Raw genomic sequence first — 57,586 nt, 5'->3', positions numbered from 1 at the left:
CAGGGTGCAACTTGATAAAAGAGATGTCATGAAAAAATTGGACTCCTGTTTCACCAAAGCTATTAAACCTATATGTGTAGTTAGAAACTTGTTTTGCTGGTGGTTCCAGACTGTTGCTATTTTCGGGTGAGATTCAATCACATACCAACAAATTCAGGTTGCACAATAGAAATTGATGTGGTGCTTTTGCACAACAAACCCACTTTCTCCAAGAGTCCAACAACTGAGGATTTGAACCTGAGTCTTGTCACTGCTAGTCCAACAAAGGAGATTAAAATAAGGGAGAGAATAAAACTCTAGAATATACTAAACATCTTTTTTGAAAGTGCCGTAATATGATTCTGTGCCCCCCTCTGTCTTTTAAAACATACTATATTAAAGATTTCATGAATATTTATTAGATAAATGATCACTCCCCACCCCCAACAGTCTTTCCTCATTCTCTTTTAAAGTCTTTATTAACCAATTTAGCATAAGTGTTAAACAGATGTAATGTGATATATTAAACAATGAAGTATATAAATAACTTAAGCTTATTACAAAGCAGCACAATCTCAAATGCAATTGCACACAGCAGTTTAAAAAGCAAATAGGTTATGGAAAGGATTGGACTCCTAAGCCGGCACAAGGTACACTTTTTACATTTAGAAAAAGAAGACAATTCCTCATGTGAATTCGGCTAAGCAAGCAAATATGAATACAGTACTTGTCGGTAGTAATTTCTGATCATATTTTCTGAATTCGTAACGTAATGCCTCCTTTCCCTTCCATTTTTTGGGTTCCTCTGTCATCATGGAGCTCATCACCTGGTATTTACTGAAACGCTCAGGTAGAAATCAACATTAAAGTGTTACATATTCAGCTAGGATCATAGTATAATCAACCAGGAACATTTTTATGTGCTGCTGTGGAGCTGCTATACATTGACATGTTCTGTCTAAATATTTCCAGGCTGTTTGATCAATTTCTGACAGATGTCTAAAATGAAATGTTACCCCACTGTGTTGTAGGATAATATTCTAGCCTTTCTTCACAGGTGTGCTGAACAACAGTAACATGCAAAAGCAGTAGATTCGCTTTTGAGCCAACTGGGAAGTAATCTCTGAGGTACAAGAGTTAGCTTGGCTCGCTATTATAAATAGCCTTTAATGATAACTAAAGATACCTTTCACTGGCTGCTTTAGCTTACACTCATGGGCAAAGCATTGCCAGATGCATGGCATGAAAGAGCTCCATTCAAATATTTGTGCAATGAAAAGGAACTTCCTGATGACTTTTGGATTGAAGGCTTGTCAGTAGATTATAGCAGAGAAGACTGACTTGTGGCCTCCAAATATTCTTGGACTCCTATCAGTTCCAGCCAGCTTGGCCAAGGAATGATGGGAGTTGTAGTTCAACAATATATGGAGGGCAGCAGGCTGGTCTAGACATTGAGACTTAAAAGACAATTTGTGTGTGTGTGTGTGAGAGAGAGAGAGAGAGAGAGAATATCCCATTTTGCATCTGTTCTAGATGACATCTTCTGATAATCCATTAGGGTTCCATAATCCAAGGCATTTTCTGATGAACAATGAAATCAGCTGCTGAGGTCGTTGCTGGTAATCCAGAAGAACTTCGTGAGGTGCTGTGATTTGGTCTCCTTCAAGCCGATTAAGCAGAGTCACACAGACGACTGCAGCTAGAAGCCAAGTGAACAGGAGAAGGGAAAACAAGAGTTTCAGGCTTGTTTTTTTATATCAGATACATAGACCAAACACAATCTTCTCAGAGATGGTGACTGGAATCTAATTTTATTTGTTTGCAGCCCGTTTATTTACAACCAACCTGTCTTTGCTACTAGCCTCCCTACATCTCCCAGAAGGAAAAGGAAAAGCTTTAACTTGAGAAAGGGGGAGCGGGTAACAGTTGGCAACAAAGGTCTCTTTAACAGACAAGTGGCTCCATGTGGCCATGGGCATCGCCGGGGGGGGGGGGGGCAGAGAGGGGCAACTGCCCCTCAATAAAAATACATAGCTGACTGAGGTTCTGCCACTCTTTAACAAAAGGCCTCCCCCCCCAAAAAAAATCCTTTCTGTGCCCATGCACTGCAAATGCTGTTCAGAGCATCATTTCTCAGCTGGGGCCATTGACTATATTTCCTTGCAGAAACCATGAGATTCTCTCATGTGTGAAAGGGGCTTTCCGGTGCCCGTTAACCCCTTCCCAAGCATAAGGCATTTTTTTTACTTCTAGGAAAATGAGTGGAGGACCAACAGGAAAGAGGGTTTAACCATTTGGGCTTTTCAAACATTGTCAAATGATTTTTTTAAAACAATCTTCAAGGCAAACTTAGTTATTGATGGAGCATTCATCTCTCTCTCTGAGATTGGACCTTCCAGTTCTTAAGCACACTGAAATAAATCAGTGAGGGTAGGTAAAAGTTGCTCCCATAAGGTGCTGTTTTTCTTGGTGAGGGGAGGTACTGTGGAAAATCAGTGGAGGGGGAGGGGTGCATCTTTTTTAAAAAGACAGATTTGCATATGCTAATTTACATCACCAATGGAAATTTAGAGCTAATTTTAAAAAAATAATACTGTTCTGCAGTCCATGTTTGCTAACTGATGACGGGTAGCACCAAGGTCCCTGCTCTCCCTTCTTATTGCTGTTCATCTTTAAATTAAATCCTTCAAATAGAAGATGGTCCTCTGCAAAGTTGCACACATTGCCACCCTAGCTATTGACTGTAATGCAAAAACTGCACCCTTATTTGGCATTCCTTACCATGCCACTACTCTTAAAGAAACTGGCAGCCTTCATAGCTGCAGTTCAGTTATAACTGGTAGAGGTCATCAATGTGACCTGTAAACAATTATAAACCTATTTTCCTCGGTTGCCCTAATACAGACACATAAGAAAACCCCATAATAAAAATCCAACAAGGGTTATGCCTCCAAGAGAGGTATGGAAGGGAATGCATAGCACAAAGAAATTCTTCCTGAAATGCTCTTGTTAGTAGTTCAAATGTAAGCTCTGACCAGTGGATCTTTATATCTTCAGCTTTTAAAAATAGCTTGAATAAAAACAGTGAATGCAACCCCCAGAATGTCAGCAGGAACTCAGTGACCTTTGCAGCCACTATAAAATGAAACAACACACACACACACTCTGACATGAAAGTCTTAGAAAAATTTCACAAGCTGGCTTGAAATGTTTTGGTTTTTCTAACATCATTAATCCACTCCCCCTTGGGTACAATGCATCCCAATCAATCTCATATAATTGATTTATAAAATCTGAATAGCCAGGACCAGACTTTCCCTTTGGGGAAATGATGGTTTTGAATAAATTCTCAGTATTTGGGTTGTATTAGTCCTTGGGTCTATGGATCAGATTCCAGAAAAGGGAAGAGGATTTATGAGTTCAGTTGCTGTGATGCAGCTGCTTATTTGAACTGAGGTCTCAACAGCTGCCTGAGGGTGCTAAGAGCTTGCGGGAAGCAATTCTAGCCTAATTTTCTCCCTGACAATAAAATAAGAACAAAATTTTGTGATTTTGTGTACAGATAATTTTTTGAGGGGGGAAGAGAAGGAGCATTCAGTCATATGAACCTCCGTTTTCAGTAAGAAATGGTATCATTCAGATGTCGTATGGCAAAGAAATTCACTTTAGTACACATTCCAAGTCAAATCTATCAAATTTGTGTTTTCTGAAATAATATGCACACAGAAACACAGCCATCCTGTTATTCCAAGTTCTGTGATGCAGTTCTCTATAAAATGTTTACAAATGGTTTGTATATTATTGGGAAGGATGAATGATAAGGAAGATATTAGTGAAAATAGCATTAAACAATGCTTTCTATGTAGGAAAAATGTGTATGTCAGCCAAAACTGCATACACAAAAATGTGTTTATTATGCTGGTGAATTTTCTTGAGGATTTTTTTTAAAAAAAATTGCAAATTGGTGCAAAATGTGGAGAACTGAATTTAAGATTAGAAAATGAGAAACGGAGAGAACTCAAAATGACTGATGCTTCCATCCCTCAATCAGACACAAGTATACTGTGTCAGTGAAGACAGGGCCTTAATTATTCACTTTAGCTAAAGATGGTGGACAGTCACAGTGCAGTGAAAAGCGCTTTGTGCTTCTCAGAGAAGAGGGTTGCAAGGAGGAAGCATCAGCAAAGGAGGGAAACAAATTTAAAGCCAGATCTACACTCTGTCTTACCTTTAAGGCCACAAAGCCTGCACATAGCAGCAAATACAGTAGACTCCATTTCGATGTTTCTAACTCCAGCATTGTAAGCTCTTTTTAAGTACTCCAGCTTTTTTTCACGGGAGAAGGAACACAACGCTCCATCTAATCGTCCCTGACCTTAGAAGGAAAGAAAAGGAAATGGAAGTATTTTATACTTCCATGTGTTGGCAGAGTTGACTTGTAGTCTCAAAGAATGCTTTCTTCAGAAAACCCAATTTGCCAACGTTCTGCTTAAACGAAAACCTCAGGAATTTTTTATTTTAATAGCGTGCACGTTCAAATATTAATACCTTATCTGCCATGTATTTTTTAACATTCCAACAAAACAGCGCAAAAGAGGCATATAAAAATGCAGAGTCTGAAAACATTGTATTGCTATGGTGAAGATTCAATAAATTAAGGATAATGCGCTCTGTTATCCCGTACAGAGGAAAGCAGCACAAAACAGTAATGAAACAACAGTAGCACCGGTACACTAGAAGACAATAGCGTATCCAACTCATGCAACAGACTTCCGCTTGTGAACTGGAGCTTCCCTCTCCTCTCCCCTGGACACCCTCAAAACCTACACCAGAGGGATGGGGACCCTCCAGAGCAAATTTTAGGGGCATGCAGGGAGAGAAGGGGAAGTCCCGCTGTCTGAGTGGAGCTTGTTTGCACAGTGTTGGATGCAACCCATAGTGGCAAATTTGGACTTTCTGCTGCAAGAACCTCAGACATGAGGAAGGAGAATGCTGGGGTGCCCACAAAACACCATCTCTATTTCTTTTACCACTGTTCTGCTTTAAGGCCATGAACTGTTTATTGGCTGACATTTCACGGGTGGGGGAGGCAGAAATTGGGTGGTTGTATAGCCACCCACCTGATCTGAGAGGTATGTGCCACTTAGCTAGTATGTACTGGCTAGCAGGTGGTTTAATTTGGTAATGTTCGCAATCATGACTTTTAACGTTCCTAACTGGAACAGCACGTATTGTCACACTTATTGAGCCAGGAGGTGGTGCACTGCGTGCCCTTGCATTATATGCCCCCAATCTCCCGCTCCTTTTCAATCCTGTAGTGAGGAAAATACAACACCAAGCTATGGTGTAGGGAAGGTGGGAACATCTGCATTGAAACGCAAAGTTTTAAGCTCAAATAGTATAAAATGTTTTCATATGTATGGAAAGAAGTATTATTTAATGCTCTGGGAAGTAGCTTCTTTAATTAGTGCCACCAAATCTTAGTTCCTCATAAAAATGAAGTATAGTGCAAGGGATCTCATTCTGCTTCGTTCCTATATGTGAGGAATTTGGAATCTGTGGCCCTCCAGATGTTTTTGGACCTCAGCTCCTGTCAGAACCAGCCAACATGGCCAGTAGGGTCAAGTGGAAGTATTGTAATAGCATGACAATTGCCTCATTTGTACACTACACATTTTAGAGTCTTAGTTCTGTGTAGCTATCCATAAGATTGCATTGCCAGTTATTGTTTTAAGTAGAAGATGGAATCTAAGGGCCTGGCTACACATTGCAATAGTGGCTTTCTTAGCAGCCATGTTATGAAAGATTCTGCCCCCCCCCCCAATTGCTAATTTCTATGTGGGGCAGGTGATTTTTCACACAAGCCTCCCTTCTGGTGCCACCAACAATAATGTTCCCCCCTCCACCTGCCATTTAATGTTTATAACAGACTCTGTGATTGGCAATCCCACCAACAGCACACTATCTAGTTAGGCTTCTTGTTAATGAGAAGCATAATAAGCTGTGCTTATTTTAATTGTAAGTAATATTTTTGAATATGCCAAGCACATACCTTCATCTTGTACTAAACCTGGGCAAACCATTTCATTGTGTTTTCATTTCTGCATTAATCCTCTAAAATGGCTTTGATAAAATGTGGCCTTGAGCAAAACCACAGATGGCTGTGCTTGCAAACAGATCCAACAGTTTATAAATAGGCCTCAGATTATTAATTCTCCATTTATTCTGTTTCATCCACTTTGCAAACAGCATTTAATTGCCTCCAAAGAAAAGGTTCTAAGGTAGCACAGAGGCGCTAATGGTTATTTACATAAATGCCACACTTCTTGACATTTTTCTTCTGTAAAGTAATTTTGGAAGCTATAATCCTGTCACAGGAAGTAACTAGAGTGTAATCCAGCTGCTAACATGATGTTATGATTATTGACAAGGGACTATTTTACTTTAACTGTTTAATACGATATGGTCGTTTCTTACAGAATGACAATGAATTTGTACAAGTTGTTGAGGATGAGGGATGGATGGGCAATTGTTATCAAGGGAACCTTAGATTTTTCTCAGGAAGAAATGGGAAGTTGGATTCACTGTCATGGTGTGTGTGTGGTGAGAGAGAGATTTAAAAACATAAAGATTAAGAAAAAGAAAATACGTTATGAGAAAACCACAATGTAAAACAGCATAAAAAACAGCAGCAGCAGCCAAAAACGTTACCATATAAAAAACAAGAGGGTTCCCCCCCCCCCACGTGTCTACAAGGGGATGGGGAGTGTCATTGTCATGTGAGCTTCCTTTGGGAGGCCACAGCTGAAAAGACCTCTGCCCTATGGATATCAGCATCACCCCTGATGGTGGGGAGACACATGCTGAAAGGCCTCAGCTGATTTTCTTTAAGGGGGTTGACTTGCTGTTTTCCCCAAACTAACTATGAACAATGAGCCAAGAACAGACCTTGGTTATTGCTTGTTGGGTTGCTTGGGGCAAAGCAAACAAGGCCAGGTTTGGATGACTCAGCAAGCCAGACTCTGGCTTATTTTGTCCATGGTGGGCAGCAAGTGGTCCATGGTTTAATGTGAAATGAGAACCAGGCTATTATTTGGAAAGTATGTTACATTACTAAAAACTTAAAAACTTGGTTCTAATATGCTTGGCACTTTAGACCCACTGTGGTGTAGCGGTCAGAGTGTTGGTCTAGGAATTGGGAGACCAGAATTCAATTTTCCACTCATCCATGAAGCCCGCTGGGTGACCTTGGGCCAGTCCCTGCCTCTCAGCCTGACCTATCTCACAGGGTTGTTAATGAAGATTAAGTGAGGATGGAGAGAGCCATGTACGCCACCTTAAACTCCTTTTAACAACTATGTAATACTTTCCCTTTAGATCTCTCTTCACTTGCAGATGAGACTCCACATTATGTAGTAACCAAAAAATATACAGTCTGTGGGCACTTGTTCAAACAGCTACCTCCAGATATGGTGAAAAATTCAGTATTCATTTATTTATCTGATAAATGTTCGTGGTTGAATTTGATTTCACCACATTATGACACATCTAAAATAATAAGTAACCATAGAAGAATTAAAGATAACTGTTGCCTCATTTCCCTTCAAAACAATTCTTTCAAGAAATATTCTGTAAAAACAGGCGAGGCAGAATGCTCCTCTCAAATGTTTTCAAAAGTAAAAATTAAGGAAAAATTACTACAGTTTATTCTAGTGGGTAAGGAAAGTAGGTAAAGAAAGTTAGTTCTGCATAAACATGCATAGAATTGCTCTATAAGTCCAAGTGTGTTCAGTGAAGCTTATTCTCAGGTAAGTGTACATAGGATTACAGTGGTATCTCAGGTTAAGTACTTAATTCGTTCCAGAAGTCTGTTCTTAACCTGAAACTGTTCTTAACCTGAAGCACCACTTTAGCTAATGGGGCCTCCTGCTGCTGCCGTGCCGCCGGAGCCCGATTTCTGTTCTTATCCTGAAGCAAAGTTCTTAACCTGAAGCACTATTTCTGGGTTAGCGGAGTCTGTAACCTGAAGTGTATGTAACCTGAAGCGAATGGAACCCGAGGTACCACTGTACAGTCAGTGGAAGCAATCCCATGCACACTTACACAGGAGTAAGCCTAACTGTTGAATTCAGTGGAAATTGCTTCTGTCCTAAATGTTTTTAAGACTGCACTGTTGTTCATTTCTGTTTGTTCTACAACATTTAAGGCTCTTATCTTATCCTAGAAGTAAGTCCCATTGGGTGCAATGGTACTTACTTCTGAGTACGCATGTATGGGGTTGCTCTTTAAGTTATCTAAAAGACACAATGATAAAAGTAACCATAAGCCCGTAGACAGCACCAGACAAAACCTGGCAAAGCCGTGTCATGACCTTTATAATGTTTTCATATCCTAACCTCCCACTTTTAAGTTTGGGATTAAAAGAATGAATCATTAAGTGTATAAAGCAGTTCCCACTCACCCTCATAAAAATCATCAGTGCACATTGTATGGCCAATGAGGGATGGGAAATCCTTAATCTGTCTGCTACATTCAAGTAGTTCCTCAGCAAGGTCTCGATCAAGTTCCGTGCTTCGCGTTACCACATTGTCCAATATCACCTGCTCAAACTGCGGCTTAAAAAAAGAATCAACAGCCGTGTCTGTTATTACAACAGAGCCAGGCTCAATCCCTGAAAACAGAAATGGGGATAAAGTTAAAAGACTGCATTAAATAAGCCCGCAATTATCCATTATAGGAAGCTTGATCTCGGTGATCATGAACATAACGAAACATTTGCCTAGTCAGCTAAGTTTATGCAAGAAATAGACTGGCAGGAGGTTACATGCCATGTGGGAGGGAAGTGATTGAATTTTCATAGAGGTGGAATTGGATACATCCACACCTTACACTTAAAACACACTTATACTACTTGTTAAGGGAGGCGGGTGGCGCTGTGGGTTAAACCACAGAGCCTAGGACTTGCTGATCAGAAGGTTGGCAGTTCGAATCCCCGTGACAGAGTGAGCTCCCGCTGCTCGGTCCCTGCTCCTGCCAACCTAGCAGTTCGAAAGCACCCTTAAGTGCAAGTAGATAAATAGGTACCGCTCTGGCGGGAATGTAAACGGTGTTTCCGTGCGCTGCTCAGATTTGCCAGAAGCGGCTTAGTCATGCTGGCCACATGACCCGGAAGCTGTACACCGGCTCCCTCGGCCAATAAAGTGAGATGAGCGCTGCAACCTCAGAGTTGGCCACGACTGCACCTAATGGTCAGGGGTCCCTTTACCTTTTATACTACTTGTTTCCCCTTGCTTCTGCTCAAAGAATTCTGAGAACTGTAGTTTGTTGCTGCCTCACATCCTTAACAAACTACAGTTCCAAGGATTCTTTGCTGGGTGTTTGTGTGTGTGCTTTAAATGTATGGCGTACACGCAGCCATTTACACAAAATGTTACTCATGTGTACCACCCCAGTTATGAAGTGTATATAGGGCATTCTGGTCCATGACAGTGATTGTCATCTATCAGGTCTTTAAAAGTGACATATTATTCTAGATCTCATTCAGATAAAGCGTGTTCTCCTTCATGGAGAGCACGTGTTGCGGTGGGGGCCGCCAGGACACTCCAAAGTTGGGGGCGGGCTAATTGGCCACTGATGCGATTGGGGCTTCTCTTGTGGTTGGGAAGAAGTTAATGTTGCCATTTGTTGATTGACAGCCAGAAATGCTAAAACTCCTTGCACGAGGCTAGGGCTTCCTCTTTTCAACCGTGCATCGGATTGCCCGTCCCCCCCTCCCTAGAATTAGGGTTGTTCGTTTTGACCTTGCTATGCCTATCATGGGGTCGTCTGCTCTTGGGGCAGGGGCCCGGTAGGAATTTTGTCCATCTGGCTGATTGGCTGGGGCCATTTGGTTTTTGCCTACTGTGTAGCAAATTGTCACAACTTGTAAGGTTGCGGTTAGGCATTGGTTTATGGTTTGGTTGGTTGAGGGGCATGGATTGGCTGTGCCTGCCCCTCTAATGTTGCTGCTGCAAGGGATTCCGTTAAAGGAATTGGGGGCTAACTATTACTTGTCCACTCTGTCAAGGGGGCTCAGGCCATAGCAATGAGCTCCTGGTTGTATTTGGGGTGAGGGCAGGTTCCCTGCTCCGACACTACCCCCAAGTGTATTCCCCTTTTCTGACTTTCGCATTGTGCGGAATGTCAGTCTGTCCCCCATGGTGGGGGTAGATAGTCGCAACCAATGCCTAAGCAACCACTCACAAATTTGTATTTTAATAAAGTTGTGGCCAAAATTATGCCAAAAATCTTAAACAAAAATTCCGTGTGATGTTTGAGTTATTGGGGTGGCCCTGGGGACCTCGACACGCAACTTTCAGTGGGTGAAAGGACTGTCAGTTACTTTGTACCTGGACAGAATTGTCCAGTCAGCTATGTTCACTGTACAAACTCATTTCAAGAGGGAGTTTATCATACGTTGTTTGCAACGAGACTTTCTTTTCTCATTAGATTCTTACAGTATTTGCCTCTTAATTCTATGGGAAATAATTATTTTAAAAAGCAGGAATCTAAATTTTGGAGAACATTTTTTTGGTCATTGGATCAAAGCATTTTCACAATATGGATAACATGGTGTGTGTGTGTGTGTTTATCAGTCACTCATATATGTTGGTATTTGGGTCAGTTGGGGGAAATCAAATCCAAATGACTTTAAAAAGAACATCAAGCCCTGTGTTTTCAAGCTGATGCTACATTAGAAAAATACATATTTGCGATCTTTCATATATGTTAGCGGGTTGATATTTGTTGACTTGATTTTATTTTAAGTACAAAAATCTCATAAAGACATGACCTTTTCTTGAGATGTATTTCATTTCCATCTCCTGCGCCTGGTAGCAGCAAAATTCTTTGCTCACCTAATCCCCCTGAAGTACCGATGCGTATAATGGTAACATCACGGCATTTTGCATGGTGTAGCAATTTGATTAGCTCATGAAGCATGATAGAAATGGATGGAACACCCATCCCATGCTGTTAAGAAAAAAAAGAGAAGCAATATAACTTTATACATTCTAAGCCAAACTGATTTTTAAAAAATCAAAATAATAACCTTAAGCATAAAAGTACTGGTGCACAATAGAAGCCTAAGCCAATGGATATGTGGGGAGTGATCCAGCCAAGGGAAAGGGCATGTAATTTTGCTATCCCCCATTGACAGCATGGCTAGGATCCAGGTTGGCCATTCTAATGATAATAATAATGATAATAATGATGATAATAATAATGATAATAATAATGATGATGATGATGATAATAATAATAATAATAATAATAATAATAATAATAATAATAATATATTATTTATACCCCTCCCATCTGGCTGAGTTTCTCCAGCCACTCTGGGCGGCTTCCAATCGGGTGTTAAAAACAATACAGCATTAAATATTAAAAACGTCCCTAAACAGGGCTGCCTTCAGATGTCTTTTAAAGAGAAGATAGCTGCTTATTTCCTTCACATCTGAAGGGGGGGGCGTTCCACAGGGCGGGCCCTTTGTCTGGTTCCCTGTAACCTCACTTCTCACAATGAGGGGACCGCCAGCAGGCCCTCGGCGCTGGACCTCAGTGTCCTCAGTGTCCTCAGTGTTCTAGCGCTGGTGATCTTGTGGGAGTCATCTGCTAACAAACAAAGGGAAGCAATTTTTGCCAGTTCCCTTTCTTCTGTAGTTCCCAGCACCCCCAAATCATTTCGGGGGTTGGTGGTGAGATTTTGGGGGAGCACTGGGGTCTGTAGGGAAGAGGAGGAACGGACACAAACTGCTTTCCCCGCCCCCACTTCCACAGTAGATTCTTCCTGCTGCATCAAAATTGGATATAACCCAATATGACTTGTGAGTGCAAAACACTGCAATAACTAAATATAGCTTTCCAATACATTCCATTAACTAGACACTGAAACAGGAATAATACCCACACAGGGTTATCTTATTTCTAAAAGAAATGCAGGGGGGGGGGCTGGAGGCAAAATCTAACCAAAGTAAAGCACATTGAAGTCTCATTTTCAGAGCTAAACACAATTCTCACATTACTGAAACATTACTGAAATGTGTTTATGTTTGTTTGGATGGGCCTTAAATGTTTCATGTTTGCTTACAAGCGGATTCTGCACTGCACTCGAATGTCACTTTGCATTGGCTCTGAAATGTGCTGATTCCGACAGTTTTTGGTTTTATAAACTAAATCACATAGTGCTTTTTCAAACCATCAAATAGCAACACTGCACAACTTAGAATTTGTATCGTATGGATGTATCCCATCAGTCTTAATTCAAATTAACATGGTGCAAATCTGAAGTTCGCTTGCAAATCCATCAAAAGCTCTGGCTCTTTTTGTCCCATCATCATAGGAAGATAGGAAGCTGCCTTGTACTGATTCAGTCTGCTGGTCTGTCTAGCTTAGCATTATCTACATTGACAGGAAATGGCTCCCCACAATTTTGAAACCGACGCTTTTTCAGCCTGATGCTGAGATGCCAGTGAGTGAACTTGGGACCCTCTGCATGCAAAACAGTTGCCTTACCACTGAGTTGTTCTGCTGCAAATTAATCGTTTGGTAAGGGTTCTGCATAATTGTATCTTTCAGTGGGACAGATCTCCTCATGTAAACATAGTAACCTTGCTTAGATTACTACCAATAATTAAGAGAGAGTGTGTGTGCATAGATTAAAATGTTCAGCACATTTCCCATGGATTATTTAATAGTTTTTGCAACATAGGTCAGTATTATTTCCCCAGTATTGCAGATGAAGAGCTGAGGTGGAAAGCAAAGTGGATTGTGGAAAGTCACAACATGAGCCCAAGGCAAGATTTAAACCAGGATCTGCCTGCCTGCCTGCTAGCTCACAGTCTTAATGGTGCAATCCTGCACTCACAAAAAACCAGGGTGCCAAAGAAGCTTTCTGGGAGCCTTGCTTTTCCATTCCCTTGCCCACCTGCACACACTTTTGTGCTGCTTCTCTTCTCAGGACACTGATTTGTTGGGCCACTCAGTTGCAACTGAAGCTCTCCTGAGTCCCGCAGCTTTTCCTTCCCCTCAGCTCTGGTTCAAAGGCTGTTCCTTAGGAAAAAGCTGAAGTGTGCCATGTGCAGAGTAGATGATGGAGAATGTTGCAGTGCAAGAGTGGGGAATATGGACCCCACCAACCCCAGCCAACATGGCAAGAGGTCAGGAATGATGCGTGTTGTAGTTCATCATTAGCATCTGCAGGCAGGGGGAGGCCCCTCACCTCTGTTACAATAGGTGCAACTAGGAGCTACTGCACATCTAAATAAGTGCAGGAGGCAAGCGTGTACACATTGCCTGCGTAAGCATTACTGTTTTCTCCTCTCCAGTGCACTCCCACCACTGTTAGCCTAATGTATCCTGCAGTTTCTTGAGAAACACGTCTCAAACCAGGTTGCATCTGATTTGAAAATGCAAGCTGCGGTAAAGCTGAGGTGTGCACAGTTCAGACAACCATTGCACATGCAGAGTTGGCAGCACATGCACAGGCAGCTTCACTGGGGGTTACCGGCACAGAGAAACAAATCCAGTAATGTACAGTGTACATTTGCACTTGTGGTCTGTACAGCAAGTGCAAATGCAACCTGAAACACAGCATGGGGTGGGTGGGCAAACTTGCTGCATTTTCAGCCACCCATGTGGACATAGCCTAAGTCAGTAAACTATATTTCCCAGAGCTATAAAATCTGGTTGACTTGTACAGAACTTAAGTGACATTCTCAAGCTGGTTTCACTGCAAGCTTCTGACATCCCAAGTCACTTGTGGATTGCAACCCGGGACACGTACATACTTGGCACAGTGTTTTCCTCCAAACACCACCACCTGCGTTCCGCAGGAAGTGACCCTAAGACTTCACCTTAAAGACTGCTGGCCTTAACAAAAATGTGTGCTTCCTCTGTTAATAAGGTAGTGCAAGGGCCTTTCAAAGTCAATATGTGGTGGCATCCCAAGACATACAACATGATTCAGACAGAAGGGTAGGATAAATCATAGTCATTGAAACTGATCCAGCTTCTGTTCAATGCCACAACAAAAACACCGCCTTTGACTTGCATGGGAAGTGAATTTTGTGCTCCCAGCCTATTAATCTTAAGTCTCACTTGTCTAGCAAAGATGTAGGTAGGGAATTTCCTAGGCAGGCCTGTACATCTGTTACATTCCATGTATCCAAAGAACAGGGAAATAATTTATAGAAACAGCAAGAACAAGCCACAGCAATTTTTCACTCAGCATATTAAAGTTTAAAACATGTAGAGTTTTCGAATGCCTGAAAGATCGGATTGGAAATAACTGCTCGAGAAGTGTCTGAAGGGAATGAAAGAGATATTGCTGCTAAATTAGTTATAAAATGGAACGTACCCACTCAGAAATGAGAAATTTGCTAGAATTTCAAGAAACGGGTAATTTGGGTGACTCAGTTTAACAATACTAGGCCTTGGATTCTGACCTATTTTACAGGGACATGATGATTGAAATTTTAAGCGCATTTACTAGAGAGTACACCTCACTGAACACAATGGTGAATAAGGGCAGATATGATAGTGGGTTGTGTGGGGAAAGTGGTTAGAGAGAATCCCCCCCCCCAAATAACATTAGCACCCAGGGCGGTTCAGTGAACTGAGGTGGAAAATAAAGGTCAGACAACAGGAGGTACAGTATTTCTTCACACAGTACATAGTAAAGTTATAGGATTTGCTTTTGCAGGATGTGCTGAATGCTACCACCTCAGGCAGCTTTTAAAGGGATTAGACAACTACTTCTGCATATTTTTATTTGGAAGGACAAATGGTTACCTTACATTTTGGGAGGCCTCATAGGGACTAGTGTTTACATGCCTACACTGCAAATGTAGTATGATGGCAGTGACAAATGCCATCAATCCAGCATTTACCAATCCAGCATGTAGTAAATAAGCATGCTAGTCATACTGAGAGTAGACCCATTGAAGTTAAAAGACTTGACTAACACAAGTTCATTGATTTCAGTGGGTCTATCTGAGTAAGACTTAGTTGAATATAAACCTTAGGGTTGTATTCACAGTGGTGCCCCTTCACCCTGGGCATCTCCTAAATCTGTTCTGGCTTTCTCCCCAATCCTCCTGTGCAGATTTGGTTTTGTTTTGTGGTCTTTGAGCTCCTACTAAACTAGTGGAGAATTTCCTTGCAGAAGATTTGATGAAATGGGTGCCCCAGTTCTTCTATTCATGAATGCTGGGTGAAATGGCATTTCGTATTTAATACTACACTAACATTACTGAAGAAAACAAAAGGCCCATACCCTTTCCAAGTCTCATTCTTATAGCTCATCGAGTTCCATTCAACATCAAGTTTACCAAAATTTCTTAGAAGAGGTCCCCCTCTCTCCAAAAGTTCACTTCTCCCCTTCCTAGGTTACCCGCCCCCCCCCCCACAGTTTGGCTGCCCACAACTAGCATGGAAAATTTTGAGAGGCCATTTTTGCTCATTCCTGGTTTTCTGCCTGCATCTCAGGGCTTATCCATTTACTGGCTTTGAAGAAGCATGCATGAATCTCTAGTGCAGGGGTAGCCAACATGGTACCATGCAAATGTTGTTGTACTATTTCCTATCCACCTCAGCCGGCATGGCAAATAATCAGGAATGGTGGGGTCCAATAACATCTGAAGGGCTCCTTGCTGGCTTCCCCTGCTCTAGAGCACATCCAACCCCGCCATCACATATGTGCCTGCGACTTCACCCCATTCCTCCTTCATACTGCAAACAGTGACCATTCAAGGACCAGCGTGGGCCGTGCAATCCACATACTAGGAGCTGATCTTCAAGCCTGCGAAGCAGAGACTCTGCATTTTCAAGGTAACCACTTTGTTCAGCTTCCCATATTTCTGGTTTAACACTCAAGGGATGTACAGAGATTACAGGATGTGGCCTCAGGCGTTCTTGGCAGAGCCGGTAGAAATAGTGGAAAGGATAAAGACGGAAAGAGCCTCTTGCTCGTCAAAGAGCTGCCTGCCAGTCAAGGCTAAGTCACTGGCTGGGCAAGTGTAATAAGGGTGATTCCTGAAAAGCTGTTCCTCTTGCTGTAGCAGTTGTATTTTGGCTTCTTGCGAAGTCCCTTGATTATAAAGCCTTTCATTGCAGTGCCTCTCACAACTGCTAGATCCACATTAAATATTAAATAAGAGATGTGAACAATGTGCTAAAGTCATCAGTTACTGCTGTGCCGCTAATGGAAGTGTTTTGGGTGCCCTGTAACGTACTTACACTGATGGAGAGCACCGGCCCGACTTTGTACATGCAGTATCGGTCCGTCCCGGCACAAATATCTTTTATGTCTTTGCCATCTCCTTCGAGTCCAAGTTCTTTATGCATGAACTGAGCAAAAGCTTTCATTCTGTTGGGGCTCCCACCCACACAGACAAACTGGAAATAAATCATCAGATTATCAGCCATAGCAACAACAGAGACTTGGCATGCGCTGGCGATAAGATACGATTTTATAGCCAAAGTGGGGTACGCCTGGAAAAGAAGGGTAAATACGTAGACTGCCTGGCCCATTTATGCAAGACTGCATGCAAGGAGCACTATGGAAGTGGGTTTTATCTCGGTTATCACAGGAAATCTTGTGGATTTAAAATATGCCGGCATATTTTATTTTAGGAGAACAAGTTGTTCAGTTTCCTCTGTCCTTATTTATTTGTCATGAAAGGAGGTGGATGATGTTATGATTCTTTGGTGCCAGTGTTTTGGTTAAAGCTGAAACTAAGGCATGCTGTGGCCAAAGTGAAATACAACACTGAAAGCAGTATCAGCTCCTCCTCTTTCTCTTCTTTGTCTGGGAGCAGCCAGTAGATCAAAATGTGTGACCTGACATTATCACCCTTCACATTTACCTGCCTCTGCAAGTGGTAGCCAATGAAATGTGAGCATGGTTCTATCAGATGGTTACCAGAAAGAGAGAGGAGAGGCAGATGTAAGATTTTTAAAAAAACTTTCATATATCTGGGTCTGCCATAAATGTCTAGTGTCCATGATTTTTTTCCTGTATTTTAAAGGGATAAAGGGCGGGGGGGGGGGATGGGACACACAAGAATTATCACCAAAACCCATGTCTTGGTATTTCCTATCTGATGTTTAATATATACATCTTGTAATTGAGGCTCGTCCCAGCCAAATACCTCATACTAAGCGACCATAACTTTCAGCTAAAAGTAAATCCGGCTGACTGTCCTTTTAATGTGGGCACTGAATATAAACTGTTAGTACTTGTTTCTTCTGAAAACAAAGTAGAACCAGATGCTGAAATAGCATGTGGTCTAATTGCTTATTCAACAGCATCAACTAAAATGACAAGAATTGCACAGAATTATAGAAATAACACCAGGAACTACAAATGTGAGCAAAAATACGGAACCACATTTAAAATAAAATAGAAATAAAATCCGCTTCTGAATCTGAAAAAGGCAATGAATGTAACAGCCATCTTTTCCACAGGGATCAGAAATTAAATGCCTGATTCACAAATGACTTAATTCATAAATGCACACTAATCATACACAGTATTAAGAATCCCAAGTGCTTAGTGCAACTCACTGTAGGTACCCCAGAGAATCATGTCCAATAAAGAAAAGGCTCGCCTCCTTAGTTACAAGGTTCCCGAGTTACTTCAGCTTTGTATTTTGCTCTAAATGTTAGAAAGAGTTTTGCAGTTTGATGCCAGTGTTTTGGTTAAAGCTGAAACTAACTAAGGCATGCTGTGGCCAAAGTGAAATACAACATTTCAGCATGTTTTAACTCTCCCTGTGAAATCAGCAGGATTTAAAGTGCTTAACATTGGCTTCACAGTTCCAAAGATAAATGGAATGAATTTTTTGTATTTTTTGCCCACTCCCGACTACTGGGGCAGTCAGTTTTGAGGGGCAAACTTCCAATTAGAATTTGGCTAATGAGCAGCCTTGCAGAGTTCACCTTTAATTTTCATAGCAACCAATATGCAAAGAGAACCATAGCTTAGACGAAGAGCACTTGTTGCCCATGATGAAGGTTCCACATTCAATCCCCAGCATCTCTATTAAAAAATAAAATTAAGTAGCATGTGTTATAAAATATCCTGTACCAGAGGCCCAGGAGAGCTGCTGGCAGTCAGGGTAGAGAATACTGGGCTAGATGGACAGATATTGGATTTGGCAGAAGGCAGCCTTCTTTGTTCTAACTCTTCCCTTTATTTGTGAATTCATCACTTCTGAATTTAAACCCCGAGTCCTGCTTGCAGGAACTCTGCATGTGAGCAAATGCACTTCTTGATAAAGGTTGCTCTTTTTCCAGCACAGCTCTTAAGAGCTTTTGCAGCTGAGATGCTACAGCAACACCCTTTCCCTTCCTCGTAATAAATTGCACGAACTTTGAAATGATAAAATGACGAGCCAAATTCCTCAATGAATTGTTTCTGAACTGGAGTCTGTGCAACTACCCCAGGGAAGAATTTAGCTCATCATACCAGAAACAGGTTTAGTTTCCTCAGTCTACTTATTTTACTGAGAAGGAAAGGGTAATTGCCCATAACCGTAGTTGCAGCGGACTTTCTGAGTTCCTTTGCAGAATGGCACTGACTCTGTTCCTGTGGGACCTTTAAGTCATCTCTGTAGCTAGAACTAGGAAGCCACTATGATAAAAGGAAACTGTAAAAGACGTGGAAGAGAAGTAGCAGCAGGAATGAAAGATGTTTAGAAATGCTGCAGCTGTGTCATTATTATTTTTTACCTTCGTGTCGCCAAACATGGCTGGCAGATTGTGCGTTTTGGTCCCTAAGTCTAAGTGATAAAGGATATCTTCATCCATTAAATCCAAGTGAGGGTTCATAACATAAACAAGTCCATTCCTAGGGAGGAAAAAAGAGGGGGGGGGGAAACACTCCAATGAAAGAAGCACAAAAGAGGAAACTGTGAAATAAGATACAACCACCCTAAATTTCATGCAAGTTGTTAGATTGCCTCGTTATATATTAATAATGCTGAGGCCCGAAGAGAAAGAAAGAGGACTTGGGTCTAAGCCAGGCTCTTTCCAGATGATTGATTTTTTGTACAGAAAATGTGCATTTGTTCTCCGTTTGGTATGCTGACTGCAGACCTCTTCCCTGAAGGTTCTAATTCTCAGTGTTTTCCAACACTATACTTCGTACTTCAGAAAATATGATTTCACCCTACATGTACACTCCCAGATAAATTGTGTTGCTACTGTGATTGCCCTCTGGAATGAAGTTGTGTGGCTGCCATAGACCCCTTTGTGACTAAGGATGGGTGGATCTGTTATTTTTTATTTCTCTTGGTTTCTCATTTTTCCAAGTTTAATTTCAGTTCTGGGTTTCCCCGCAGCCCTTTGGAGCAGATTTGGGGAGGCATAGCAGCGGTCGGGGAGTGGGGGGAGAATTCTAGGGAGAGGAAAATAAGGGGAACTATTCTGTTGGATACTATCCAATAGTTTCAAGTGTTTTTTGAAAATAGAGCCCCTGTTATAAAGAAGTTCCCATTATATAAAAGTATCTGGCCAGAACTACATAATATGGAGGATTTATGGAGGCTGCTAAAAACACTTGTCCCTATCTTCCTCTTCCCTTGTAGCACCTAGTACTGTATAACACATGACATGATGTTGCACAACTGAGAGTTCATTCACTAAAAGCTGCAACCAGTGAGAAAGAGCAAGTTCCATTGTGTAAGCAGAAGCCCTTGTGCTAACAGGACAACTTTGTTTCATGTGACTCCATGGCTGGACTTCCTGCTTCATTGGTAGAGAGGGAGATCTGGGGTTTCATATAATGGGGTGTCTGGGTCACCCGCCCAGCCTCCTTAACGTTGTGTCTTTGATTTCGTTTCTGAGCACAATTCAAAGTGTTGGTGCTGACCTTTAAAGCCCTAAACGGCCTCGGTCCAGTATACCTGAAGGAGCGTCTCCACCCCCATCATTCTGCCCGGACGCTGAGGTCCAGTGCCGAGGGCCTTCTGGCGGTTCCCTCATTGCGAGAAGCAAAGCTACAGGGAACCAGGCAGAGGGCCTTCTCGGTAGTGGCGCCTGCCCTGTGGAACGCCCTTCCAGCAGATGTCAAAGCGATAAACAACTACCTGACATTCAGAAGACATCTTAAGGCAGCCCTGTTCAGCGAAGTTTTTAACGTGTGATTTTACTGTATTTTTGGTTTCTATGGAAGCTGCCCAGAGTGGCTGGGGAGGCCCAGCCAGATGGGCGGGGTATAAATAATAAATTATTGTTATTATTATTATTTCCTTAATTCCATAAAATGGAAGTTCTCTGTGGTAGTGCCTTTTCTGTAGTATTCTAAAATTATCTCATAAGAACCTAAGGAGAGCCCTGCTGGATCAGACCATGGCTCTATATCATATTTCCCACATCTGGCCAAACATAAGCCCACAAGCTGAGCATGGAAGTCCTCCTCTGCTGTTGTCAGCCAGCAACTTGGATCCAATGGCATACTTTCTCTGCATATTATGGTTTTTTTTAAAAAAAAGGCAGTCATGGATTAGCTATCACAGTGGAGGAGAGCTCTTCAAGTGAGCAGCACATCACTGGATTAATCTGTTCGCTGAAATGAGGCTTTCACTTGACCTTTAAATATACGGACGCCCTTGTCAGATTAATTGCTCCTAATAACACCAGGACTTGCCTCAAATGGCTGGATGGAAAGTTATTTGCACCTTTGGGATCTTAATCATATTGCAGAGGGTGTTGGCATGAAGTCCTTGGGGTGCCCCCTTTTGGACCTCCTGCTGTTTCACTGGCAATCCTAAAGATATTATTGTCTTAAGGAAATATTTGGGTTTCTTATGTGATCAAGCCAGTTCCGATTCCCACTCTCAAAACATTTGCATACTGTGGCATTTGAGCTATTCAGTACATGTGCAGCTTTGAATCTAATCCTGAGTATGCTTACTTGGGAGTAGGACAGCCTATTATTTTTTTCATCATTCTTTTTATTAATTGATTCCATAAAAGAAAATAAAAGCTAACACATGTATATAAAAAAAAAAATCAGAGTACAGAGAATAGAGAAAAAAAAAGAGTTACAGAAAAAAGGTAAATAAAAAATACACAAACTTATAATTTTCCCATTGACATTATTACATAGCCATCCCTTTCAAGACTTCCTTCAGCTTGTCCATAAATCATTCGAAGCAATAATCAGAGTCACGCGTTTCTCTGCTTGTATTGTCATTATGCCTATCTCTGTCTCCTATTTGCTTTAAACAATAACTCATAGTCTTTCACAGTGCGTCTCTGAATCCCTTTAGCGTTGTTTGTCCCTCACTAATACATTCCAGATAATCCACGTACTTTCCCCAATCCTTGATGAACACTTGGTCTCTTGCATACCTAATTTTTCCTGTTAATTTATCCAACTCTGCGTAGTCCAACAGCCTAGATCTCCACTCCTCCACCGTTGGTATTTCCTGCTGTTTCCACTTTTGGGCTAATACTACCCTTGCTGCTGTCACTGCATAATATACTATTCTACGGTCTTCTTTTTTTATCTCTTGCCCTAATATCCCTAGCAGGAAAATTTCTGATTTCTTTCTGAACGTATATTTTAAAATCTTCTTTAATTCAGTGTATATTTTCTCCCAGAACTGTTTCACTCTTCCACACTCCCACCATATGTGGTAGAAGGAGCCCTCCTCATCTTTACATTTCCAACACTTTTTATCCATCTTGTACATTTTTGATAATTTCATCGGTGTTAAATACCACCTATAAAACAGGAAAATGTCATGAAGATGTTTTATAGGTGGTATTTAACACCGATGAAATTATCAAAAATGTACAAGATGGATAGGACAGCCTATTTAAGCCTGCCAGGCTTCCCCATTTGGTCTACAGGCTGTTTTGGGCAAACCATGTCTACCTGCCGACAACCACCTTACATCGTAAGGTAGTTAAAGGGATCGCTTATCTCCAATCTAGACACCACAGCATTAAGATAAGAGAGAAGCCCACAGTGCTAACATAAGAGGTAAGCTCTCTGCCTGTTCTTTCTGAAGAGACAGAGGTTTGTCTCTGATCTCAGAACTGTGGTGCTTAGCACTGAGCTGGGGAGGTAAAATCCCTCTGCCTTTTTAGAAAGCCTCTCTAAAGATCAGGCAGAGGCATATTTCCAACCACCCACACCTCAGTGCTGGAGTGGAGAAAAGTGGAAATGCTAATTATGTGTGTGAGCCTGCCTGGCTGCTTCCTTGCCTGGTGTGTGTGTATATATGTGTGGGACAGGGAGAGAGTGATATGTGTCTGGTACAAGGGGTGGGGTGCATTCTATTTTTTTGAGGGTGGGTGTTTTGCCTCAACCATTTTTGCCCTACCCGCCATTGTAATGTGGCCTCTTGAAAGGCTGGGGAATTTTCAATCCAGCCCCCGGGAAATACTGTATTTTTTGCTCTATAAGACTCACTTTTTCCCTCCTAAAAAGTAAGGGGAAATGTGTGTGCGTCTTATGGAGCGAATGCAGGCTGCGCAGCTATCCCAGAAGCCAGAACAGCAAGAGGGATTGCTGCTTTCACTGCGCAGCAATCCCTCTTGCTGTTCTGGCTTCTGAGATTCAGAATATTTTTTTTCTTGTTTTCCTCCTCCAAAAACTAGGTGCGTCTTGTGGTCTGGTGCGTCTTATAGAGCGAAAAATACGGTAAGCTGTCTGGGAAAGCAGAACTGGAATGGAAGGTGCAGATGTTTTGGAAAAGGAGAAATGGGGTGAATATTTGGCTGAGAAGGTAGAAGGAGAAAGGTGTCATTGTTTGGTGTTTGAGAGAGGGTGCACATGTGAGCATAGGCTAGGAAATGGGAAGAAGGGAGAAACAGAAAGGAGAGAGGTGATGGATCCAGAGAGAATAAAAACAGAAGGGATGGAGTTTTACTGTCACAATAATGAGAATGGCAAGAAAAGGAGGATAGAACCTTGGTGACAGGTCAAATAAGATTTATTTGTTTGTTTATTCATTTATTTATCCATATGTGTATACCACTCTCAGTGTGCATGGTGCCATACAGAGTACAAGCGGCAGGTCCTTGCTTTGAGGAGCTTACGCAAAAAGGAAAATATTCCATTGGAACTGACAGAAGCAAGTTGATCGCATAAAACAAACCAAGTGGCATCAGACAACAGGAAACAAATAGGCTGAAAACACACCAGTGAATGGCAAAGTAGGAGGTAAAAGATTGTTAGCTGGGATTCCATAGTCCGTTTGTTCAAGAGGCATTTGTACTGTTGACCCTAAATCCACCCACAAACACCAGCCTTTCCCTCCCAGCTCTTCTGCTGGCCCTTGTGATTCATTCTGGTTTGGCTGCCATGCCAGCACCTGTCTCTATTTTGCTGCCAGAACTGTCTGCTGCCTCTCTTGGGTCCTTCTGCAGCTGCCTTCCCCCCACAAGCTTCTTGTTTCCAAATAATTCAGCAGGGCGGACTTTGTATATCTACTGTTGCACCACTTGTTTCCAAAAATGGCAAGTGGGGTCCAAAGCAAGCAAGTGCAAAATCTGAGGGAAGGAGGCCATGACAGAGGTTTATAGAACTAGATATGGTGTGGGGAAAATAGAAATAAGCTTTCCCGCCCCCTTCATCTCTCATAATACTAGAGTCCTGGGGGTCCTACAAGGAAGCTGAATGATAGGTGATTCAGCAGAAGCAGAATCAAGCACTTCCTTTTTAATACAGAGTGTAGTTAAGCTCTGGAACTTGCTACCGCAAGGTGAAGTGATATCCACCAACTTAGATAGCTTTAAAAGGGGGGTCAGACAAATTTACATAGGCTATCAGTGGTTACAAATCATGCTGACTATATGCCAACTTCATTGACAGAGTCCCTATATCTCTGAATACCAGCCTGGAGGAGTGGAGTCACAATTCTAGCTTTCTAGCAGCAGTGTTGCTGCCACTTGCCAGCGGGGGGCAGAGATGAGGTAGCAGGGAAGTTGGAGCTGTGCACGGAGGCACGGACACACTTTCCCAGAAAGCAGCAGCTGGTATGGAGCTAGTGTTGTGGCTCTAGCCCACTGGTTGAGTCACTTCTTGCTACCGCCCTCCCCGTGACTTGTTTGTGGGTTTCCCGGAGGTTGGTCACAGTGGGAGATGGGATGCTGAGCTCGAAAGGTCAGATCCTGCAGAGTTTCTCTTACATTCTAATCCAGGCATAGGCAAACTCCGGCCCTCCAGATGTTTAGGACTACAATTCCCATCATCCCTAGCTAACAGGAGCAGTTGGGTCAGGGATGATGTGAATTGTAGTCCCAAACATCTGGAGGGCCAGAGTTTGCCTATTCCTGTTCTAATCTGGCGAAATTTTGTAATGCTTGTAGTACGTACTGGAGCTCATTGAACACTGCTTATTTCACATGTTTTGGCTCTCCTCACCCAGCTCCATTTTTGCAAATTTATTTCCACAGGGTTCTTTTAAACATTTTAAGGTTGTGTTTATCTTTCATTTGCTGTTGTAGTGCCAAGAATCAATCTTCAAATAGTAAACCTGACATTGCAGAGTATAATGATGGGAGGGACTTATGCACAATCCTATATATTTCTACTTGGACATAAGTCTCATTAAGATCAGTGAAACCTACTCCCAGGTAAGTGTGTATATGAGATTGCAATCTTAGTTAGCTCACAGCTTTAGGATAATCAAAAGTATAAATTACTCTAAAGTGAATAGCACAAGCCAAGGTGCATAAATGTGTTGGACTGAGACCCAAATACTTAAGGTTATCTCCACTGCATTACTCTAAATTCTAAAAGATGCATATATTATATTAGAGTTGCCAATTAGTTTAAGATTTGTAGTTTAATTAATCAGCTTCCTTTCAACCAAGCAACTGATTTGTCACTATCCAGCAAAGTTAATCACTTTCACATCCTATTGATTTCAGAGAGTTAAAACATGTGTTTAGACCTCTTCCACTTAAATTTATGTTCTTTACTTTGGCCAGATCATGAACAAATTTAATATTACAACATTTTAATACTGGAAGTAGATTTGAGGTTGTATTTGAAGAATTGGTAGGTAAAGAATATTATTCTCCTTGGCAAAAGAGAACAAGGAGGGTAGGGGTTTTTTTTTAGGAAAATGACCCACTCCATGTGCTTTATTGAAGACATTTATAGATTACTGAATCAATGGCATTTCTAAGCAGTGTGCATTAAAATAAACCATACCACAAATGAAACAATAAAAATTAATCATAAAACCAAACACTATCTTAAAATGCCTGATGGAACAAAAAAGTGTTAAGGCTTGTCCATGGTAGAACAAAATGTGGATTTGCACTGGTCTGACCCTGCATTAAAATAAGGGCATCCCCACGACATTCTCCCCATTCCAGTATTGTCCCAGATCTTTCCCTCTTTAAATGTGGGGGTTTTCAATCCTTGGCCTGGATTGAGAAACCTTGCATTTAAGGGGGAAAGGTCCAGGACAACATTGGGATGGCATACCCTCCAACATTTCTCCAATGAAAATAGGGACGTCCCATTCCATAATGATAATTTTACTATTTATACCCCACACATCTTACTGGGTTGCCTCAGCTATTCTGAGCAGGTTCCAACAGATATAAAATAATAATTAAACATTAAACATTACAAACAACAACTTCCCTATACAGGATTCCCTTCAGATGGCTTGTGGGTCAGATAACTCCACACTGTCCAACATTTCTCCAATGGAAATAGGGACATCCTAAGGAAAAGTGGGACATTCCGGGATCAAATCAGAAACTGGGACGGCTTCTCAAAATCAGGGATGCCCCTGGAAAATAGGGACACTTGGAGGGTCTGGGATGGGGAGGTTGTCATGATCCAGTGTGGACAAGCCCCTTAATCACGTACCTAAAGCTCAACAAGGAGAGTACCTGTCTAGTCTCAGGCTTGGGCCCATGACACCCCATGTACAGATATGTTACGTGCACACTGAAGCAACAACACATGCACCTTAAACAATTTGTCCCTTTCTCAGTGCCCCCCTGGTTTCTAGAAGAGGATTTTACAGAGGAGCTGGAATATGCATACAACTCTTGAGGGTTACCTTGAGATTCCCTCACGGAAGAAATTTGGGGTAAAAATAAATGCCAAAAAAGTAAGTACCCAATAAAAACTAATTTAGGTGGCTCAGTTTGAAGAGCTACTTAAGGAAATGCAACTTCAAAAACCCGAAAGCAAATGTGGATTAGGTAGGTACATTTCTGGATCACATCCGTTGTTTGAAACAAGGAATGTTCATTGGTTGAGTAATCTTTTCAGCATGGCAGCCTTTGCACAGGGTAGGATCAATTTAAAGTTTAATTTAAACCCCATAGTTTCAATCTTTCAATTTGTGATAGCAAATCAATCAATAGATCATTCTACCCATTCATGAATTGCTAATTATTGCTTCAGGCCTTCCTCCTAAAATCATTGCTTCCTGCTAAACTTAGCAAAGGCAAGCACATTCATATGTTTTGTTTATTAGACTGAACCTAGTTTGGACCTCCTCTTTTATAATTATTGTAATATTTTTTTGCCCCGTCACCTTGATTAAAGCCTGTATTTCAATCTACATTTAAATTAAAATGATATTCAAAAGACGCAAGAGCTTTTGATTGCATCCTTTCTCCAATCATAATTGCAAATGGAAAGGGCTGACTACATAGGAATGCAAGTCCATGTTTAGTTATCAAAACAAAATCTAATGCATCAGAACAATTTTTTTTTAAAAAAATAATGAGTGGTATTCAACTAAATGGTTACAATAGTGCACCAACTTTTAGCTGTACAATGTAACTTTCCCATCCTTTTCTACCATTCCCTCCATAGACCTACTAAACCTGTTCTATTGCCCCCCTTCTCATTCTCTGTAGCAGATTTAGGGGGCACGTGGGGGGGGGATTACATTGCACAGCTAAAAGTCATTGCACAATATAACTGTTCACTTAAAGAATGCCCTATGAGTCTGAATAATCTGTATGGAGTAGCTCATAAGAGCTGTGGAAGGACTGGATCTACACAATACAGCAAAACACAACACTTTGCCTGTTTACAGTCATGATACACTGGTATCTCACACAGACAGACAAACCTGGGGAAATTATTTAGGAACTGGGTGTGTAAATTACTTACCCATTGTAATTATTCATTTCAGTCTTGCTGGCTCCAGCTAAAAGAAATGTCATAGTTTCCAATTTTCCCAGGACAACTCCGAAGCAGACACAAAGGAAAGACTATCCTGTGAAAACACAAGATAGCACACAAAGTATTTGCAGCAGCTATCTGAGATATATGAATGATATATTGTTATCTGTTACTTCCAAATGATTTACAGGAATGGTCCCAGTTACTGTGTATTCTCCGATGCACCAGCTGTAGAATAGCTTGTCCCTTCCAACTGCAAGTTATGCCTGGATCGCCCATAGCCTCAGATTGGCTGTTTTTGAAGGTGTGGCATTTTCCCTGGACTTTCCCTGGACTTGCGTTACCAGTCTTAGCAAGACAAACAGGCCAGGGCTGGTTAACCTTCTGCTACTGATGTCCAATTCCCCTTGGCCAGAGCCCCACATCTACAGTTTGGCAGCCATCCCTGCAGGAGGCACCCTGAAGGGTTCGGTCTGTTTTTTCTTAAAACGTGAGCATGTTCCACGTGAGAAAAATATATAAGGTAGATGTGATAAACAAGGTTTAAAAGGTACATTAGGTGGGATTAACTGAGCAAGCATCAGTGGCTAAACCTCCGAGCTTTATACAAACATTGAGTTAGATTTTAACTCGCATTGGTTTCCATTTCTTGTGCGTAAACAAAACCAAGGCCTCCGCATGAACTTTCAGTCACTGCTGATTTGAGGATTGCGCTAAAAAAAGGGCAAAAGATCAAGAGAAGGTTGAAGAATACTATATTGTCTCTGAGATTTTATGTTGAATCAGAACAACACTTCCCAATGATTTTCAATAACACCCATAATTTCAGATTTGCCTTTGGACAATCATACAATTATAAGGGTGTAATTCACTTTCCCATATCAGAGTAAAATATTTTCTTACTCAGATGTAAGATAAGTCACGCTTCCCCACACTTTCTAATGCATTTTCGCATCATTTTCCTTTTTGCCAGAAGTCAGCTTTTATTTTGGAAGTGTTTGTGTGTGTGTGTGTGTGTGTGTGTGTGTGTGCAAGAGAGAGACATACTGCTTGAATCCACTTTAATTGAACAAACCTAAATTCCCTCTCGCAAAATAGTGACATTCTAGAGCAGACCTTACCTTAGCCTGTCTTTACTGCCTTTCCAAAAATGCAGCCTGTCCACTTTATTTTAAATATATTATTCGACTGTATTTTTGTATTTTATTGTTTCGTAACCTTTTGTAAACTTCCCAGGAGACTTCACTGATATGTGGTATAAAGCATTGTAAATAAATTAGTAAATAACTCTGCTTTCAATACACCTAGCTTACCTAATCTTTAACAGACTGGAGGGAAGGTCTGCTTCTGCCCCATTCAGAAGACTTACGGAAGATCTAACAATTTGCTTCCATGGAAATACATTACCAGAATATTCCAGTTTGTTAACTCTCCTTTGTCAAGTCCAGGACTCTGGCTAGATATTGTCTCAGAGTAGGGTTACACACCTGATATGCACCTCCTGGACTAGTGTGTGGATCCCAACATAATTTTTCTTCCAAATTTGCTCTTATCCAAATGTTGCAATGCAGTTCTTGGTTCAAAAATGTACCAAAAGAATGAAAACCGAAAGATTTGTAGCAGGGTTTCTGTGATCCCTGGTGGCCTTTTAAGACGAAAGTAAACAAGCCAGTAAAAAAAACCACACCATGAAACTGGAAGGCAAAGAAATTACAAGTGTGCAGATAGAACAGACCAGCTACTTATTTTATATTGCTGGCTTCCATCGCTACATTTATCTACCAATCTCCCTGCCAGACTTTTAGATCCAAGTCTGTGTGAACAAGCCTGTTTGAAGATTTTCTTTTCTTTAATGGATGCTTGTGTTCCTTATTGCTTTTTTACGAATTAGTTTTAACTGTGCTTTTATTTTTTATCTCTTCTCATGTGGGTAAACAGCGCATAAATGGGGGCTTTTCACTTCTTTTTGAAAAATGGGGGCAGCCTGTGACATGTTCAATTAAAACTTTGCATTTGTGGGAAAGTAACAAGGTACAGTTGTAACCTTGCCCTCTTTCCTAGAGTGTTATTTTGTTCACAACCATTCCTTTCTTCTTCCAGCCGTCTTTATTCAACAATTCTTTCAACTCAGTGACTCAGCAAGCACGCTGATTGCATCGGGGGGCTACGGTCTTAAGACTTTCTCGTACTGCTAATTATGTGTATAGGTGTAGCAGTGACCAGAACTGAAGGAAGGTGACAATTTCAGAAGCAAGCAGTATCTGTGTGTGACCTCAGAAAGGGTTGAGGCCCCTGATTCAACCTCATTACAGTGAAACACATTAGGTAGTGTGGCAAAGGCTTCCTTTCAAGTAGGACAGTACAGGCCACCAGATGTTTACTGCTTGAGAAACTGTATTTTGCATTCACCCAGACGTTGGAAGAAAAAGCTTAGCACAATTCTCCACCTTATCAGAAATCCAGCGGTGTGGTAACACTCTCCTATCCACTTGATGACCAGTTTATGAAGTGATTTTTATATATATTTCATACACTTATATTCTACCTTTTCTATCATCATGGATAGAGGTGGCATAATGATGTCCTGTTCTGGTCATGCAGAGGGCGTATTGGAGTAAGCAAATTGCTCCAAGCAAAACCACAGATGAACTAAAGCCCTTTGAGCCTCTGCCTACAGTCCACTTCTCTCAGGCTTCTTCCCACTTTTGAGAACAACAGTCCTTAAATGCCCAACCCTCTGGCCTGCAGAAAGTGCCCATGAGGGTGCCAGTTGTGGGTCTATGGTTCCCTGGCATAGGCTTCTGCTTGCCCTGATGACCAGCATCAATGTGAGGAATCTTATCTGGCTTCTTAATTGGAGTGTCTTAGAAGGGAATCTTTTAAAAGTCTTAACAGCCTATATTTCCATGCTTGACTACTTGGAAAGTTGACTTGAGTCATAGGAATACAGGAAGCTGCCTTATATTAAGCCTGACCATGGGTCAATTTAGTTGAGTAATCATGTATCTGCACTGACTGGCTATGACTCTCCAGGGTTTAAGACACAAAAGAGTTTCCTAGCCCTTCCTAAAGTTGCCAGGAATCGAAGCTCAGACCTTCTACAAGCAAAGCAGCTGCTCTGAGCCACCGAGCTAAAGGCCCTTCCTCAGGGAACTTCTCTCAAATCCCTTTGAGTTCAGTGGGACTTACTCTCAGGTATGTGGTGTCAAGATATTCCTGTCTTGGGCCTAAATTTTGGTCCCGGCCAAAGTAAAAACTTTGGTTCAGCAATTATACCTAGACTTCCGGCTGTGGTCTGGGATCGTGAGCTAGCTGTCTCTGGTCCTCAATTGCCAGCAGGCCCAAGATTTACTGCACCTGTGTTATCTACAGAAGCACAGTATCTCAAGGAAGTACTGTACACGGTCGCTACTTGGAATAACATTTTTCAGTTGTCCTGTCATGGAGGCCATTATCAGACAGAGTGCCTGGAAAGTTACAATTAAGAAGCCCTTTTCCTGGCTGAGGTGAGAGCAGGTAAGAAGGTATTTAAAAATCTGCCTCGTATTATTTCTCCCTCCCCCAGCCCCTCATGAGCTCCTGGCTAGTCACCCCACTTTTGTCAATCTTTTATACTTTTCCTGACTGGCACGTCTTGTTGGGGGTCAAAAGAGTGTTTCTAAAGCATTGTAGCTCAGGGTATGTTATGTTAATTTTGTGTGTTTCTGTATTTTCCCAAATGTGCCTAAATTCTTAATTTGTCTTGCTCTTACATCTTCTATTCTTATTTGCTGAGAGAGTTCTCGCTACGCTGCTGTTTTAGTGTTATATGCTTTACTTTTGTGTGGTTATTTGGCCTGAGTGAGTGGACTAGTAAAGGGAGTGGTGGTAGCTTATTACCTTGGAGTGTTTTGTTCACCCTGAGGTTTGGACTAAAATTTTCATTCAGCACGGAGAGGCACAGGCCTGGATTTTCGGTGGGGTTTGAACTGCATTTGGGGCAGAGGGCAGGAGTTGAGCAAACACGGATTCCTTGACATTTGGTATCATTGTCATGGTATTAACTATTCTGGGGCATATTCAGGTAACTAAAAGACACCCCCATGTCACTCCATGGCTAGGGACTAAAACACCCCTTGTACCCTGCGTCATAAAGAGGATTATTCCAAGACTGTGTGTAGAATCAAACCTTAAAATAGGTCACTTCCTTTAGGGTCCTCATCTCAGAAATGCCGGTTTTTCTGCTTAGTTGAAGGTGTTTTTTGTTTTGCTTTATACAAATACAAAATGGTATGTGCCTAGTTGGCTAGTCATAATGCAATAACAGGCATGCAGGAAATACTAATAAAGTCAGGCCAAAATCAGCTGAGCACTAAAAAAAAAAAAAAATCTAGTTGAGGCTTGGAAAAGCAGACCTTAAGGTCAAGTTCCACAAAAAGTTCTGCTTTGAACTGAAGAGTATCTGGTGCAGAGAAATGTTGTGAGTTGTGAGTGCCAGGGTTTGTAGGTGCCAGATTCCTCTAAATTCCTGGGTCTGATGGGTGTTAGAATTTAACCAACCAAGTGTTGAAAAGGCTGGCATACTGGGTTTAACAAAGTATTAAAGTACAGGCCAAACCAGCTTCCCGTGTTCAGGAAATCACCTGGGAGATCAACCATTAGCCAAAGACAAAAGCCATTAACTAATGACAAATGGGTCGTTAGAAAAGCCAGAGGGAGGGGACTCTGAGCCAGATGGAAAATGGGAGGGGGCCCTCCATCAGCTCTGAGTTACCGTATTTTGCGCTCCATAAGATGCATTTTTTTCCTCCTAAAAAGCAAGGGGAAATGTCTGTGCGTCTTATGGAGCGAATGCCTATGGATGGCGGGGGGATCCTGCTGCAGTCGCGAGCGGAGGAGGGAGAGAAGGAGAGCCCGCTCGCTTTAAAGGAGCAAAGCGAGAGAGGAGCTGCTTACATGGGTGTAAGCGGCTCCTGTCCCGTTGGCTGCTTTAAAGTGACCGTGTTCTCTTTCCCTTCCTCCCCGCTCAGCTCGCTGAAAAGCAGCAAACCCCTCTCCTGCATTGTTAGCTGCCTCCTTCTCCACACACCCCACGCGTGCTCCTTGTCCCTTCAGTGTTTTTCCTTCCCTCCCCACTTAAAACATGGTTACAAAGCACAGATCCACATGGATCCTCAGGATTTTTGCATTGGGTCACCCCAGGTTCACCCATCAGATCACATAGCATGTCCATGACTACAGCCTGCACCAAAAAAATCACGCACCCACTGTTGCCTGGGGCCACAATGGTGCAAAAACGTGGTTACAAAGCACAGATCCACATGGCTTCTCAGGATTTTTGCATTGGGCTACCCCAAACTCAATGTCAAATCACATGTCTGTGGCCACAACAACATGAACCACAAAAATCATACATCCACTGTTTCGTTCAGAATATTTTTTTTTCCTGTTTTCCTCCTCTAAAAATACGGTAGTTTGAAGACAAAAGCAGAGTTTTACAGTTGGTGTATGTGTGTGTGTGTGCTGTCTTTGAATTGTATTAGACTGCACAGTCAGAAATTTTGAAAAAGAGACTTAAAAATTCCTGAAGAATGTACACTCATCTTTCCCCCTAACTATTAAAGTGTATTAAGTCAATCATAATAATTACTAGGAACAGAGCTATTAATGTTTTATTCACTTAGTATAGTGATAGTTATTAAAATCCTTATCATTTTGTCTAATTAGTATCACTCGCCTATAAAAATATCAAGTAGGAAATGTATTAACTGAGATGGAAAGATGGTGTATTGTAAGTGATTCCATTTTAGAGTGCTTCGTATTAAGCTATTTTCTTTTAACCGGCCAGTAGCTTGTCTAGATTGATTCACAACACCTAAAACATTTGAACATTTAAGTGTTCAAAGCACAGTGTTCCTCATGTTTTCATTACTGCCTTCTGTATTCCATGCCTATATTGTCACCTTATAACACAATTATATCACACAATTTTGACATTCTGAGGTATGAAACTTTGGATCTCATTATTCATGTGACGAAACTTTCTTCTCAATGTGTCCTTTTGCGGTTAGATTGACACTCATTTCTGTGGTAAATGATCAAAGCTACAGTTTCCAAGTACACAATAAATATCACATCTCAGCATGTGGGAAGCACACTCAGAAGAAAGCTTGAGAGGCAAAAGAAAGTTTGAGAAAGAAAAGTCACCTTACTGCGGCTTTATAATGAACCGCCTCTCCTGTTATGCAGAGGCAAACCCAGGTTTGCCATTGGGTGTGCATTCTGTGTTTTATATGTGGTTTCACTCAAACCACTTCAGTGTCATCTCCAAAGAGGCACAAAATACCTTCCAATCCAGACCCCAACTGATGGATGAACCTGAACGATGCAAGTGTTTGTGATCGTTGTTGCTTTTTTTGTTTGTCACACTCACATTATATATTTAAAGTTAATCCTTGAAACATTTTAAGTAGACACCTAAAAATGGGAAGTATGGTGTTGCTCTCAATTGAAGCATCATCACCTGGAATCCTTGGGCATGTGTATTCCACCACATACACCCCCTTTTCTGGCTGAGCACTTTGAACAATGGATTGCTGTGGTTCATAGTGGAAAATTAAAATGGCAGCTAGACACAAGCTGTTACTGCTCCTGCCCACTACCATGGCCCATTGATGCCCATCTATGACATTCAGTGATTCTGATGAGTTTTGTGTGCGCCAGCAAGTTTATAAATTTCTCCACAAGCAGGAGAGCAGGATCAGAGAACAGGAAACAATTATGTGTTATGGAGGCAGATCCATGTAAGGGCTCTTCCTTCAGGGAGGTGACATAGATCAGCGACTGAACATCTGTTTTGCATGGAGAAGGCTCCAGGCTCAATCTCCAGTTAAAAAGTGATTGGGCAGGAAGTGATGGAAAGACCTCTGCTTGAAAACTTGGAGAGCCACTGCCACTCATAGTAGACAATTACTGAGCTAGATAGGCAAATTGTCTGACCTGGTATAAAGGCAGGTTCCCATTTTTCAGTGCTTTCGGTAGCTTAGCAAGTCTGAACTCCTTAGAATACAGTGTAATCAATCACTAGTTCCTCCGGTACCTCAAGCCAAGTATATGTAGAAGAAGCCCTGTTTGGAATTGCTGATGAGCAATGTTTCAAGAACAACTCCTATCTACATGCATCTCAATTTAGATTAGGCTGCTTAAAGAACCACACGGTTTCCTGCTACAGTGAATAACCACAAGACAGCCCAGTCACATCCTTTGCAGCTGAAGGTCACTAGCTTCATAAAAGCAGACAAGAGCCGATCCATAGGTGGAGAAGGCTGTTCTGCTGGTTGCACGGGGCTCATACTCACAGGAGTGAGTTATTGTCAGGTTTTAAATTAACAGTGTGGTGCTCCGTTAGCACAAGCCTGACATTAATACACCATGCAGGCGATGTTCAGTATCCTGCAATAATTTTGAGGGTTTAGTAGGAGAACCAAAAAGAATGACAGCACAGGGAACCATAACAGTGGCTTAAGAGAAATATTAGCCATTAGTCCGTGATAATGAAATTACTTAGTTTTACAATTGACTTACTAATTTTAATCTCAATAAGTATTTGTAAGTAGGAAGGAGAGCATGGCTGTAAGAGAGTTCATTAGTGCTTTATATTGCAAAAATGAATTAAAATTAAATACAGGGGCAATGATAAATAATAAAAAAGATAGTTAAAAGGAACTGTGCTAGATGTGATCAACTGTTAAGTTTGGGCTACTTGGGTTTTCTTCTTACTTTATTATTTCTATAAATCTCATTTTGTTTGTGCCAGTAGGCAGAGAAATACACTAAAATAAATAGAAAAGCAAGAAAGTATTCCTTAGAGAAACTGTAAATCAACTAGAAGCTTTTCTAGACACAATGCCCCATTGTAGACTTATCTATCTAATTTATACCACACTTTTCTTAGGCTCCCAAAGCAGCATAATAATAAAACAATTAGTAAAACCCTAGTATAGCAAACTAAAACAAAGAGGCAATTACAAACAATAGTAACTCTATAAAGCAATTTTCATACTGGGGTGCTGTTGGTGGGAAGAAAGAAGAGGTGGGTAGGAATGGAGGAGATACTCAATTCAGTTCACATTTAAAGCTGAATCAATCAAATTATTACTCTCTGAAAAAATATGAGAACCAAAATACAGCCATCCTTCAAAATTCTTATCTGAATTTTGCAATCAGCATGTAGATGAGAAAAGGAAAGTCCACCTGGAGAAAAGACCTGAAGTAGCCTTTGCCTGTTTCCCTCACACAGAGAAATCCACAGATGGGGTACTGCTTCCAAGAAGGCCCTCTCCCCAGATACATAAAAACTGGGAGGAAACTGTGTCAGAGGCTTAGTGCTGTCCAGCTGGCCATAGATAAGACTCCGGGCTCCCAGCCAGTTCCAAACAATTGATTTATTTGACAAAGTTCAAACGTACATCTCCAGCGTTTCCATTAACCTCCTTCCCCTTGTGTGCAGTTGCTCCCTCTAATGTTACTTCCTCCTTTTCCGCACCCAGCATGCAAGTCTGCGAAAACTCCTCCCCTTACTTTCTCTGTGTACAGCATGACTTGTCCCAGGATCATCCTCCTCCCCCTCTACGTCAGACTGACTGTCAGACGACAAGCTGCTGATAATCTCTTTAGGCTCTCTATAACTGCTGGTTTCTGTCCTTTCATCTTTTCCCGTTTGCCTCTCCCTGACAAACTGGGAGTGACATCAGGATGTGTGTCTGAGATCTGCACATGCAGAGGGAAGGGTACTTTCCCCCCATCATCTAACAGCAACAACAAAAGTAATCTTGGCTATAACTCCTTTTCTAAAATAAGAACAAAAATTACTTTAAAAAAAAAGTGTGGTGGACCATAGAATTCTTTTAAAAAACCAAAATCATTAAATTTTCAAATTATATATTTCCAAATAAACATCTTTCATTATACCCATACATTCAACAATTTCCCTCCCTCCGCTTCCAAGGTTCTTTTTAATTTACCCACATTTCCTGCATATTCTTATATATCCATCTAATTCAGTTCTCCCATCTTCCCTTTTAAATATGTTATACTGTTGAATTTACCTTAATACAGACAGTGTTTTCAATTGTGTGCAATTATTTTATACATACTCAGCAAAAAAAATTCCACTCTTTAAATACATGTTCCTCTTGCTCTCTAATTCTACTTGTTAGACTTGCTAACTCTGCATATTCTATCATCTTAAGTTGCCAGCCCTCCTTAGTAGAAACCTCCCTCACCTTCCATTTTTGGGCTAGCAAGATCCGAGCTGCCGTTGTTGCAGATATAAAAAAGTTTTTCTGACACCTGGGTACCTCCATCTGCACCATTCCTAACAGGAATGCCTCTTTTTTTTGGGGGGGGGGGTATGTTGTTTTAAACATTTTTTCCATCTCATTATATATCATTTTTTGACTTTTTTGCATGTCAATGTTTTTTTTGACTTTTTTGCATGCCCACCACATATGTAAAAAAGTTCCTTCCATTTCTTTACATTTCCAACACAAATCCGATTCTGATTTATACATCTTGGCTAGTGTACTCAGGGTTAGATACCATCTATGAATCGTTTTCATGTAGTTCTTCAACGTGTAAAAGGTAAAGGTAAAGGTACCCCTGCCCGTACGGGCCAGTCTTGACAGACTCTGGGGTTGTGCGCCCATCTCACTTAAGAGGCCAGGGGCCAGCGCTGTTTGGAGACACTTCCGGGTCACGTGGCCAGCGTGACATCGCTGCTCTGGCCAGAGCCAGAGCCAGAGCCAGAGCCGCACACGGAAACACCGTTTACCTTCCCGCTGGTAAGCGGTCCCTATTTATCTACTTGCACCCGGAGGTGCTTTCGAACTGCTAGGTTGGCAGGCGCTGGGACTGAGCAGCGGGAGCGCACCCCGCCGCAGGGATTCGAACCGCCAAGCTTTCGATCGGCAAGCCCTAGGCGCTGAGGCTTTAACCCACAGCGCCACCTGCGTCCCTTTCTTCAACGTGTAGCATGCAGTAAAGTTCAGATCTTTCTTCCAAAGTTTCTCCCAGAGGTCTAATTCTATACTTTGCCCTATATCAATTGCCCAGTGGGTCACTGAAGCTTTAACCAATTTGTCTTTTGTTTCCCATTCCAATAATAGTTTATACATTTTAGACAATAGTTTTTCATTATTCTGCAATAACTCTCTTTCAAACTGTGAGCTTTGGTCCAAAAATCCAAACATATAATATACCGTATTTTTAGCTCCATAAAATGCACCGGTCCATAACACGCACCTAGTTTTTAGAGGAGGAAAACAAGAAAAAAAATATTCTGAACAAAACAGTGGATGTATGATTTTTGTGGTTCATGCTGTGGCCACAGACATGATATGTGATTTGATGGTGAGTTTGGGGTAGCCCAGTGCAAAAATCCTGAGAATCCATGTGGATCCGTGCTTTGTAACCACGTTTTTGCGCCATTGTGGCCCCACAAAACAGTGGATGTGTGGGGTTTTTTGGTGCAGGCTATAGCCATGGACGTGCTATGTGATCTGATGGTGAATTTGGGGTGACCCAATGCAAAAATCCTGAGGATTCATGTGGATCCATGCTTTGTAACCACGTAATTGATAGTACTGTAACCAGTCAGTAACCTGTCTCCTTATTTCTTCCATTGGTTTCAATCTGGGTTCCCTCCCTGAGAAGTCCAACAAGTCTCCATAGGTTGCCCACTGTCTATCCATGTTGCTTCTCTTGATGTAATTGCTTCAACTATAGGGGTGTCTTTCTTTCCAGCAAATTCTTGTATTTCTCCCAGACTCTATACAAATTCCTCCTCTTGACATGATTCATAAAACTCTTATTTATTTTAGCTTTCCCATACCAAATACATGCCCAATTCTAAGAGGATACCCTTCTAGTAGGACAACTCTTCAGATCTCTTCATTTACAGTGCTAGTCACAGGGGCAGCTAGAAAATCCAGCCATTTGCAGGAGCCACACTCTAGTTATCATTCTGTATCGGTTTTGAGGCTTAACCCTAATTAACTTTTAATTTTACAGTGATACCAAACATGCCAGACAGAAGCATTGCAGCTCAGCATTTTCCTTGAATACAAAGAAGGCCACAGGAGATACCGTACTTTCCGTTTATAAGACGAGTTTTTTTTTACTCTAAAATAATGTTCAAAAATGTGCCTCGTCTTATACATGGATAGTGAATGGTGGGGACAGGTGTTTGGCTGCAGCCACGAGCAGGAGATTTGGTGGCTGATTGTTGGCTGCTAGAAGGGCTGTTTTGGATTGGCTGCTGCTCTAATTGGGTTGGTGATTGGTTTCTGCAGCAAGGACTGCTGTGGATTGGCTGTCGCTGCCACGATTGGTGGCTGCTGTTCTGGGACGTGTGTGATTGTCAGCGGACAGCTTTTCTCAGTCGGGTTAGCGATTTTCTGCTAGGGAAGGGTCTGTTGGCGATCGGCTGTCGCTGTGGCAAGTGGAGTTGGTTTGGCGGTTGCTGGTGATTGTCAGCGTCGCTGCTGCGGGTGAGAGATTTCCGGCAATTCCCCCCCCCCCAAGCTGTACACCTCTGGGCAACCCCCCCCCCTGAAAGCTCAACAACTCTCAGGCATCTCCCCCCATTTTCTTAAAATTGATTCCCCAAAATAGGGGAGTCTTATACACAGAAAAGTACAGTAATAGGAATAAAATGTTTAGAAAAAGCAGTAGGATAGCTCTCCCACTTCTCACGGTCAGTATCTTGTTTATTTGCTTACGTAATTTGCACCCCCACGTGCCTTGAAAGGGTCTACCCTGTGATCGTAAAATAAGTACATTAATAACATCATACAAATCATATGGTAGAAGGGTAAAACAGAGAAACAGTTGTTATAGACCATCACAGTTTGAAATTGAGGCAAGAAATTCATTAAAGTTTATTTAACACAATTGGCACTTTTTTCTCCAGTAAAACAATGATCCCTGATTTAAAAAAGATTCTTATAAATACACAGAAAAGAAGAAAAAAAGATATATTGGAGGCCTCAGTGTATAGTATAGTGGTGAGCACTGTTGCTTTGCACCAGCTATAAAACGCTTTTTTAAACCCGCTGTTTACTGCTGAATCGAAACAAGTGTCACTCCACAGAAAACCCAATGGGTGTTTGTTCAGATTCAGCAGTAAACAGTGGGTTTTCCCAGGAAAAGTTGTGTAACAAAATAAGAATCTCTCAGACTCATGACTAGAAATCATGAGGCAAATGGAAGTGTGGATGAGTCCATGCGTTGCAGGCAAAGCATGTTGACCTCATTGAACGGCTGTGTATTCAGAATTATCTGGTGTTTTGGGTCATGAGACAACAACAGTAGTTGGTACTGGATATGTTTGCCACTGCTCTGCATTGCTCTGCATCAAATATTACCTTTATTCTTATATAAAGAATGGGGTCTTGTTTGGTGAGGGTTTGTTGCGGGGTTTGTTGCTGTTGGTTTTTTGTATCGTTACTTTAGATTTTTGTGGTGGTTTATGTAGAAATTGTTCAGTTTGGTTTTGTATCTTTAAATGTTTTGTTTATTGTTTATGACTACTTTTTATGTTGTGGTTATGCATTTATTTTTTTATTTCATGTTGTAAGCCGCCTTGAGCACAGTTTGAGTGATGGAAGGCTGTCATACAAATAAAATTATGTGTGTATGTATTATATTGGGAAACTTAGTGGTATTTACTATTAAGAATTGAAAATGGAATAGGTTTTTCGCCCTGCATGCTTGAATGTCACAAGAATCCAAGACTCTTTCTGCAAGCTTCTCCCCTTAAAACAAAATGCAGTGAATGCTATCACAAACAACGATTTATTTTTTTCCACTAGCACAAGCCAAGGCAAATATTTTTGAGACTGAGGCATAAGCATATTATTTATGTAGATTTCCCCCCTTATTCTACCCCAAAGGCTCTTGTGATTTAAAAAATATTCTTATCCCATTTAACTTCCAGCATCAGGCTGAGAGATACTGCCTTGCTCAAGGCTATATGGTGAGCCATCAGTGGCTTAGGAGAATTTGAATCTGGGTTTCCCACATCAAAATCCAACAGTATCTCTACTGTGTGAATATTCCAAATGCTCCAGGCATGCAAAGTTTGTGTCTGTATTTTTTTTTTGGGGGGGGGAGTGAGGGAAAACCATGTTTGAATTATTTCCTTCCCCCGAGCCCCGAAAAACCCCTTGCTGTTCAAAGAGATCTAGCATGCCAGGAAGAAATGGACTTCCTAGTCTTTCTGGTGCAGTATTTTCCGGTGCAGTTTTTTGTGAGAAGGTAGTCTGCGCAGACTACCTTCCCACATCTGCACAGCCTGATGTGTACAGTACAAATATATGTGATATTGGTCTTCATGCTTCCATACAGGCAGAATAGAAATGTTCACCCATTGGCATGCAACATCTTCTGAGCAGTGTGTAAACAAATAATGATGTAACTGAAAGGCTGCATCAGTTGGTTGGAAAAGATGATCTCATGAGTATCGACTAATTTGCCAGCCTTCAGCCTTCCTCTGTCTCTCTAATCAAAGGAAGCAGCTGGGAAGAAATGTGACATTTTAAACCTTCCACTGCCAAAATAGAATCTAGTGAATAACACTGCTTCGCTTTTGCAGTGGGGCAGAAAAATCATTTGAGGCTTTGAGAGTGTTTTGCATGCAGTGCCTTCATTTTAGTACTGGCATCTCCCACTCTCACTTTTACCATGAAACAGTTTGAAACCAACTTCTGAAGAGCGGCATTAAAGACAGAGCAAGCCTATTTGTGCTGACCACCATTTTCCTTCTGCCAGAGATGGCTCCCTGCTTTGAGTCAAAACTAGACATTGTGTAGGTGAAATTAACCTGCACATTTTTAGACCCCAGAGTAATCACCACAGTCTCTTTGATGGTGAGAGAGAGAATGGAAGAGCATTTGGCCATTTAACCTTCTCATTCAGAGGGCTTTATAGCGTCAGTCCTGGGCCATAGAGAGGCAACAACCATACAAAGTGGATACTATTGTTAAAAGTGAGCCAATGGCTGGCCTGGATGAGTGGAGTCACTGTAGACCCCTATGAGCATTTCATTGACTAGGAACACTGTGGTCTTTAGCCCTAATGCGACTTACCATGTGGGACAGCAGTATGCAGGTGTGTGGGTTCCTGATTTCTCACCCTGACAATCTCCCATTTCTCCGCTTCTCTCCTGATTAATGGGGAATTGGGGTAGAGGGTTCCTATTCAGTGAAATCCTCAGGTGCTTTCTTACGTGTTTTTCCTTGTAAGAGAATTTTGGGTATTGAATGGATCTTGTCTGAGCACTCAAGTTTTCATTGGCCTCGTGAATTCTGTGATACATGCCAGCAGAGGCTGTAGTTTGATAGCACCTTGTCGCTGAGGTGTGGAAACAGGTGCTGTATCTCTTGCTATGTTCCCTTCCCTATCCTCCCTACTACTATAGAGGCTTCAAGAAAATAATTATAAGAAGAAAGGAAGAGCCTTGCTTAATCAGACCAAAGGTCGATATAGTCCAACATCCTGTTCCCATAGTGGCCAACCAGATTCCTATGGGATGACCGCAAACATAGGAGGCAACTCCTAGGGTCCAAGCTCCCTTTGGTCCCACCCACCCGCCCACCAATAAAATATTTGAGGAGGCTGGGCTGACGTGCCCCCCACAAGTTGGCACCCTGAGTTTAACAATACTCCTCTGCATGCATGCTTTGTCGATACTTAATCAGCATGATAGAATCAACACAAATTAAAAACAAAACGGAATGTCTGTTGGTATGAACAGAAAAGGCTGAAGTTGCTTCTCCTATGCAGATTCAAATACATGTGGCTGTGGACTGCTCTGGTCTAATTTGAATGGGGGGAAGTGTATTAACAGCAAAATAATGCTCAAATGTGGACAAGCGCTCATTAGCTCCACCTTTTTCAAGGGCCGCATCCTTGTGCATTCCACACAATGTTACTTAAGAATCACTGAAATAATGTACATGCTTTTCAGAAGCAGTTAAAAAATATGCGTTGATTTTTTTCATCTGAATTTGCTGGATAGCTCTATCCAAGCAATTTCTCATTATGGACCATACACAACAACATTCCTTTGCTTAGCCAGCACTTCAGATGAGAGGAGGTATGCCTTCTTTTGTTCTGTTACCAATGGTAAGCAATATGACTGCCAAAACTCTGCCATCTCTCTACAGGAACATTCATCATACACACAAAAGTTTGTTTTTGCCTGTAAGGAGCTATTTTCAGGGGCTGGAGGAAGAGTGCACTTGAATAAGTTATTTACAATGTGATGCTTAGTCCTGTGTCATATCAGCAACGGGAGCCAATTCATATTTCCTCCTGTCACATGGCAACGCGAGTCAAATTTATTTGAATCCCTTTGCCAAGTTAAGCAAATGGTGTGCAGAGGTACAACGAGGCGTGCAGAATGCATTCTGTTGTTTCACAATGGGGACAGACTGCAGCTTGGTGTTAAGAGTACCTGCTTTACATGCAGAAAGTCTGGTGTTTCCATCTACGGCTGGGACTGGGAATTTCCCATGTCTGAAACCCTGGAGAGCCACTGTCAATCAGTGTGGATGACGCTAAGCTAGATGGAGCAATAGTCTCACTCAGTATTAGGTTGCTTTCTGCGTATTGCATTTCTTTAAACCTTTTATGTAGGATACAATTCTATGGTCATGTTCCTAGAGTAAATCCCATTGAGCTTAATGGGACTTATTTCTGTGTAGATTCATATTTGCTAGTTTTGTTTTGTCTTAAGTTTTAACATAAGAATATAAGAGCCCTGCTGGATCAGGCCAAAGGCCCATCTAGTCCAACATCCTATGCCTATGAGGAGCCCCAAAGGGGGGACCTGTGCAAAGAACACTCTCTGCATTCAGAAGCATTCTGCCTCCAACAGTGGAAGTAAAACTTATCCACTGTAGCTAGTAGCCACTGATAGCCTAATCTCCATGAATTTGTCTAACCATCTTGTAAAGCCATTCAAATTGGTGGCTATCACCCTCTCCTGTATGGTACCAGGTGGCTGATGTAGTATACTGTTTAACACAAAGAATTCCAACAACTCCTGCAGCCAAGTTGGTGCCAAATGTATCTGATTAACTTTTGACCACATCAACAAGGCCAAGAGCAGGGGCTTGTTGTCTGAGCAGCCCAGGACCTCTATACACACTGCCTAGACTTCTGCCCCAGGGATGTAACTTTGTTGCTGCTAATGCAGCGGCTTGACTTCACCCCTGGAGGCACACTCCCATTGTCTTTTGAGAGAGAGGGAGGCCAACAACAATGGCAAGGAGCAGTATGTCAGGTAAGCTGTATCAAGGATGGGGAAGCAGCTCCTTGCTTTGGGACCAAAGTGGGCAGACAAAAGGAAGCACACTGCTGCCTAAACTACTGAACGGGAGTAGACGAGTGGGAGGAAGGGAAAGGAAGGGGTTTACCAGGCTGGGCATATAATAAAACACTAGAACTGGTCACTCCAATGTTTTGTGCACCTTTCTAAGGAATCTCGGCAACTTGGTCTTCTGTAGCATCAGTCAGTCCATCATTTGACCTGTGGGACAGAACAGCATCCTCTTAACAAAAGAGGAAACCCTATCGTCCCTGAAAATAGAGAAAATCTCAGGAAACACCAGTCCTAGAACTTAGAACTAATTGCCATGATTACTTGGTGTATTTATTATTTCCTGTCCCCTTCCAGTGGCAGGTATGTGACACTCAACAGTGGGGCCATCTCTGTTGCCTTTATGGCGCTTATTGACCTTTTTTTCCCAAGAAGCCTTTCAGGTGGAGATCTTTATCCTGCTCTGTCTTGATATTGGATTTGAAACTGTTTCTGCATGTGAAATTGCTTTTCATTGTTGTTTTTTTCAGAGAAAATTCTATTTTTTTTCCATTGTTTTTAACTGTGAAATCGCTTCAAAACATTCAGTAGGAAGTGATTCGTAAACGGGATCAAAATAAGGTAAGTTAAATGCAAAAACTGATTCTATCCATGACTATCACTCTGAAATAACTGCTTTTTTATATTCATGTCATGTATCGGATGCTCATGTTATGCTGCAGACATGGCATGATAAGAGTGTTTCTATGAGATCTGAAATTGCCTTTGTGGACTAAGCACTGTGGCCAGCTCTGAGTGCACCCTTGCTGGCTTTGCTTTGTTCCCATCAATGCTGTGTCCCAATATTTGCATATAATGGGTGCTGTATAGTTTGTATAATCTTGACTAAAGTATGTGCCACATGTTTTATTATCTTCTTGTTATTCATTGAAATGTTTGCAATGTAGGAATGTGATGCTGATTATTATTAAATGCATATTAATTTTTTCCCTTAGGCATTACAATTTAATATGATTGATAGCTTATTTCAGCATTTTTAATTAATAGATAGTTTTGTTGGGTTTTGGCATTATTTCTTTTTCCATTTCCTTTTTTTGTAATTGTCAGGTGCCTTTTGACCGGCTATCTATTGCAACGAAAAGTGAGGTGCAAACATAAAGAGGGAAATGAAATAAACATAGGCAAGTGACATTAACTGTCTTCAGATGATTATGCCATGGTTAGCATGGGGATCCTGTTGCCCCACAAGATGGATCATTTGACACATGGATTGGTTGGTAATGTGCCCCCTTCCAACACACACGTGTGTGTGTGTGTGTGTGTGTGTGTGTGTGTGTGTATCCCCCTCCCACCATCCAGTCATATGGAAGGGCCACAGCTTAGTTGTTAGAGCAACTGCTTTGCATGGAGAAGATCCCTGGCTCAATTTCTGGCATCTCCAAGTAGGCCTGGGAATATCCCCTGCCTGAAACCCTAGGTGGCTGCTGAGCTAGGTAGACCAGTCATCTGGTTCAGTATAAGGCAGCTTCCTATGTTCCTAACTATAGGTAAAGGTAAAGGAACCCCTGACCATTAGGTCCAGTCGTGACCGACTCTGGGGTGACGGCGCTCATCTCACTTTATTGGCTGAGGGAGCCGGCATTTGTCCGCAGACAGCTTCTGGGTCATGTGGCCAGCATGACTAAGCCGCTTCTGGCAAACCAGAGCAGCGCACGGAAACGCCGTTTACCTTCCCGCCAGAGTGGTACCTATTTATCTACTTGCACTTTGACGTGCTTTCGAACTGCTAGGTTGGCAGGAGCAGGGACCGAGCAATGGGAGCTCACCCCATCACAGGGATTCTAACCGCCGACCTTCTGATCAGCAAGTCCTAAGCTCTGTGGTTTAACCCACAGTGCCACCCACGTCCCTATGTTCCTAACTATACCTCCAGGCAAAAGAGGAAAGTAGGGTGGCAATGATGCCTTCTCCACCCACTATTGGCTCCAATCCCTGATTGACTGACAGCCCTTCCTAGAAAAACATATTCTCCATCCCTGTGCTGCTATATACAGTATATGGTCAAGATGGGGTTATTCTGTTCAGAAGTAAAACAGTTGCATCCCTGTGTGGTGAGCATTTCCATTTCTACTCAAGGAATATTCCTAAGTAATACTATCTGATGATTCATCCAATATTACTATCTGATGATTCATCCAATATTAACATTGACTGATTACTTTCCTGGCAAGAAACTAAATGCACAGTTCTGGAGAATGACTTGGGAGTCTGTCTGCAGGCCAGAGCAATCAGGTATCATTCGTGCTGTGTTTCCCACACTTGGGTCTCCAGCGCTTCTTGGACTACAACTCCCATCACCCCTAGCTAGCAGGACCAGTGGTCAGGGATGTTGGGAGCTGTAGGCCAACAATAGCTGAGAAACTCAGCATTAATGTATGTTCTGTTCCCTTTGGTAATATTGTAGATGAGAAACTGGAAATAAATATGCCTCCTGGCTGCACTACTAGATATGTCTGTGATCTATAGAACAAGCATCCATAGTCTTTTGATCAAACAAAAATCCATCTTTCATTTGTGTTTGAACAAAGATCCCACTGTGTCCTTCCATTTTGTACAGCAGATACAGTAAATACTGAGCAGAAAGAGAAGAAAGAGGTTGCCCTTTTGTTCCAACACATTCCTTTAAAATTCTTACTTATTTAATAGTGCTTGGTGCTTTAAAAAATTGTTGTTGTTCTTTCTAAACTTCTTTGTAATTGATGCGTAATTTCATAAACTTCACATGTCTGTCTTCAGTCTTTTTTTCTTCTTTTTTACGTTAGCGTAACTTCAAAGCAAATCTGTGGCATAAGTTGAGTTTCTTACATGTATATAAGAAATATACATCAAACCTATGTTTTGTAGACTAACAATGCGTAGTTCACTGTCCAGGTCAGTTTGACAACATTTTCGCTTTTCTTTATAGATGCATCAAGCTGAGTAGATAAACAATGGATGGCAGCCTGCTACCAAAATAGATTTTCCCCAATAACACGTTTGTTACCTTGTGTTATGTAAATTCTAGTTGGCAAAGAAGTTTAGCTCCATTTGATTCCTTTCAGAATGCTCTTTTTGCCCAGTAGGTTTGGAAGTCATTACTTTTCTTGGAATTAGTTTTGAGTCAGAATATGTATTCAGTGGGAGACTGAAAAGGGGAATCACACGTGGAAGTATTTGGTAGAGGGGGTAATAACCCTTAAAAAATAATTTTATTTATAATTTTCATTTATATACATTACAACAATTATGCAGCAAACATTCTGACATTTCAAACTTTGACTTCCTCCTTCCTCCTCTTTCTGTGGTTCTTTGCATTTATTTTCATCATTTCCTGCATACTCCAAAGTAAAGGTAAAGGGACCCCTGACCATTAGGTCCAGCCGTGACCGACTCTGGGGTTGCGGCGCTCATCTCGCTTTATTGGCCGATGGAGCCGGCGTACAGATTCTGGGTCATGTGGCCAGCATGACTAAGCCGCTTCTGGCGAACCAGAGCAGCGCACAGAAATGCCGTTTACCTTCCTGCTGGAGCGGTACATATTTATCTACTTGCACTTTGACACGCTTTTGAACTGCTAGCTTGGCAGGAGCAGGGACCAAGCAACGGGAGCTCACCCCGTCGTGGGGATTTGAACCGCTGACCTTCTGATCGGCAAGTCCTAGGCTCTGTGGTTTAACCCACAGCGCCACCCGCGTCTCTTTACTCCAAATTATCTTAGTTTATTCTTTTCTTCATCTATTCACATATCTATCTCATACACATTTTTGAAACTGCAAGTTTTTACAATAATCCTGCCAATGTCTTGATCTGTTTACAGTTTGTTTGTAAATACTCAATAGAACATTTCCATTCCTTTCTAGAGAGTTTATTTTCTTGATTTCTTATTCTTCCAGTAAGTTTCGCCATTTCTGCATACTCCATTAATTTTTGTAGCCATTCTTCTCTCGTCGGGACTTCTTCTTCTTCTTCTTCTTTCCATTTTGGGGCAAATAACATTCTTGCAGCTGTAGTTGCATACATAAATAAATTTCTATACTGCTTAGGTGGTTCTGATCCCATAATTCCCAAAAGAAAAGCTTCTGGGTTGTTTTTTTTACAAATGTTATCTTAATCATCTTTTTCAATTCATTATATATCATTTCCCAGTAAGCTTTAACCTCACTTCAAGACCACCACATATGAAAAATAGTACCTTCTTTCTTTTTACATTTCCAGCACTTATTCGATTTTGATTTATACATTTCCATATTATCTGTTTCATATCCTTTTTAAATAAGTCATTCAAATGATGATATTGTAACCATGTTGTTAACATCCCTGATAAATCTTTAAACTCTTTTAGTTTAAATTCTCTACCCTCCTCTCTTAGCAAATTTCTGTCATATTTTTCTTCTTCACTGCTATGACTTCCATAGGTGAAAGCCAAAATGGTGTTTTGATCTCCAATAAATTTTTATATTTGTCCCATATGCTATACAATTTCCCCCCTAATTATATGGTTTGCAAAACATTTATGTACTTTCACCTTTTCATACCACAGATAAGCGTGCCAGCCAAAAATATTATCGTGAACTTCCAAATCTAAAATATGCAGATTCTTCAATAACAACCATTCCTTCAATCACACAGACAAAATGCTTCATAATATAATCTCATATCCAGCAGGGAGAAACCTCCTCTCTCTTTCATATCTATCAGTATTTTATTCTCGATTTCTCCCTTGCCAGATATATTTAGAAATATCTTTTTGCCATTTATTGAAACAATGTCTTGCCAGTCACCGGTATTGGTTGAAACAAAAATAGCATTCTTGGTAATACCGGTACATTCATTTTTATGGTCGACACTCTACCCAGCAGTGAAAGTTTCATTCTGTCCCATATTTGCAAATTTCTTTGAACATCCTCCCAAGTTATCAAACTGTTATCTTTATACAAATTTATATTCTTTGCTATTATCCATACACCTAAATATTTAACCTTCTTTTCAGTCTTTAGACCTGATATATATTTTTAGTTGAGAAATGACCCTTGTGCCAGAACAAGGCTGAAATAATTGAAACAGCTTTGGGGAAAGGGCTACTATATACATACTGCCTAATTCAGCTGAGTTTATATAATGTGACACTCCCAGGATAATATATTCATGCTGTATAACAGCAGGGATTCTGTTTTAAATATAACCACCTAGTTAGCATCTATAACATCTAGGGATGAATCCAGCAGCAGATTCATATGCTGTCCACTATCTGGAATGCAAGCAATATTCCTGGGTATATTTTACTGCGTGATGTCCCCATTCACTTATATATGGCTGTATTTATCCTTTTTGTTTTGCAAGAGACTGTATTTCAAGGTTGCATTGAGTCTCCTATGTCACAACCCCTAAATCTGCAAATTCTTCTTTGTCTAACCATTCCAGCCATGACTGGTCCTTAAACATCCTTGCATGTCTGTGTGGGACAAGTTTCCTAAAGTGTTTTGGTTTTGGTTTTTTTGTCAAAATACAAAAATGCACATTCTCTATTCTCTGTGAAATGGAGCATTGCAGGATAATTTGATATGGATTATTCTTCTTGCTTTACTGGGCTGCTCAATTAAATACTCTTTGAGTCAGTGTAATAATGTTGCCTTTCACAGATGGTTTTGTTCAGCCGTAGTGTCTTGTCTGGGCTATAGATTTTTTTTCTTACCTGCTTCTAAGTCTCCTTGTGTGTTTCCCACCATGCAGCAAATAGCAGCTTCACAGTATGTGGTTTTAATGGAGGGAAATGGCATGAGGGGGGAAAGGGTTAACCCTAGTCTTGCAACTGCTTACAGAGCAGCTTTTTAAAACCCTGTTCTTTTGCATCTTTATTTTTCTCCTGCCTTTTCATTGCCATGATTCAAAACTGAAAGACTGGTTTTTCTTCAAGTTTTGTTTATTGGATAACTTTTTAGATCCTAATAAAACATTGATGGTACTAACCCCATGGGAGGTTTGGGTACAGCAAATTTATTCAGTTCATATTTCCTGACAACTGCAGGGATCTGATCTAAAATAAAATGCCTAAGACATATGTATCTGATTTTCTGATGTTCTGGAGTTCTGTCAACAGTGGTTTGGGTCATATTTCTTTGCTCCATCACTGATGCTCCCACAGAGTTCAAAGCTCATCTGTGTGTTTATATCCCCAAGCAGTGCCTGGTGGTGACTACCAGAGCCTCAGGTGCATTTACACTAAATTTGAATGGGTTGGCACTGGGGCTTGGACATGTGCGTTGTTGAACTATTGAGCAGTCTCAAATTGTGCCTCTATCTTTTTCCAGTGGGAAGCTTTTGTAGCAGTGGTTGGGCTAATTTCAAACTCCCTCTTCCAAAAGGTCCAAGAGAGCAAGAGGGTTAAGGGAGAGAGAGAGGGAGAGGAGTCATGCTAGATGTTGGGCAATACTTGTTTTTATTTTTGGTATTTACACCAGCAATTCTTGTGAATAGACTGCAGGTTGGGCAGACAGCCCACTCCGTATACTGGACCCAGAAGATCCTGTTGGCACCTCATAGCTCAGAGAAAGCACAGACAGCAACAGCCAAAGTTTGGATTCCCCCTCCCCCCTCTGAAATAAGCCTAAATTTGCATATATAAAAATATGAATCGGCATAGTCAAATGTTGCGCCCCAAGTCTTTTTAATTAGCTAGCAATTGCTCCTGCTTTCAAGGGGGCACATCTCTTGGCTTCACCTTACAGTTTTCTGTAGAGGCATTCCTGGATTCCAGTAGACAAGCCTTTGCTTCCAGGCAGCCTCATGTTTAGGCCAATTCCATTCTTTTAAAAGAAGTGACCAGCTGAGGAGTAAATCGTCTCGAGACTGAGATGCAAAGCATACAGTGGGGCAAGAGAATAGGTCACTTTCAAGCTGGTCTCAGTCTGTTCCTGCCATCCTTAATAGACAGCTCCAGAGCAACCCTTTCTCTAGGTTACAATTGATGGACACATTCACCAGCCCTGTGTCCTCTGCTTTACATCTCAAATATCTTGGGGCTTGCCTTTGGAAGGAACTTGTTATGCGGAACTGAATGTGCACTTTTCGACTGGGTCTCTTGAAATTCAAATGCACCAACGCGGCATTACTATTCCATCTCACCCTGCTCCATCCATCACAGTCAGTCTCTTCCTTGTTCATGTTCTCCTGGGCCTTTACTGTTTTGTCCCTGAAATGGAAGATGTCTCATGTTTTCATGGGGAAAAAAGCTTGCATTTTAATTCAAAACCTCTCCCTCCCCCCATTTTTTTGTTTATTTGTGTGTGTGTGTTTTTACTTCTACTGTTTATTTAACTCTGACCTCCTCTCTTTTTCTTCCCTTTCAATATGTAATCATTTGGCTAAAGGTAACGTTAATTTTGGATAATTGAGTAACATGTTGTTTGTTTCTTGACCATATGCCACTTAGGCCCACCCACTGTATTAGTCTTAGGCCCCTCACACCTTCAATCCAGGCCTGAGAGAAGGTTTTTTTGCAATGAGGGAGAATGTGGTGCACAAATGCCATTTTCAGCACCAGCCCATGTTTATCATAGCGTATAGTTGTCCCTTTTATTTTACATGGACCAATTTAGAAATAAGAAGCTGTGTGGTAATGAGAGCCCAGGTAAGCTTGGGTTTGTTTGTTTAGGCTGCCATCTCCAAGCTGCACATTCTGAATCATTAACTAAAGCCAGTTCTTCTCTAGAGTAAGTCATTTGAGGACAGAGGGTTAAATGTTTACTAGATCTCCAACCCTGTTTTAATAGGAAACATCCCTCTATAGCATTTCTATATATGTAGGCACTGACCATTCAGTTCCTGATGTGTTATTTATAGCAGCCTTCAGAAAGGATGGCACTTGAATTGGTTATGTTGAGAATGTGAATGAAGAATGCATATTGGAGATAGAGAAGGTGAAGGTGTGGATTTGCAAGACAGTTGTCAGCCTTGCCACATAAGGCCCATTTTCTTTCCCATGTCTCTTGTCTAAATTTATTCATTTTCATTATCACTGGAGGTTGCTTTTCCTCTCCTTGTGAAGTGACTCATAAGTCCACTGATGTCAATCATAGTCTTCCCACTAAAGTAAATGGATTTTGGAAAAGGTTTGTGGGTCGTGTTTGTTGCTAGCTCTCCCTTGGATTGAAATTTTGTGAATTATTAACAGTGGTTTCTTCTTGGACTTCATAGATGATTGACAGAACGTGGATTATGTACCCCAGTGAGATGACAAATCATATATATGCAGCTTTCTTGATGCACATCATTAATGCAAACCCACAAGGTATCATGGAACAGGGTTGTTTCTTTCTTGCATGCTTAACTAATTTATTAACAAATATCTGAAATATTCCCTTCAGAGGGTGACTTTCCCATAACAGAACCAGGCTATTTATATACAAAAACAAAAGAAATGAGCCACCAAGATTTCTTCTTAATTTGTGCTTAGCGCCTATGAATTTGGTATACATAGTCATAAAGGGAAATGCAATCTGTGTCTCATTTAAGATAGAAGTCAGTTTGGGGCATTATGGTATCTTTCATGCTCAGAGAGAATGTGGGTTTAGGAAATAAGCTGCTCAAGTTGTCAAACAGCTGGTGTGTGTGTGTGTGTGTGTGTGTGTGTGTGTGTGTGTGTTTAAGGCTATTCATATATATATTTATTTTCATGTAAACTCCAGATTATTAAATACTGGAAGTGACATTATTAAATACTTTCTTGGACATGAGCACCAGGCTGGATTACTGCAATGCATTATACATGGGGCTGCCTTTGAAACTGTAGCTAGTGCAGAATTCAGCAACCAGATTATTGACTGGAAATAGGAGGTCTTGAATATATAATGTTCATGGCATGACTGCACTGGCTGCCAATAGTTTCAATTTTAAGTGCTGGCTTTGACTTACAAAGCCTTATGTGGTTCAGGACCCTAGTACCTTGCCATTCCCTACACGAACCTATATGGACCCTACATTTGTCATCTGTGCCCTCTCTGAGGGAGGTTTGGAGGGTGACACAATAATAGGCCTTTTCAGCATGGGCTCCCCCAGGTCCTGACACCATCGTTCTCAACAATGATGGTCCTGGCACCATCATTATCAACTTTTAGGTGACAGTCAAAAATCATCCTGTTTACCCAGGCATTATGGTTCTTAATCAGGATATATGGCATGATGATACTTTTGCCTGTTTTGGTGTTCATCTTTTAGAAGTGTTGGAGTAGGATTATTCCCCAGGCTAATCCAAATTCTGTGCCAAGAACAAATGAATCAAGCAACCCATATGAGGTTTGTAAATTGGGCAGATTTGCATATATGTGCTTATTTTGTGCATTTTTTTCTAATTCTGCAACACATGGGTTGGACAAAGGACTTTTTAGAACATGACAGTTTTATCACTTAAACCATGGCTAACCAACATGGGCCCCTCTAAATGTTGTTTGACTGCAACTCACGTCATCCATGACCACTGACCATGCTGATGACAGCTGGAGTCCAACAGCTTCTGGAGGGCACCATATTGGCTCCCCCTTATGTGGAAACATTCCTCTTGCCCATTCCTTTTTCTGCCTCTTGACATCTCACCAGACCTACCTATTTCCAGGCTTAATCTACGCATTTATGAAAAGCTACATAATATGGTAAACTTTTTCAAAATGTTGAGTTGTGCACACAACTTGCTTGCACAGAATCACATCGTTTGCATAACCTTGCTTTTCACCCCCCCCCAAAAAAAAAAGATAAATTGAGGACAAAGGAGTAGAGGTGGACTTAGGGGAGCACAGCCAGTTCGCCCACACTGGGCTCCAAGCCGAGAGGGCACTGCAGGAGGTGACACAACAGTGACTTAGAATCTAAGGTGAAAGGTGGTGTGCCTGTGCCAAATTTTGGCATTGCACTGAAATTTCAGGGCCCAAAGTCTGCTACTGAAAGGAGGGTACTTCTTCACACACAATGCATAATTAACTTAAACAATTTGCTGACAAAAGATGTGGTGGTGGCCTCTAGTTTAGATGACAGGGCAAATTCATGGACAATATGTTTCTTATGGTAGCTAAGCAGAATCTCCTGGTGCAAGGGCAGTATGGCACCCGGAGCTCCAGTTACTGAGAAACAACAGCAGGAGTGGTCTCTTGCCTTCAGGTCCTGCTTATGGGCTTCCAAGAGGCATCTGGGTATGTACTTTGTGAAACAGGGTGCCGTATCCTTACATTCTTATGCAGAGATATTGAACAATGGCACACTGTTGTGCCAGATGGGGAAAAGGTGGTGTTTAGCAGTCGAGCGTAAAAGGTATGTAAACCAAATAGTAACAAAAACTGCTGTGCTCCAGAGCAGTTTGACTTCCTGTGGAAAGGCAACGGGCATAGTTTTAAGAGGCAACCTGGGACCTAGATCACCAAATTGCAATGTCTAGGAAAGATGGATGGGAGAGAAGCCTTCCTTGATAGCTTTTTGAAAACACAGCCTTATCCTATTTGAATTCCCCCACTTCTTTCTCTGTCTCTGGAGAATGATTGCTGGTGATACAGTTCAAAGTGAAGGCACTGGGGATCTCTTGGATGTTGGGAATAGCAAGACCTCTGCGAGAAATGCTGATTAATCTGAAAGGGGGAAATGATAACAAATGGCACCTGACTTTGACTTTTAAGAGGGCAATAAGTCATTGGAGGGCTTCCTTAATGTGCCCTGGGATGCCAATGACTAGCAGCTGTTTAGATCTCATTTCCCTTCTGGTCTAACTGCGTTCTCATCAGCAGCACATTAAGCAGAAACGTACAACTTGGGTCTTATGAACAGAATGGAGCTTTCCCAGCGTATCTGGCTCAACAGAATGCTCACAAATGGCAGAAAGCTTGGTTTCTAACATCTGTTGGCATCTTTGCTGGGCACAGCCAGCTGTTGAGGCAGAATATTTCGTGTGCTGAAAAAAATGAATAAAAGGAAAAAACAATGAAATCCTTAAGCTCACAAGAGCCTTGTCATTTCACACATGTGAAAAAGTGTTCACTCATTTCTGCAAAACCATTCAAATGTTTCAAAAATAGATTTGAGTTATTTAAAAAAATTAGCACAATGTCAATTTCAGTGGCGCTATTGTGTCTGTTTTGTGCACAGATGTCTGACGGAAGTATCTGCTGCTCTGCCAAAGGAAAATGTTACAAGCTTCTGGGATATAGAAAGCCAGAAAACAAATCCACTTTTAAAAAAAGAAGGGGGGGGGGATTTTGACTTTGAGGAGCAGTGTTTTGATGGTCTCAGCCAAACCTTGTGAAAATTCTGTTGCCTTGTAAAGGTAAAGGTAAAGGTACCCCTGCCCGTACGGGCCAGTCTTGACAGACTCTGGGGTTGTGCGCCCATCTCACTTAAGAGGCCAGGGGCCAGCGCTGTCCGGAGACACTTCCGGGTCACGTGGCCAGCGTGACATCGCTGCTCTGGCCAGAGCCAGAGCCGCACACGGAAACGCCGTTTACCTTCCCGCTGGTAAGCGGTCCCTATTTATCTACTTGCACCCGGAGGTGCTTTCGAACTGCTAGGTTGGCAGGCGCTGGGACCGAACAGCGGGAGCGCACCCCGCCGCAGGGATTCAAACTGCCGACCTTTCGATCGGCAAGCCCTAGGCGCTGAGGCTTTAACCCACAGCGCCACCTGCGTCTGTTGCCTTGTAAGCGTCTTTAATTCCTCCGAGGGTAACTGAAGTTGGATGTGTAAGTAAGTATGTAAAACAGGCTCATGTCATGTTTCTGGCTCTTGCATTGTCTGTGAATGCTCAGTGCAAAGGAATAATGTGAATAACTGATGGCTGCTCCAGGAATTCTTTTATATGTCCCTCCCGGCTACTTGCTCAAGCTGACAGCATGTTGCCACTGCCCTGCATGGTAACCAGGGGTGCCCAAGTTGAATAAAATATGGGTGTGAGTGTGGGTGTGTCAGGTAAGCCCTGCCCTATGTAATAGATCGCAAGACATGGCACACTATTTGAATGGTAATGCCCATGAACTTGGGAGACGGCCCCCTCAAATATTTTATTGGGGTCTGAAGGGACCTTGGTCCCTCGGAGTTGGCTCCTATGATGGGAGTTCAGTTGCTGTGATGGGCAACAAAAAGCCAAGAACTCTGTATGCATTTGGTTTTAGCAGGATATTTGCAGCGCCATGCTGAAACCGCCAGGTGTGCACCTTCAGTATGAGCCAAGCAGAATACTATGCAAATGGGCATTCAGATAACTTTGGATGCGCCTCCTCCCCAACCAAATGCAAGTTAACAATGTGTGGGCTGAGTCTGTGCCTATGGCAAAATGAATATGTGGTTGGTTGATTCATTCATTGTCTCTGTAAACCCCAGACCTTAATTCCCCTCTTCCCAATTCAAATTTGCAAAAGGAGCCTTGTGTGAAAGATGAAAGGCAGCAACAAATGGGTTAAAACAGAGGACTTGGAATGTGGATTTGCTTCCTGAAATAGAAAGGACTTACAGTGTCCTGCACTAGAGGTGCTCTTTTCTGGCTGAGGTCAGATATGCTTAATGAGAGCACACAAGGGCAGATGCCCATGGAGAGATGAAAGTGTGCTGACATGAAGCGGGTAGCTATCCAGGGAAGGATAGCAAAAAGGCAGAGGCCAGCCCTAGTGGGGAGCAGGTGGAGTGAGGCAAGGGGGAGCCCATAAAAATGATTCGAGCCCATGAAGTCAGTATTCCAAAGAGCTGCCATTGGTACAAATGGCTTCATCCCATATCCTGGGAAATGTGCAGTTTGAGTCCATCTGTGGTCAGCAAACTGGAAGCTAGAAAGCTGCTAACAGAACTGGGAAATGTTTAATACAACGTAAGAAAAAATATTAAAAACAAAGACTCTGGAAAAAAACAGCAGTGGCTTCGCAGATAACCTTTAACTGTGCTTATTCTTTTGGAGAACCTTAAACAGAAAGGGTTGGGGCGTTTTTGTGCAGGAGCTTGACTTGACAGTGGTTGTCCTTTGGGTCTGCTAGCTGCAGCTATGTAATAAACAAATCACTGAGCCAGACTCAAAAACAAAATATAAGCTACCTACCCCTCCCCGCAAATGTACAAAAAAACCAAGCCACACATTTTCACAATACTTTCGTGGAAAACGTTATTGTTAATGATTAACTTTCTGAAACATTTAGCAGTACGTCAGCTTTAAGGGCAAATGACTTAGGACTTATTCTGATCTTGTTTGTATTGAGACATATTTAGAACAACCTGTCCAGAAGACAATCGGATCACATTGGGGCAGTGAGTTTAGGATGACTTCTAATTCTGTTTGCAGTTGAAAGAGCAAGTCATGCAGTTTAATTGCTCAATGTTGGTATCATGCAACATGATTGGATGGGTGTATTCCCTCTTCTTCTAAAAGGGTAACTTCTGCAAACTTTGCAACAAATATATGAACAAATGACCTATATAATTCTGAAGTGAACTGCTCCATGCTCCAAGATATAGGATAGATTGTGATGTCTTGATCAGTTATGCACCATCCTGAGGGTGAGATACAAATGGGATATTGCTGGCACCTGTATGTTTTGAGAGACATTGGAGTGTGTCTCCAGGGGTGAAATCTAAACCACTGTGGCTGCAGAGAGTGACAACAAGACTCTCCTCTTGGCCTTGCTGGTGTGGTCCAAAGCAAGGAAGAGCAATACATTTTGCACCAGCTTGGCTGCAGGTGTTGCCAAAAGGAGGCGTACGCCTTCCAGTTGTCTTAGGGATTCTACACCTGATTTGTGTAGGGTTTACTCCTGAGTCTTTTCTTCTCCCGAAGATGTCCTGCAAGGCAGCATCCCAACAAATGGGATAAAGACATAACTAATAATTCTTGACCAAAGGTTATAGGAATGTCATTTGCTCTTGGTCACATAGTAATGGTAAGATGATGGTGTGATTACTACAGCTTCTGGACAATGAAAAGGGTTAGCCTTCCATTTCAAGAACCCCCAGACCTTTCACTGATGCACATTACCCACTTCATTGCTATGACTCTTGAAATCTGGCATGATAAGTAGATAGCATGT

The 57,586-nt window shown here is 41.7% G+C and overlaps 1 protein-coding gene and 1 long non-coding RNA gene across 5 annotated transcripts; one reads left to right on the top strand and one right to left on the bottom strand.

Annotated features, from left to right (window-relative positions):
- Positions 1–431: 431 nt before the first annotated feature.
- Positions 432–27,523, bottom strand: UPP2 (uridine phosphorylase 2). 2 transcript variants are annotated; one of them, XM_079982520.1, is made up of 8 exons: positions 27,337–27,523; positions 27,137–27,242; positions 18,754–18,871; positions 16,258–16,416; positions 10,875–10,989; positions 8,441–8,650; positions 4,208–4,354; positions 432–1,678 (listed from the first exon to the last, which is right to left on the bottom strand). In XM_079982520.1, the coding sequence occupies exons 2-8, from the start codon at positions 27,187–27,189 to the stop codon at positions 1,509–1,511; spliced, it is 972 nt and encodes a 323-aa protein (XP_079838646.1). In that variant the 5' UTR covers positions 27,190–27,242; positions 27,337–27,523; the 3' UTR covers positions 432–1,508. The 2 variants fall into 2 exon arrangements, with proteins under 2 accessions (XP_079838646.1, XP_079838645.1); XM_079982519.1 differs by having other exon boundaries at positions 27,137–27,363.
- Positions 27,524–30,349: 2,826 nt separating this feature from the next.
- Positions 30,350–52,841, top strand: LOC307220319. Of its 3 annotated transcripts, none has more exons than XR_013840833.1 (4): positions 30,350–30,664; positions 44,619–44,692; positions 51,744–51,837; positions 52,764–52,841. It is a non-coding gene; the product is annotated as an uncharacterized lncRNA (long non-coding RNA). The 3 variants fall into 3 exon arrangements; XR_013840834.1 differs by lacking the exon at positions 30,350–30,664 and adding an exon at positions 31,152–31,211; XR_013840832.1 differs by lacking the exon at positions 44,619–44,692.
- Positions 52,842–57,586: the final 4,745 nt, after the last annotated feature.

The sequence above is a fragment of the Podarcis cretensis genome (genome assembly GCF_951804945.1).
Source record: "Podarcis cretensis genome assembly, chromosome: 1".
NCBI lineage: Eukaryota > Metazoa > Chordata > Lepidosauria > Squamata > Lacertidae > Podarcis > Podarcis cretensis.
Note: the sequence above shows the minus strand (reverse complement) of the source record. Positions and strands in the feature narration are given on the sequence as shown.

Bases quoted from the DNA above. Each gene is read 5' to 3' on its own strand.
- UPP2 (XM_079982520.1), bottom strand. From the start codon at position 27,189: ATGACATTTCTTTTAGCTGGAGCCAGCAAGACTGAAATGAATAATTAC. The intron at 8,651-10,874 runs GTGAGCAAAGAA...TTCTGTTTTCAG, and splicing joins CGGTACTTCAGGGGGATTAG to GGATTGAGCCTGGCTCTGTT. The intron at 4,355-8,440 runs GTGAGTGGGAAC...TTTCCTTCTAAG, and splicing joins CACTGATGATTTTTATGAGG to GTCAGGGACGATTAGATGGA.